The sequence below is a fragment of the Plectropomus leopardus genome, chromosome 13 (assembly GCF_026936395.1).
Source record: "Plectropomus leopardus strain MGB_pleo_1.0 chromosome 13, ASM2693639v1, whole genome shotgun sequence".
Lineage (NCBI taxonomy): Eukaryota > Metazoa > Chordata > Actinopteri > Perciformes > Serranidae > Plectropomus > Plectropomus leopardus.
In genome coordinates, this window is record NC_142188.1 from 35,373,835 (window position 1) to 35,445,923 (window position 72,089).

General features: G+C 40.3%; 1 protein-coding gene across 1 annotated transcript; it reads left to right on the top strand.

Moving 5' to 3' along the window:
* The first annotated feature begins 13,109 nt into the window (after positions 1-13,109).
* Positions 13,110-48,840, top strand: LOC121954201 (cadherin-1-like). Its single transcript, XM_042501539.2, has 18 exons — positions 13,110-13,513; positions 14,737-14,851; positions 24,282-24,370; positions 28,225-28,437; positions 29,722-29,862; positions 31,138-31,293; positions 31,732-31,876; positions 32,441-32,613; positions 35,480-35,608; positions 40,342-40,527; positions 40,635-40,879; positions 42,225-42,367; positions 42,507-42,598; positions 42,768-42,900; positions 44,497-44,715; positions 45,725-45,855; positions 46,996-47,139; positions 47,779-48,840. The coding sequence occupies exons 1-18, from the start codon at positions 13,463-13,465 to the stop codon at positions 47,989-47,991; spliced, it is 2,718 nt and encodes a 905-aa protein (XP_042357473.2). The 5' UTR covers positions 13,110-13,462; the 3' UTR covers positions 47,992-48,840.
* The last annotated feature ends 23,249 nt before the right edge of the window (positions 48,841-72,089 follow it).

Sequence of the window (72,089 nt, forward strand, 5' to 3'; positions counted from 1 at the left end):
TGAGTTCCTCTTATCACAGCATGACTGACAGACTCATCACAGCATGACTCACAAGGCCTCAGGGGCATGCCACACAAACACATGCGTGCACACACACACACACACACACACACACACACACACACACACACACACACCCACAAGAGGTGTCTGGTTTCAGATGCCTTGACTTGTAGCTTTTCACTGGAAAGCTGAAGTTGCTTGTGTCTGTGAGTGTATGCATTCTAAACTGCATTTATGTGAATGTGTACATGTGAAGCTCCAATTAGAAAGCAAACGGCTGCCATAAAGATTTGATGAGAACTAAAAGCATATGAATGGCCTGATAATGGGCTTTTACCAGGAAGTGCGGTGTTACTGGATGATGGAAGTGCTTTTGTGCTGTAGTCAGCTGGTGTCATATGGATAAACATTAGAGTCCTGTATAGCCCCATCAGAAGAGACAGAGCCACACAGAGAGCTTATTTAATGACTATCTGTGGAGCATTTCCTGTAATCCCAGTGTGTATGATCACTGAGTAAGAACTGAAAGCTAAGCATGTCCCAATTTTATTTTACAGGTTCAGAGTTTCCAAAAGGTTTTGTCAAAAAAACAAATCATTTTATACTAATTACATAAAAAGGAGACCATGTTTAGTCAGTACAGTGCACTTCCAGCTTCATCATTTTGAATAATTGTCAGTGTAAATGAGTTGTATATTCAAATACTTATTTATATCAACATGTAGAAATACATGTAAAAATGTAAAATATGTCAGTAAGTTTGCATATTCAGTTGTGCAAGTATAACAAAACAAGTATTAAATAAGAAAGTAATGATGAATCAACATTTATTTAGTATTAAATGAAGCTTTCGAGGGAATGTATATTTTCCCATTAAGAAGTATCAAATTGATTTTTTTTCTTTTCAGGAAATTTCCAAGGAAATTAATAGATTAAAAGACAAAACCCTAACTCTAACCTCGGTGTCCTGAGATAACATTTGGTATGATATGACACTATATAAGTAAAAACTGACATGACTTGACAAAAGATACCACTGTTTCTTTTTTTGTCACACAGGAACATACCTACAAAGTTAACTGTTTTAATTAAATAAAATGCATCTTAGATGTTTAGAGCTGGAGGCTGTCATCAAGACAAAAAGTGGCTGCTTGGACTAGCTGCTCATAGTATCGGTCTTTGTATTTATTGGTCCAGTTTTGCTTGTCTCAGATATGTAGACACATTACTTTTAGTGAGCTAATAAACTGGCTATTAATATGTTTTCTCGCAAAATCAGTTACTTGCACAATTACACCCAAATGCTCATGAGGTGACTTATTTAAATCTGATTGGCTGGACATAATGTACAATTCACTGAACAACCCTCAGTAGCCTATTCCCATTATACATTCTGTAAATCATTTTGCACGTTTGCTTTTCTTAAAATGGTAATTGTAGAGGCTAGTGCTGCCTTGGATGAGGTACACAGTACACTGTGGTCTTTCTTGTTGTAATCTAAATCTTAAGAAACAGAAACCCAGGTCTATTGACCTAAATTACATCCATAAGTACGAAATAACTTTTTCTATTACATAATTTACTGTTTCAGCCTATTGTTTAAAAAATAAGCTCTGACATTACATTTCCTGTCATGTGTAGGAAATTATGTTGTTGTTTTTTTGTCTGATTTCCTGTTTTATTTTGAAATCCTAACTCTCCTTTCGTTTTAGGTCACCTACTTCCTGCCTTTGTGTGTTTTCCCACTAATGTGATTGTCGACCCCACCCTGATTGTCTCCACCTGTTTCCCCTTATCTTGTGTATATATAGTCTGCATCTCCCTTTGTCCTGTGCCAGTTCGTCTTGTCTTGTCTGCCAGTGAACCAGCACCATGTTTATGCCCAAGTCAAGTTTTTGTTGTTCCTTGCTCAATTTCATTGATTCAGGTTTGAAACCTATTTTCATTTGATATTTTGTGAACTCTAGTTTTTTGTTGTTACTTTGTTACCTCGTCGGAAAGATTTTTTGTTGTTACTTTTCCTCTTCGGAGTGATTTTGAATTTTGCTTCTGTTTTTGTAAAAGACTTTATTGCTGCCTTTAAAAAAGTGTTTTTGACTTTTGATACCAGGTTCCGTGCATTTGGGTTCAATTACAATTCAGTCTTGTCATTTTCTCAGTGCTGTTGTTTTGAGTTTAATGCTGCTTTCCCCATTGCTGTCAGCAGATAATAGATTCTCCTAAAACACTGACCTGTGAGTTAATGATTGACATGATAACTCTTTAGCAGCTATCACCAATGGCCTGGACAAAGAAACAATCTTCTGGGCAGTAACAAAAACAAAAAGTCAAAGGAGCACAGTGTTTATTCCTGACAAATGTTCCAGGTTCAATAAGTTAATGCTTTATGTTGAATAATTATTCATGAAGTTATGTGTGTTTATAGGATTACAGCATGAACTATACTGAATTATAGCAGAGGCTTACATTTTGTGTGGCCTGTTTTCTTGTTGAGTGTGAAATAGTAACCTAGTTAGACAAAAATGTCAAAACAAGAAAAACAACTGAATCACTTCCATGTCAGCTGAACAAAGACCATGGTTCACACCTCTGGATAAAGGTACTCAAATTGATTTTCAGCTTGGATTTTATTTTATTATTTATTTTTTGTGTTTTGTTGCTAAACATAAAAAAAAGTTAATTGAGGCAAAGCTGACAGAAAATGATAGTGTTGGCGATTTATTTCAGCTGTTTTATCACTCCATTATTTCTAATGTGACAGCTGCTCATTCTGCAGATCTGAAACTTAAAACTTCATGTAGTGGATTTAAACATTGTAATCAAGAACTATAAGCAGGTCTGACACTGTCCCGTAAAGAAGGAGACATATAGATCCCTTTAGATTTTGGACAAATCAAAGTAAAATAATTTTTATGGATTGAATAATATCTGTGATAAATAACAGCGTATCAGCTGTAATATAGGCTACTAGCAGTGTAAAAATGGACTTTGGCAAAATGGGAACCAAGCATATCCTAAACATAAGAAGTGGTAACAGTATGGTATGAGGTGTATCAGGTGTATTTAGAATGTTTTCGGCTCATATGCTGACACTGATAAAGTGCCACTTCTCAGAGAAGCTGTGAAAGCTGTTTTTCAAACTGAAACTCAGATCATAACCTGCTCCCAGCCAGGTTAATAAGTTACCATGGTGATCCAGCCAAGTTAAAAAAGACAGACCTTTTGTAGCACAGGAAACCATGGCTTTAGACTCAACAGACCTCGCTAAGGCACTAATTTTGCTTTGTAGTATACCCCCCTGATGTGTAGTTACTGTTGCACAACAAGACAGGAGTAAGACAGTTAGTAAATCAAGCTTTTAGTAAAAACGCTGCTATCAAAAGACCTAAAGAAGGTACTGGATGAAAAGCCAGGGCAGCACTGAAAAGGGGACCAAGTGTGTCTAGTTGTGTTTTAAACTGCTTTATAGGCTAAATACATAAGTTTTGCTAGCTGCTTCTCTGGCACCATCTCTCTCTTCCAACCACTGGCTTTCTCTACTAATTAATCACACTGAAGTCCATTGGGTCTTTGGGACCTTGTTATACATTCCAGTATGATAGTGGAAGGACACAGTGGTTGTTTGTGTGTATGTGTGTGTGCGTGCGTGTGTGTGTGTGTGTTTTGTGACAGAGATAAAGTGAGAAAGTGAGTGAGAAATGGGATCTGGTCAGGATAAATGTTGCATTGTGGGAGTGCAGGAATGACGAGATGAAGAGGCTAAGTTGAGCTGAGTCAGTTTACTCTCACTTCAAAACAGCAACAACACATGCTAAGGACAAACTCACAGTCAACCAGCAGGGAGACTACAACAAAGCCCTCTTAACTCCATCCCCCGGAATCCCCTTCTGTCAACTCTGACCTCTGCTTCTTAAAGGGGCAGCAGTCCCTGGTGAATGTCTCTATAATGTCTCTATAACATAGGTCACCTTACAGGCCCCCCAAGAATTCATCATAACAAAAAGTGAAAAACAGCCACTGGCTAACGGTCCAGTCAACGTGGCCAAAGAGGCTGCGTTACAGGTGTAGGAACAAGGACAGGGGGCAGATCCGGAACTGGGGAAGGGTCAGGGGCAGGACTGGAGGCCGGACCAGGTCAACTGACCAACTGACAGTCCAAATGGGCATGCTTGAGACGCATGATCTGATATCCCCAAGTATGTGATGCCCCTTGATCCACATTACAACCAAACAATCATCCTGCGCCATGCAGATAACCCCCAATAAAGAAAAAAGAAACTGCCCATTTTAAAGCTATTCCAGTGGTAACTGCACACAGAGATACTATATTTGGGGTGTGGGAATTACTAAATTTATATTTGACCTCTGTAAGGTCTATTTAACGAGAATGAAATGGCCTTATGTGCTAAGCTAAGCTAAGCTAAGTTACTGGGCTAAAATGCAGCTTCCTTTAGGCTACAAACTGTTTTGAGGTAGGAAAATTATATATGTATTTGTGGATTGTATGTAATGGGGAATAAATCTGTGTGAAAAACAAATGTTACAGGACTTGTGGTAATGTCACCTCTACCAGCTAAGCTAAGCTAAACAAAGCTAAGCAGGCTAAAGGGTAGCTTTTCCTACTAAGCTAAACTATGCAGACTAAAAGGAAGCTTCCTCCACAAACTTTATGTGGTTGGGGAATAATTTATGTTTTTATCGACTATGGGTTGCATTTAATGGGAAATAAGTATGTGTAAAAAAAGGATGTTATTAGACATGAGGTAATGTTAGCTCTACCTGCTAAGCTAAGTGGGCTAAAAGGCAGCTTCCTGCTAGCTTTACCTGCTAAACTAAGCTAAGCCAAGCTAATCAAACTAAAAGGCAGCTTCCTCAACAAACTGTTTGGGGTTGGGGAATTATTATATGTATACTATATGTCTTTAACCTCTGTGGGTTGTATTTAATTGGGAAAAAATGTGTGAAAAGCAGATGCTACCTGTGGTAACATTAGCTCTTCCTGCTAAACTAAGCTAAGCCAAGCTAAGTTAAGATAACATAAAATATGCTATGACAACAGCAGCACATGTAGATTCAGGAGCCTGTAGTATCTCAAAATCCTTGCTACTTTTTTGCTATATTTTTCTATTTTTTCAACACCATGACCCCATCTGCTGAAGCATGACCTTTCTACAATAGAGAATTACTTATCACAATCGGGAAAGTTGTGTGGAGTTTGGACTGAATGCAGCAAATCCGCAGAGCATCCCCACCAGCGGCTTACGCCGAGCAGCCAGTCAGACCAGAGGGGAGAAACAAACCCGAAAGCGCCAGATGAAGAAAAGGAGGAGAGCATCAGGGCGAGGCTGACCTAACTTGGAACAAGAGCTGTTCCTCTACCAAGCCTTCTTCTGGCTGATGCCCAGTTGTGGGAGGATAATGTGGATGAGATGTGATTGAGGCTCACTCTGTGCCCATCTTTACAGATATATGGTTAACCCCTAAAATCCTGGATCAAACTGTTACACTGGATAGACAGACCTTGTTGGGAGCCATAAGGACACAAGTGTCTGATGCAAATTTAAAAAATGCACTGTAGGAATTAAATGATGCCACCAGCAGCAACATGCCCAAGCAACTGGATGGAATCTTCTGAGTAGCTGCTGATTTTAATCAGCCTATCCTTCGATTCCAAAGATGTGGCAGGGTCAAAGACAAATGAAATTTTGTTTTTTACACTTTGTTTAAAAAATGACTAATAAATCTACCTTCTACCTTCTATAAGATAAAATAAGATAAGCGGTCTAAAAGGCATCTTACTGCTGATATGTTTTGTATCGGAACTGCCTGTGTCTGGTGGTATTTTTCTGACTAACTGACATTACTGACATTGCTGACCATACCTACACCTTGGCGATGCGTGCTTAAACCCTTCTCATCCCAATTCAATTCAGTTCAATTCAATTCAATTCAATTCAATTCAATTCAATTCAATTCAAATTCAATTTTATTTATAAAGCCAATTATCACGAATCAAAGTTTGCCTCAGAGAGCTTTACAGCATGTGACATTCCTCTGTCCTTAGACCCTCACATAAATAAGGAAAAACTCCCCAATAAAACCCAAAAACCCTGCAAAGGGGGAAAAAACAGTAGAAACCTCAGAAAGAGTGACTGGGTAGGGATCCCTCTTCCAGGACAGACAAATGTGCAATAGATTTTATATTTAATAGGATAAGCAACTTAATGCATGTGAATTGGAAATAAGAGGGGTTATCCAGGTGTTTTTATCCTAGGCCATCATGAAGTGTTGGTTGGTTCAGGACCATCACCAAGTCACATTAATACTCGACCATCGTGAAATGTTAGTCCAGGAACACCACTAAATCACATTAATCCTGGGATGTTGTTAAGTGTTGGTCCAGGACCACCACCAAGTCACAGTTATCCTGGGCCTATCATTAAGTGATAGTCCAGGACCACCACAAAGTCACATTAATCCTGGGCCACCATTAAGTGTAAGTCTGGGATCACCAACCAGTCACATTTATCTTGGGCCCTGACAGAATAGTCAGAGGCATTTGTTTTGAGGGCAACTGGAGCAAGAGGAGACAGGTGTGCCAGCTGCCTTGCTGCTTCTTAAAGGGGCAGCAGTCTCTGGTGAATGTCTCTATAATGTCTCTATAATGTTTGTCAACCTTTTTGTTTACACACCTAAACACAGTCAAGGTCAATTGGTTATTTGTTCAGCTTGAACAAGACAGGTGGATGATAGACTGCTTTGCTTCTAAGGCTTTTACTCACTGAATTGTTAAAGCTACAATACAGTTCAACAAGACATGTACAGCTGCATATACAATACAAACAGACCATCAGACAGAAGATATTTTGTCTCAGCAGGTTTCATAGCATGTCTCACAAACACAGATAAGTCAGCAGCACCTGTTGCAAATGGCTGCATCTGCCTTACCTGTCTGTAGCAAGTCCCACAAACACCAGTAGGTCAGTAACACCTGTCCCAAACAGCGGCATCTGCCCTAGCTGATCCATAGCATGTCCCACAAACACAGGCAGGTCAGTAGCACTTGTCCCAAACAGCAGCATCCGTCTTAGCATATCTGGAACCTGTGCCACAAATACCAGGAGGTCAGTAGCTCCTGCCCTAAACAGTAACAGTTTCCTTAACAGGTCCATAGCATGTCCCACAAACACCTGCAGGTCAGCGTAGCTGCCCTTGCAGCTAACCAAACAGCTAAAGCTGCCGCTCTAATAACTCAAATTCAGCCAGAGCTAACCTGCTAACCAAAGACTCATTCCTACTGCAAAAAAAAATGTTAACACCCGCTAACATATGACAGTGGGAATGCGTACAATTGACAGTCACACCTGGGTCAAATGACTCAGCAGAAAACAAAGGTTTTTATCATCCCCGGGTCTGATTGGCATGATGGGAATACAACACCTGTGTGAATGCGTTAATTTTAGCTCCTTAACCGGTGAGATGCAATGATGTGCTGTCACTAATTACCATCTGTCTCCTCCTAAGTAGCACTATAACACAGTTCCAAATACATCTACACCAAGTTTGAAAGAGAGATTTAATAAGTGAAATTATATACAGAGGAGAAACCATTGAAAAGTTTTCAAAGACCTCTGTTCCTGCTGCTACTACTGTTTACCTGTTCTCCTGCCTGTCTGTGACATCTTATGGACACGCCAACAAAACAACACACACACACAAAAGCTGGCAGAAAGGCGCGTGCACATGCTAATTTTGGTGGGAAAGTGGTGCAAATGTGGGGTGTCACAGTGGGCTGGTGGCCAGCAGGCTGGTGGTCAGCAGCAGCGCTGAGTCTAAACCTTGGGAGTTGGGGATAGCACTTGCAGAGTTGTCAGCTGAAGGAATGTCTCCACAACTTCTGGTCCGTCTCTGGGTCCGCCGCTAGCCTAGCCCGGATGCCCTCGCGCTTGCCTCTCCTCTGCTTCCTCTCGCACCGCTTGCGGCATCTCCTCTTGCAAGAGGAGTCGAGTCTGGTGTTGTAGCAAAGTAGTCAGAGTTCCTTGAGTGTCTCTGCTCTGTTAATGCATGACAGAAACTGACGAAGCAAATGTGATGAACACAGTAAACTTAAGTCAGAAATAAAAGAAGAAACCAAGGTACTATCAGGACAGACAGGGGCTGCTGCATCTGCACGGCTGCAATCTTGAATATACAACTAACTTATGAACGTCCCTATGCTCGAACATGATGTTCATGATGGATAATCCATGACTTGCACAGAAGTCCAATAACAGAACACCTCTCAGCTTCAAATCGGGCAGGCTCTTACTCCCAATCAAGCTCCTCCAGGTTACTATTGTTGCCCACGTGAGTATTGAAGTCCCCCAGGAGACGGGCGTCCCCGGTTGGCACCCTTTCCAGTACACTGCCCAGAGACAACAAGAAGGCCAGGTACTCTGACCTGCAGTTTGGTGCATACATACAAACAACAGTCAGAGACCTCCTCTTAGCGACTTGCAGCCACATTGAGGCAACCATCTAGTTCTTCAACATGGCGCGCTCAGCCGGGGGCTCATGAGTATCCCCATACCCACCTGATGTCTTTCACCCTGGGTAATTCCGGAATAGGAGAGAGTCCAGCCTCTCTCCAGGGGCATGGTTCCAGAGCCAGAGCCGTGTGCCTAAAGGCGAGCCCAACTATATCTAGTCGTTACTGCTCCACCTCCCACACATGCTACGGCTCCTTTCGTGCAAGACAGGTGACGTTCCACAGCCCCAAAGCTAGTCTGCAAAGCCAGGGATCAGCCCACAATGTACTGGGCACAGATTCCTGACCCTGTGGGTGGTGGGCCCACAGGTGATGGCAGCATGTTAGCTCCCAGGATCACAGGGACACTCAAACCCCTCCACTGTGGTTCTGATGATTCTTGGGGGAAAAAGTCTCCCGATGGTATAACTCCCAAATCTGCAAATTAAAACAAATACAGTGAAAATTTAAAAGGAACTGTTGTTCAGCCAACCTTTAAGAATCTTGTTTAATATGACAAGGCAGTCTTAAAACACATAGGAAAACATATAGGAAGGGCTTCAGCTATGCCACAGCAAATAAGAAGGCACAATGTACAAGGAAGATTTATTTGTCACTTTTTTAATGTAGTCAGTCCAAATGCCAGCATGCTGTTGCATTTCTACCAAAAGGAACTAAAAGAGATCATGTTTCTTCTGTTTTAGCCTCTCAGAACTAGCTCCGTGTAAAGTCAACATGTGTAGAAAAAATACCAATTGACCTATATGGCACTCAAATGCTTTGCTGATATTCTACTTGAGTTTAATTTAAATTGCTGGTGTAAATTTTTAACTGTATTCTTTTCGATAAAAAGTTTATTTTATAATTGTTCTGTTGCTTTACATCTTTTCCATTGCTGCATGTGGAGTAGGGAAAAGCAGGCTGAAGCCAAGCAAGCCAGCCCCAAGCTGATGTCAAGCAACAGCAATGTGGCACAGCAAAACGTGGAAAAGGCAAAGCAGGCAAAGCGGAGCAGACACAGAGGCAAGGCCAAGCAAAGAGGCAGTGGTTCCTGGATGCATCTGCAGCCCTCCAAATACAGTATCTGTAACACAAGTAATCTAAATCCAAAAATAATCTAAATTAATATAAAAAAATTATTAATGCCAACAATGAGAGCATGATGGTAAAAACGCCATAAGGCTTACATACTGATCAGGTGGCATAGGTGACCACCTGAGGGAGGTCGGAGGAGAGTCTCAGGTGCGTGCAGCAACAGGAAGAGAAAAGCCGATCAAGCCAAGCGAGAGAATAGCAAGAGGGCGCCAAGATGGACACCACCTCCTAATATAGATTTGATTGATCTGATTTGATTTGATTTGATTTGATTTGATTTGATTATTGTGTAATGCAAAAACAATATGCCCAGCCCAAAGGGGCTTACAAGACACCATTAAGAAAACAAAAAGACCAGAAACCAAAAGCAGACACTTGATAAAACTAATGTTTCTTCCATCTTGTCATCATCAGTACTACAAAACATTTCAGGATTTTGAACATACATTTCACTCATCATAAAATGTGCAATATAACAGGAAATGAGATTTATTCTCAACTTTTCCTAAATCACAACATTCACACATTCTTTGTTCCTCTAGGGTGTTTTTAAATCTGAGGAAGGATTCCTGTTCTTAACTGAGCAACTAGAGATCTCTGTCTTTTAAGTTCGCTTTTACATAAAATTCTGTTGCATATTCATAGAATGCTCTCATGCAGTGATAGGCTAATGGCAGAGTGGAGAACAAGGAAGCAAAGCTCACAGCATTACTCACAATTTTAAGTGCAGAGATAAGCTTCTCATCGAGCTACAATCTCTCATATTTGGTTGCTTGTTTATTTTTTAAGTATTTTGAAAGTCGCAAAACTTCATCCTCAACAGCTGTCGTGTGCTTTCATTAGGTAGGAGATAGCTAATGTGGTTTGTGGTGAAATACAACAGAAAGCTGGGTGTAAATAGGCAGGCTACCTACTCTGAAGCAGAGCGAATCAAGACACACACTCCTTACAGCACATTACACGACCGCTGTTGTTTACTTTCCTCAATAAAAAACCAATGGAAATTACTCACACCATTTTTGCTCAGAAGCACCTTAACAAACTTACACAAGGTGTATTTTCAGAGCGTACCATGTAACTTCATAGCTTTGCCCACAGATCTCTGAGTCCTTTAGGTCCTTATTTGCTCTGTCTCTATACAGTCCTGATGCTTACTGTGGCTCCCATGTCTCAGTAATTGTGGGAGAGTATAAACTGACAGACTATGACAACACAGCCCCATGCGAAATTATCACTCAAGTTGAAAAATTTGAATGCTGCTTGGCCCGAATTCGCGTCTGTCCACGTCTTTGCATTGACTTTGAATGGAAACATGCCACTCAAAGCACTCGTGCCATGTCCAGTGTGAACGCACAGTAAGGCATTTCCTGCTGCAATGCTTAATGAGTCTGTTACAGAAAGTGCTTTACTGTGCTAATACTGTTTTGTGCAATGGATGCTGCTCATTGTCCATGATTGAGAAGAGTCTTTTGAGCGTTCTCCTCTAAGCCACGTCTACCTTTGTATCCAGCTGCACAGCAAAGACTGAGACAGCCTTCTTGATCAGCCTTCTGCTCCTTCTTCCCTGATGGCACCACCTCAGCACACTATGGAATTAAACAGGACACCAGTCACTACAGAGTCATAGAACATCTTGAGTAGTTTAGAACACATATTAAATGGTCTCAGCCTCCGTGGAAGAAGCAGGTGACTTGGGCCCTCTTTGTAGAGTGCATCAGTGTCAGTGGACCAGTCCAGTTTGTATTTCAGATGTATCCCCAGGTACTTCAAATTCAGTCACCATTTCTTTGTTTTTTTTGCTCACCAGCGTCCTGGAGACACAATCACAGCCTTATGTACTGTGGCCTCCCCGACAGGTAGTCCATAATCTAGGCTATTAAATGGGGGTCAACATTCATCATACTAAGTTTCTCACCTAGCAGAAGGGGCTGGATTGTATCAAAGGCACTGGAAAAATCAAAAAACATAATCCTTGCAGTGCCTCCTGACCAGTCCAGATGAGAGTAGGCCTGATGAAACAAGTATGTGACAGCATCTTTCACCCCAGTGTTGTGCTGGTAAGCATACTGTAAAGGATCCAATGATGATCTAACCAGTGGCCTGAGAACACTCACGTGCAGCTGTTCCATGGTCTTCATGGAAGGTAAAAGGTAGATTTGTTAGTCTTTTTTAAACAAAGTTTAACAAACAAAGTTACATTTGTCCTTGATCCTGCTACATCTTTGGAGTTGAAGGATGAGCTGATTAAAATCAACAGGCCTGAAGTCATTGAAGGTACTGGAGTTCCCTCTCTTCGAACAGGAACTAGGCAGGATGTATTCCAGAGCTCAGGAACCTTCTGTAGGCCAAAACTCATATTAAAGGTGAGCTGGAGGATTTTTTAAAATCTAAATATGCATCTTTGTTTTGATTGGTCTCCAAACAAAGCACAGCTCTGTCGCTGTTTAGTCCATAATAATATTACATCATGACACATGACCAATGGGGTCAGATCCGACAGAGGATCGACATGTTACTATTGACCAGATTGCAATTATAAACAGATCAATTTATTAATGGCTCTGATTATTATTCTGGCTGGCTGGACTCAGTTAATATTAGGTAAATATCCATCAGATTTGGACTTGACTATATGCCACAATGCCTTGCAGTTTGCCTCAGTGATTTACACAAGTACTAACTTTAGTAATCTCCTGTTTGCCTGTATTATTAGCTAGCACAAACAGAAATCACGAACATATGCACGTGGTCATGCCAATGATTAAGCTTGAGAGGCTGTATCATTTGCTTTCACTCACCAATGCGACAGCTCTCTGTCTGTTTCCTTTACATCATCACAATGGTTATTCCGTACTTACGTTAATGGTAATTTCCAAATTAATGCAGGGAGTCTGCTAGCTAGCGATAAAGGTCCAGATTAAAAATATTTTGGCAATTAGCACCACCTCCTGTTATGAATCTGTCTGGAGCCCAATAACAAGGAAAACATGCACATTTTCAGATTAAAAAACATTAGTCACCATCACCTACTGTGTTTTTAAATGTTGTGGAATCTTTTGGAATTGTGGGTCAGGTTATCGGCTGCTGCATAACACTGCGATGCTAAATTTGAAATGGTCTGTACTTTTATCACAATTTTGACTGTATACAAATCTTTCCTAAAATCTGTGCTGCACAACATTTTGGTTTCACCATCATGAAAAGGCAAGGATCCCATTGGTTTCATGAAAATAGGAACCTCTGAGACTTCCTCTGGTTTTTAGAGGCTGGTTCATACCAATGACAACAATCCTCTCTATGTACACCAAAGATGAATATTTGCAAATATATATAGGTTATTAAAGTATTAATTTCATGCAGTCTAGCATGTGTGTGTGTATAAGTATGAAAAGCGAGAGCGAGAGAGAGAGAGAGAGAGAGAGAGAGAGAGAGAGAGGAAGTCTGAGGTTGTCAGTATGAGGAAATGAGACAGATAATACTGCTCACTCAGCTTAGATACAACTCATTGCTGGTTCAGAAGAACACTGTCCGTGTACTGTCCAGCTGTCCAGGCCTGTTGTGTGTTGTTAAACCTACTAATGAGTAGACAGTAACAGAAACTACTGGTATCTGTGTCATCAGGCGTGTTCAGCCTGTATGACCATATCAGGAACACGGAACCCGCACCTGTAAGCTGACGTCATACGCTGAAACTACCTGCTGCAACCCGTCGAGCTGAACTCAGTCGGGAGCTGAAACTACCACGAGAGGAGACAAAGAAACAGAGACGAAATTCGCAAAGGAATATATTTAAAGTTCACAGAAAAATCCCCTTTTGACATAAATTGCCAGGAATATTAAAGGAGTATTTACAGACAGATGGGGACCGCTCGATTCGCGGTTTTGGCAATTTTGGTAAACGTCTTTCAGGTAAGATTTCCTGCTTTTGTTGTAAGTTAACGTTAACTCTTTAAACGGCCCTCGCCCATTTCTGTTCGAGTTTTCTATCGTGTTTGATTCAAAGAACGATAAATACAGGTAAATGGTTATTTTATGTTGTTAACGTTACTTTGCTGATAGGACACTGTTTGGGTGTTTTAAGAAAGCTTCGTTGAATGGCAATGTACGGGGATAATTTCGATAATATAACAAGCAGCTTTTTATTGCAGTAAAATCTCTACTTTAAATAGTTACACCAAATGTACGCTCTGCACTGTATACTATTTGGGCGGACGATTTTGACGGAAGTGTATTTTAATGCTTCGACCGTATGAGAATTGAAGATGAGGGCTAAGCTCTCAAATAATGGAAAAAATCCAGCCAGAAATTTTTTTCAACCACTTGCAAAGACAAAGGAGCTTTACAAACATTTTTTCCCCTAAAATTTGAGTCTTCCTCTCCTCGAGGAGTCAGTGGGTCTATACAGGCCTCGCCCTAGTTTCCTTGATGACGTTGCAGGCAGGTTGGATTCCGCTTGGAAATGTTTCGATTTTTATATGGTTTCGATTGGATTGCATGCAAAACCACATTGGTTTCTACAATTAGTTCACGCATGCGTCCTTTACCATAACGTTGTAATAATTTCGTGATATAGTTCCTTGTCCATACTCGAATTATAGGTTTTGAAGAAAAGGTTTTTTAAGACACAGTTTTCAGAGATACAATGATTGATAGATGAAAACAACAATTTTAGCATAGCAAAAATGCTATTTGTGCAGGTTCCAGCTTTTCCAATGTGACTGATTTTTTTTCTTAGTAGATATCATGTTATATTGTCTTTGACCTTCGGAATGGAAAAAACAACTGCAATTTAGACACCTTACCTTGAGATCTCTGGAGGCTATTTGGGATGGGCATGTTCATCATTATTTTAACATTTTACTGACCAAACTAAACAATGTTTAAAAAATATTTAGAAATTAATCGACAGTGCAAATAGTTGGTAGTTACAGCCAGGAGTTGACCTGTTGACTTATTGTGTGGCGTTTTAATTTTATCCACCTCAGTTGGGGATTACACCAGTGAATACAGTGTTTAATCAAACAGAATGCCATTTAAAATTTCCAGACTGATAAAAAGTTTTCCTGTGGCTCACTGATTGAACATACGTGTGTATTGTAACCCATTTAAAGGCTTTTTTTCCCCTTTTTTAGGCCTCTTTGGTAGTGACTGTTGAGGAGCCAACATGTGTTCCAGGTTTCAAGTCGAATATGTTGATTTTCAAAGTATCCAGAAAGCACCTGGATCGGACCTTAAGACTGGGAAAAGGTATGAACAATTCAGAAAGTTGTTCTCTCACTCATTGGCTAAAGTACACCAGAAGGAAAAGGTGTTAAGTTCAATATCATAATATATTAAGTTTTTTAGATTCTACATTGTCGAAAGAACATTTTATCTATGGAAGTATACTGACCTAAATTAAAGTATTAGTGAAACCTGACCTTCTACAGATAAGCTGTTATTGTTCTAATCCTCAAACAACCTCATGTCTCAACTTGCACTCACCTTGCACCTCATGAAATGCTTTTGCCTGTGAGGCAAAACAATGTCCCCAAGCCTGTTTTGCAGGCCTTGCTTTTGAATAGAGTCAAATACTCAAAGTTAAGGTGTGCTACACAACTGTAGTTTTGTATGTTTGTCATTGAAGTTTTCCACTGTCTTTTTATCCCCAACGGCCTCAGTAGAATATCTAACTGAAACTGACATTCAGAACCTCTAACAGACATAATCTTGCCCATGTCGGTTATTTGATTTTATTTTATTTTTTTAAAATATATTTTGTTTATCATTTCCCCACCGGGATTGCCCACTCTCACGCCTCTGGCGTGAGTCTCACTTTTTTATAGGCCTAATATCGTGTGTGTTGTGACCTTACTAATGGAGCAACTCATGTCACACAGGTTGTGTGTAATTTACTACCGAGCTGGTGTTGCACATGAGAAATAATAACTCAACGGGGGTGGGGTTTGTTCACTTTTTGGGATGATGAGAGGAGACACAGCAGAGTTAGTCCCTTAAAAAGACTAAAACTGCACAAATATGGCAACATTTTGGATTTCAAGTAGACAAAAGAGGTGTCCATTACGGATGCAAATGCTGTTGTGTACATCATGTTTCTATTTATATTTGATGCTCGCTTTTAAAGCGCCACGGTGGAAGAGGAACGGCTGATTCATGAGGTTGAAATGAGGGATTATATGCATGAAACCTACTTTTTTGACTACAAAAATCTAAACACTGTCAGCTGACTGGAGGGAGATAGCTGGGGAGCTAAAAGTTTCTGCTAAGGTAAATGAGTATTGCTAAAAACAAGCAAGGCTAATGTTACGTGCTTTTGGCTATATTATATAATTTTTAAAGCACTTTGTGTTTACATGTAATGAAATATGCTGTATAATTTAAATTGCCATTGCCATCTTTCAGTCTGCTATGTCATAAACTATAGGCTACTGACAAACTGATAATTGATTAGCATGAGTGACATGGTGGTTGTCAGAGACAGGGTTAACTTTATGTTAATATCGGTTATATTGGAAAAGGAAAATGATGGGGTCACTGGCAAGAAAGGATATATGAATAGGGATGGGTATCCATTGATTTCAGTTACTATAATTTCAGTTACTGTGCCGTTTTCATTTATCAGTCCTGGAATCTAACTAAAGTACATTTACTCAAATACAAATCTGAGGGACATTTACATAACTTAAGTATTTAAATGTCCTGCTACGTTCTACTCATCTACACTTGCGAGGCAAATATTGTACATCTATCTATCTTTCTAACTTTTATTTATATATATATATATATATATATATATATATATATATATATATATATATATATATATATATATATATATACATACACACACACGTGTAATGTGTGTGTTCCTTTTAGTTTTAGCAGTTATTTTGGTTCATGAAATGTATTTAAACCTTTCTGTTTTCATACTTCAATACATTTCATTGATTGTACTTATATACTACTAAAGTAAGATTTTTAAGCCAGGGCTTTTACTTGTACTAGAGTATTTTACAATGTGGTACTTTTACTAAGGCTGAAAAAAGGATCTGGTGGATCTCTCCAATCTTTGGCAATCTCAGAGTGTTTGCACATGGTACAGCACCTGCCCTTATACAGTGTTTATAGGGTTTTACCAATGTTAAAAAGTGACTAATGATCAAGTGGGATTCATCATTGAGCACATCTTGATCAGAGCAGATTTGGAAGAACGTTTGTTGTTGTTGTTGAACTTTTGTTCCTGAAATTGACTTGTCATATATATTCTTTAACCAGAATATTTAGATAAAGTATATGAGAAAATTTAAGAGAATGTTTCTGCATAAGGGCTATTGTTCATTAACTTCCCTCTATGTAGTTCACAAAGTGGTTTGCAATATACCATCAGCTGTGGGTATGATGCACACTGGGACTCACTGCTTTGGATCATGGTACACAATAGAGAGGGAGTGCACTCTGCTGGACAGACTTTGCAAAAACACCATGTTTGAATCACCCTAAAGATTGTTCTCAGGATTGCATGTAATGAAAAAAATGTTTTCATATCTGCGCATATAAGAAAAGCATTATCTGTGGTAGGCCCATACTAGGCAATCAGCTGGCCAATAAATCAATGGGGCTCTAGAGAATACACATACTGTAGCTGCTGTGAGGGTCCAAGGGCAGAGGGATGTCATATGCTATAAAGTCCTGTGGGGCAAATTTTGATTTATAATAATGGGCTTTATAAATAAAATTGAATTGAAATTGAAAATTGAAAATTGAACAAAGACAGCAAATGAAGGAACCTGCTGACATGGTAACAGCTGTATTTTCAAACACAACCAAGAGCAAGCCCATGTTCTGAATGCTGTCTGGGAGCTGGAGTATTAACATAGCTTTTTTCAGATTTCATGAGATTTCAGTGCTTTATATCCCATTGTCGTAACTTTAAATTATAAAACTAATTTCACATTGCGCCTACTATGAATCCTTTGATGCCATCAAGGGATTTTTCCTGCATATATATTTTGGTGGCAACTGCCACCGCCGATTTCCACGCCACCACCACTTTAAACCATCAATGTTGGCAAAGACTACAACGCAACATAATCATTCCATATCTTCATAATTTTTTTGTGCAATGACTGCAGTTGTCCATCGCGGCGCTGTCACCATGTCTGACTGTTTGCATCACAGACTGGGAGCAGAGGAAGAAAATAAACTTCACCACTTCCTACACTCCAGTAAACATTCATTTTCCTCAGTGAAATCTTCTCTATTCCCAAGAGCATCAATATCAGGTGTTGTCCTGATAAATAAAAATAAATTTATCAGGTCTGAAAATATTGCTGCTCAACCTCAAGAAAGGCAGAGAGCAGGGAGAGATGAGGAGGAGTAAGGTGAGGAGTAGATTCAGCTGCAGTGGCATTAAGTGTGTATTATGGAAAACTGACTTTACATTTTAAACATTTTTATTTTTGTTATATTTTATTTAAAGTACCACTAGAACATACTTAAATACAATATACTTAATGACAGTACGCATTGTGCCATCTTTTTGAGGTGTTATAAACTAAACTGATAATCCTAAAGTATCTGAAATTGTGGTTCATTGGCATGAAATTAAAATGCTATGAAAATGACTAATCCAAAAGTTTTCACCATGGCCAAAGGCCGCTGCACCTACCACCACCGGCCTATTTGGTGCCAGGAAAAACCCTGTGAGAGTTTCAGTCATCCATGGTATTTTGTTGTCTTCCAACCACTTGCCTTGCTTGCTTGCTGTCCGTTAGTAGTACAGTTGTGTACTGTTGTTCCTTTTATAAAGAACTTGAGCTTGTGACTTGTGTGTATGAAAATAAAGTCACTGTACACCAGGCCAAAGACTTTATAATAGTCTTCCATTTTGAGACTAAATTAAATAATTCTCTGTCATCATCCTGTTCGACAGGTTGTTCCTTGAAAATTTATTTAATGTTTATCTTGTTACTTAACATAAAACTATTTCTGATGGACAGAAGAGGGTGCAATTATTCTCCTTCAGTTATGTTATGTTACATATGTTGATGATTAAGCAGGGATGCACGATAATTATTGGTCCAGGTAATTATCATCCTGATAATGGGTTTTCTGATGTCATACCGATAATTCCAGTAATAAAATTTGGGGCCTATAAAAGAACCGATAATAATAAGCATAAATCTCTTTGATTTCGCTTGCTTTGCCCATTGTTTCTCTCTGCCAGTACTACACACACTGCATTATGCTGCGTGTGACTAAACTGCGGTGCCTGCTAGATTAGTCCAAAACATGTCATTGCAGTCAGCTGCAGGGTTTACTAATGTGCCAAGTTTATGGCTATTTAGCGGCTTTTTGGACCCTCTCAGTGGCGTTGTTTTAAAAAACGCAACAGGAGAAACACTTGGCGACTTATTTAGATCATCAGGGAGCAAGGAGAAAATATACTGCCATTTATTACCATGCTTGCTGCTTACAGTTGAACTGCTGAACACCGCTGTAAGCGGCCGCCGTCTCCCCTCTCTCTCTTCCTGCTCCGTGTGTGTGTGATGGTGACCTGATGAGAGGACACGCTGCATGCAGTGTCAGTTCAGGTGTAGTGTGTTTCCAACTCTGATATTGAAACAATAAACTGATATCTGATGTTTGATTCCTTCCAACTCACAATCAGCAGAACAATATGTAAATATACAGTATGCAGCAAAGCCAATAGGCCTACTTAGGGACTGTTCTGAAGCTTTGGTACTTCCTGACATTTTGGAGAATGTTCCACTCTAAAGTTCCACTCTAACTCAAACAGAAAAATTTTTAGGCATTATTTTGTACAATTAAAGTCGACATAAGAAAATAAGAGGAAAACATATATATATATATATAATTAAAGCTGCAAGCAGCGATGAACGGGCCCTCACACCCCCCCACACCCCCACACAGGTCGGGGCTACTGGCAGGACTCCGAGTGACACAATCGTTCATTTCAAGTCAGAGAAAGTATGGAGAGAGTTTGGACCCTGAAGTGGGATATTTTCATGATATAGTACTTCCTGCGTCCACTAGATGGCATTGGAGGCCACACAAAATATACATCATCTTGGTCTACATCATTTGTAGACCAAACCATGTAAATTTTTTAGTACTGGGCCGTTAACAGCGTTAACGTGCTGCGTTAACGTGGGATTCGCGCGATAAACTATTCACTAAGTTGGGTCTATACAGTGAGCAAGGCACCAATTTCACCTTGTTGTTTAAGTGCGGATGTATACCTGGTCGAATTACGTGGAGGGGGCATGCACAAGGCGGAAGCTGGTCTGCCTGAGTGACTGGAGTAATTGGCTCAAGCCGTGTCACAAAGCTGCTGACTGTTAATGGTCTTCTTCATGACCTCTAATGTAGGCCCACAGTTCAGTTAGGGTCATGTTATCAGAGGCTGCGCCCTCTGCTGTTCATTCCAGTTAGCAGGAAAAAGCTTTTTCCACATGGAGACCGAACCTGTGTTCCTAAATGTCTGTGTTTAACAAAATAAAAACAAGTTAAACACCAAAGTAAATCTTATGGAACATTATTTTTCTTTACCAAATATTATAGTAGAACAGCTTTCTCAAGCAGTTTGTGATGCATTTTCATCATTTAGATAGATAGATATTATTTTGAATGTCTTTGGCAAAATTCAAATCTATAATTTTAATCTAGATTAATCTAGATTAACTACAGGATTGCAGTGAGATTAATCTAGATTAAAAAAATGAATCTATGCCCAGCACTAAAATTTTTACATCAAAGGGTAGTTGTGTTTTACGAAGCTTACTTCCTTTTGCCAGCAGGTGGCACAGTGAGTATCATAGTGACATGACATGTTGATCTGTGCAGGGCTGCAGCCTGATTACAACTGTGAAATATGGGGCCAATCAGTTGATGCAAAGTGAAGTTACAACAACTATGTTTTTGGCGGCGACCAATGGGTCTCAAACCTATACTTCAGAGGGACGCATCATTAAGGTTTTAAAGCTTTTGTCACCAGATTTGAAGTCAATTGGTGTGACAAAAACTCATGAATTTAATAACATTTGATGTTCCGGGCCTTCTGAGAGGATGTGTAAAATGTGAAGTCAATCAGATGCAATCTGTGGAAGATCAAAAAATTTAGACCCCTGAAAATGGCTAAAATTGGCCAAAATTGGAGATTCAATTCAAAATGGCTGACTTCCTGTTGGGTTTAGGGCATGGGTCCAAGAGGCTTTTTTTCTAGGTCTTGGGATGTTATACATGCCTACCAAGTTTTGTAGCTCTACGTGAAATCTACTACAGGGGCTGTTTCGTTGAAATTTTGTAGGGGGTGCCCTTTGTCATCGATTCATAACTTTTATGGGCAGAATTTCTAGGTGCAGCCAGGGCATTGAGGGGCTCCGGTTTGGTGACCTTAGGATTGGGTCGCTGCTTTTTCACAGATGATATGGTCCTGTTGGCTTCATCAGGCCGTGACCTTCAGCTCTCACTGGATCGGTTCGCAGGTGAGTGTGAAGCAGCCGGGATGAAAATCGGCACTTCCAAACCCAAGGTTCTCAGTTGGAAAAGGGTGAAGTGCCCTCTCCAGATCGGAGAGGAGAACCTGCCCCAAGCGGAGGAGTTCAAGTACCTCGGGGTCTTGTTCAGAAGTGGGGGAAGGATGGAGTGGGAGATCGACAGGCGGATCGGTGCAGCGTCTGGAGTAATGTGGACTCTGAACCGATCTGTTGTGGTGAAGAGGGAGCTAAGCCGAAAGGCAACGCTCTGGATTTACAGGTCGATCTTCATTCCTACCATCACCTATGGTCATGAGCTTTGGGTTGTGACTGAAAGAACAAGATTGCGGGTACAAGCGGCCGAAATGAGCTTCCTTCGTAGGGTGGCTGGGCTCTCCCTTAGAGATAGGGTGAGTAGCTCAGTCACCTGGGAGGAGTAGAGTAGAGCCACTGCTCCTCTGCAGAAGAGCCAGATGAGGTGGCTGGCATCTAATTAGGATGCCTCCCGGATGCCTCTCTGGTGAGGTGTTCAGGGCATGTCCCACTGGTAGAAGACCCTGTGGAACACCCAGGACATGCTGGAGAGACTATGTCTCTCAGCTGGCCTAGGAACACTTCGGGTTCCGCCGGGAAGAGCTAGACAAAGTGGCCGGGGAGAGGGAAGTCTGGGCTTCCCTTCTTAGGCTGATGCCCCTGCAACCCGACCCTGGATAAGCAGAAGAAAATGGATGGGTGGATGGATAATGTGTAACTTTGGCAACAGCGTTTGATGTAAACTCAAAAGTTTAATTTCTGTGCATCATGAAGGTCTTTACAGTATTCTAATTGAATATGAGGTCAATTGAGTTAACGTGCTACATGGGAAAAATCAAAGAGTCAAAAAAGTAACTTCCTGCTACCAATAGGTGGCACTATGACTATGTTTCAAAATTGCACTGCAGATGTCTTCAGGCGTGGACTTGTGTGAAATATTTTAAAGATCTGACCATCTGGGGCAAAGTTACAACAGTTTTTGATGTCATGTTGAAACATCAAAATTGTCCAACCCACCAGGGTAGCGCCTTTTGATGAAAACTCACAATATTCATTTTCAAGCATCATCAACATTTTAAATATTTTTAGAGACCATTTTGAGATCAATCGAGTCAACCTGCTGTGAGCTGGACTTCTTAGTGTAAAAGTCTGCCTTTCCAGGATGGGACTGTCATCAAACATGTGATTTGGTGCAGATTGACCCATGTCCCTCAGAGTTATTAACTACTTCCTGTTTACTTCCTGGTTCAGGGTGAAACATGGCACAGTGTTTGGCCTAATAACGGCTACATGGTGTGACGAAAAGTCACGATTTTAATAACTTTTGATGACCAAGTCCTTCTGAGAAGACATTTTAATTTTGAAGTCAATCAGATGAAATCTGTAGGAAAAGATGTAAAAAAAATACGACCCCTGAAAATGGCCAAAAACACGCAGAAATTGCAACTTCAAATCAAAAAGGCCGGCCTCCTGTTGGATTTGCTGTATGGGTCCAAGAGACCTTTTTGTTTCTCTAACTAACCTCTAACCAATTTTGGTTAATGTTGGTGAAAGCAGAGGCGGGGGCTGTTTCACACAAATGTAATAGGGGGTGCTCCTCAGCCATTTTTAAAAAAATTAGTGCCTTAAAATTTCAAATTTTTCACCAGACCTGATAAAGCTGCAAAGTTTCATGAGTGTTTGAGTATAATAAATCCCCCAAAAAGGCAATTCATTTATAGGAAGAAGAATCACAATAATTCCTTGGATTTCAATAGGGTCCTCGCACCCGTTCGGGCCCTAATAATTCCTTGGATTTCAATAGGTTATTCGAACCCGTCTGGTACTTGGGTCCTAATAATTCCCTTAGTTTCAAGAGGGTCCTCACACTGTTCGGTGCCCGGGACCTCATTATAATTCCTTTAGTTTAGAGATGGTCCTTGCACTGTTGGTGCTGGTCCTGATAATTCCTTCAGTTTAAAGAGGGTCCTCGCAACGTTCAGTGCTCGGGCCCTTATAACAATTCCTTCAGTTTCAAGAGGATCCTTGCACTGTTCAGTGCTTGGGCCCTAAAATTGAAATTGATTTTGCTCTTCAAAGTGACTTTCTTTTACAAAAAGACAATATTCCCAGCTTTTTGTCTGAAATGCCATTTCTTTTAATGGAAATGCACAAATATAGATGTTGATAAAAAAGGGATCGGAAGAAGCTAGAATGACATGTTTTTTTGTGAATAAAAGCTGAAGATTTGTTCTTTACCTAGATTTGTTCATTGTTTTTATATTCAAAACACAAAATGAGGTCACAACAGTCTACTTTCTATCTGTATTTGTCAGTGTTTTATCTACAGACTAAGCAGCCGTAAGCTTTTGATTGTATGAAAGCTTTTCTAATTTTATTATGATTATTATTATTATTATTGATACAATTTACAGCTACTCTGATTTGACAGATTATAAGAGCATTTCATTTGAAAACAAAATGTCCATTTTAGGAGTCAGAACTGTTCTTGTTTTTGTTGTGTTAACTGTAGTGATGTCAGTTATATTTGGTTAGGTCAGAGCTATAATGTTAAATTAATCTATACTCACTACATCTCAGCCTCTCTTAACCTCAGCTAAGTAAAAACAAACCAAAAGAAATTATCTGTTATCGGTATCTTATCTTCTTCGGCCACGAGGAGCTGGAAATTATTGGTTATCGGTATCAGTTGAAAAAATCATTATTGTTTATCACTATTATTAAAGTATCATTAAATTTGCAAATTCACTGCTATAGAGGTCTTCCCTATATACTGGATAATAAGTTGATATGTAGTTATCATGACAGGCCTACAGGTGAGTTAAAATAATGCAATGTGTAACTCAAAAATATGATGTGAAATGTTCCCATATTTGATTGGGATCCAGACCAGAGTCTGCCTTTTGAGCATGTATGACACAGGAGATGGAGAAGGTTTAATGTTTTCCACTGTTTACATGCAAGAGGCAATAATTAAATTTTTTCACCTACCTTACCTTTACCTTTACCTTTCACCTTACCTTTAAAGATTTCTGTCAAAGTTTTGCAAAAAGATGAACATTTCTGTATGTGTTGAGGTAATTATTTTATTTTCTCTGTATGTACTACACTTGTAATGTATGGCTTTTTCTTTTGTCCAATTCCAGTGGGCTTCACTGACTGCTCAGACCGTACAACATTTTTGTTCAGCAGTGATGACAACCATTTCGTGGTGCAGAAAGATGGCATATTGAAGGTCAGTAGAGTTCAACAGACTGGATTGTAGTATTGCACTTTCTGATGCCCGCCTGGTGCATTGCGACCCAGGTGGCAGGCAAGAGCAGGGTCCCTGGCATGCTGACCCCTAGCATTGCAGACTGGCTGTAGAGACATGGGGCACCAACTTAATAGAATTGGTCTCACCTCCACACATATCACTTGGGGGAGGCTGTGGCTCAGGTGGTAGAGCAGGTCGTCCTCTAATCGGAGGGGTTGGCTGTTTTACCAGCTCTTCCAAATTGAAGTATCCTCAGGCAGGATACTGAACCCCGAATTGCTCCCAATGGCTGTTCCATCATTGTGTGAATGTGTATAGTTTGTTTTTTCTTTTTTTTTTTAAAGAATATTTTTTGGCATTTTAGCCTTTATTAGATAGGGCAGATCAATAGCTTGAAAGGGGGAGAGAGAGAGGGGACTACATGCAACAAAGGGGCAACGAGCAGGAGTCGAACCCGCTGCAGCAAGGACACTGCCTTCATCCATGGGGCACCTGCTTTATCCACTCAGCCACTGGACGCCCTGTGAATGTGTATAGTTGATCAAAACTGAGTAGCAGGTGTCACCTTGTATGGTATCCTGGCCACTAGTGTATAAATGTATGAGTGTGTATGGGTATTATGGAGGACTGAAACTGACAAAATTAAAAAAGAATAAATAAATGTGCCAATAAATATATGAAAATGTCAATATTTATTTAATTTTCCATCTAATGTTCCATTTTATTTATCAGTGTATTAATTTTCGTACTTTTTGTCATATAACTTTTCATATTTGCATATCAGTTCCCCTATTTATTTAATTTCTTAATTTCTTAATCTTATTTTCCATTTTATGTATTTATTTATTCATTTTTAAATGTACTTATTTCTATAGTTATTTATGCATTTATTTGTGTTATTTCCCCTATTTGCCTAAAATAATACATAAATAAGTGCATAAATAATTACACAAATAAATGAAAAAAATTTAAAATTAATAAATAGATATGTAAAATGTAAAATGGGGAATCAAATAAATAGGGGAATTTATATACAAAGTGGAAAATAGCCATAGAATATACTAGCAAATAAATATGAAAAAGAATAAATTGATAAATTAAATGGAAATATTAATAAATCATTTCATTTCATTTCATTTATCAATTGACACCTTTCTTTCTTTCTTTTTGATTTTGTCAGTTTCAGTCCTCCATAGACTATGAATGGTTGTCTGAAAGCGGTTGAGTTGTCAAACGACTAGAAAAGCACTATAGGAGTGCATGCTCATTTACCATTTGACTTTCATTTCATCTGTCCCCAACTCAGAATTATGTAAGTTGAATTGGATTTAGTATGTCATTACGAGTATTCAACAATTCATTTTGTTTTTCATATAAAGTTCCAAGTGTGAACGGGGCTCAGTAGGACATTTAGTGTGACAGCTGCATTCATGTGATATATTAAACAAACTAACAGTGCTAACAACAGGTCAGAAATGCATTTTTTACTCATACTACATATCAAACAAAAGTCAGAAACTGCTGCATATTAACTTGCTGTGAGCTGTAATCTCACCGCTTGGAAGCAGAGACGCAGTCTCTCCCTCTATCTGTGCCAAGTATCTGCTCACTGCCTGTGTGTCTGCAGCTTCGTATTAAAGGGTAGCACGGAACTCAGGAGCTCTCAGTTGCAAAATCTGGAGACCAAATCAGCACACTGCACAGCCCATTGACAAGCAAAAGAAAGACTGGTTGACTAGAAGCAATCTCATTGTATTGAGGGGTCTCTGACTGATGATTCGAATCTCCAACTTTATAGGGGCAGCCCTAACAAAATGACTTATAAGTCATTTTTAACCATAAAGATCAATCTGAATCTTAACCATAGCAGCGCATGTAGATGCAAATCCATGCTACTTAAAATCAAACTGAAAGTGTCGGATGAAGAGAGGGAGGAGAGCCATCATCAGGACAAGGCTGACCTGACTTGGACCGAGAGCTCCTCCTCTACCAAGCCTTCTTCTGGCTAAAGTCTGGTCGCAGAAGAATGAAGTGGATGAGATGCGATTGAGGCTCACTCAGCAACTGAAAATCAGAGACTGTTCTGTGCACATCATCGCAGAGACCCCTAATATCTAAGCTGTTGCACTGGGTGGGCGAATCTTGTTCAGTGGCGACAGGATAGAAGACTCCAATGCAATTTCAAAAAATGCACTGCAGGAATTGTATGATGCCATCAGCAGCAACATGCCCTAGTAAACCGATGGTATTTTCATAGTACCTGCTGATTTTAATCAACTCATCCTTCAACTCCAAAGATTGCTCTTAGCTGTAGCATCTTACGGCTAGTGGTTGTTTTTGTCAGTGCAGTTGTTCCGGAGTCTGAAGGCTGGTGAACAGACCCCCCAATTAGTCATGTCATCCACAAGACATCCACACATTTTTAGTCAGCGTGCTGCAGTTTTTCATGTTGTTCTTCTTCTCTGTGTTTATTGGCCACCCCAACCAACTTTATGGTGTGCCCAACTCACTGTGTCTTGTGTGCAGATGCTGCCCTTGTTAAGTCAGTGAAAGCAATCTGGCTTCATATTTTTGGTGTTATTTATCTATCAACTAATTTTAATTATTGGATTAATAAATAATAAAATGTCACCTCATCAGCTGATAATTTATCTGACCAATACGTATCATGCATCCGTAATCCTAGGAGAGGCTGGGAACATGGAATTCGAGTGGGACATGTTCACAGCCTTGTGAGGCAGCTGCTATAGGTTGTGTTCGAACAGTCATTGGTGCCTGTCGGGGAAGCAAACAAGAATTTGCTGGTGGACAACATTTGTGAAAGATAGCTTTAACCTGAAGAGGAAGGCCTTTCTGGCTTGGTTGGTCTTGGTTCTCACAAGAAAACAAACAAGTATCAGTTGGCCATAAAGATAAGGCAGTCACCAAGGCAAAAATCTGAGTTTTGATTAAATTTGGGAAGGCAATGGAGAAAGAGTTTTGTTGTCCTTAAGGAAAAGGCAAATTGTTTAATGCCTCACGAGGGGAAAGCTTGTCTCAAGCTTTGTTTAGCAAGGGAGGAGAAATGCTGACTCAGACAGGACTTATTTTTGAACACTGAAAAGAAAATTTTGAGGAACTCTCCAGCAAATACATCTCCCTTGATGCAAGTCTGAAGACTTATGGGAAGCGTCACTCATGTCCCTGGCAGAGGTTGCTGAGGTAGTGAAAAAGCTCCTTAGTGACAAGGTGCTAGGTGTGGATGAGATTCTGGCTGTAGAATTGTGGACCAGCTTTTTAGTCTTTCAGAGCTGGAGGGGTCATGGGTATATGCCCTATCCAGTCTGTTTTGTAAACTTGGAGAAGACTTATGACCATGTACCTGGGGAGTCCTTCTAGGGGCGCTGCAGGAATACGGGTTATTGGGATCGTTATTATGAGCCATCCAGCCTTTTTATTACTAAAGTGAGAGCTGTGTCTGCCAGGGCTGGACCAGAATATTCAGCCATTAGAATTTTTGTTAATTAGTTTGGTATGCGGTTTTCAATTTCAGCTATTTGCTTTTTTGTTTGTTTTTGTTTTTGTAGAGGACTAATGTCATTTCAATGTTTGTTAAAAAAAAAAGAATAAATACATCTTAAGTTATTAAGAACACTGGACACTGGACACAGTTATTGTGTTGTGTAAAATGTTAAAACCGCTGCTCTTCCATCGTTATAGAGACTACGGATCAAACTTTAGAACGATTATCGTCAGTTTTGGTTTTATTTTGTCATATAGCGAGCTTGCTTCAGTTCAAAAAAGGTGGCCTACATGTTACCATTGCTAATGAGTGTTTTTGTTTTTCCCCTCAGATAAAAAGACCATTTGATATTCATGGACAGAGGAAATTTGTCATCCACTCGTGGGACTCCCAAGGCTGTAAAATGAGTGTTCCTGTCAGAGTATTGCACCATGAGCATCACAGTGGAACCCACCACCTACATGTTAAGCATCACCATAATGACCACAAGCACGATGACCATCAGCACCACCTTACTGAGGTGGACTCTGCTAATAACACAAAGGTGGGACTAGAGACACTATTGAAGGGGCACAAAAGAAGTCTAAATAAAAGAGAATACTCTCAAAACTTATTTTATGTCAAATATTTGTTGCAGGCAGCCCATGAATTAAATTTGTGTTTAACAAGGGTCTGAAACAATAAACACTTTATTTGAAGCAGTACTGACAGTGAAAATGCTTTGCAAACTAAGGCCCGTTTCACACAGCGCATCAGAAGTGCATGACTTAAGCCTCGTCAAACTGCAGCGTGTTTCATGCTTGTGGTGTTCGCACATGTTGTGTCGTTTCAACGTCACTGCTGGCCCGTAGATATTAGTACTGTATTTCCATATTCCCAAGCACAGATTCCACTCATTTGTGAAGCTGTGCCTGTTCTTGCAATGCCAACAACAGGGTCATGCAAATATTTCAAAATAAAATGCCTTGTGACAGTAACTGATGGGATTTTGTCCAGAGCTTTTATTTTGCTTTTATTTTGAAAGGGAAGCAGGGAAGTTGAATTAAAACAGACAACTTTGTATTTATTCATCTCTGTGACTGAGAGAGTCTTTTAAACTGCAGTAAAAGGTGGTCTAGAGTCTATATATCCATCAAAACACCATTCTCACTGTCTTTTTCTGCTGACAAACCCATATAGCATGGGTAAAAAATGAATGAAAAACCTTGCCAAGGGCAGGGCTTAGCAGGAAATGGGCCATAATTTAGGTGTTCTTTGAGCAATCTTGATTAAATATAGGGGGACATCTGCTGCTGCCAAATGAACATACATACCAAGTTTCATCCTGTTTTGGTAAAAAGGTGGGCAAATGGCAGGATTATTAGTGTACTGGTATTGAAAGGCTTTATACATTTTAATGGTTGGAGAAGTGTGTTTGTCTCACTCCCTCTTTAGATAGAAATAAACAAGCTGAAATGATTTTTCTAATCCTTGTGAAGCCCAAAAGCAGCTTGCTGCTGCTTGTCGCTTTGGTTTTGGACATGAGGCTGCTTCATCCTAGTGGACAGAAGCAGGTTAGAACCTGTGTATTGCCGCTTGTGGCTATATTTTTTGTTTGTTTTTGCCTGGATGAATATAAAACCTAGGCTTTCTCTAAGCAATTGCCCAGTAGTTTGTGAGGTAATGATTACAAAGAATTTTTACAGGACTTGACTTGTTTCAAAAGTAACATAAGATTTTTATGCGTTGTTATTGTAATTTTCTGGATCCTGCATTTTAGGCCAATGTGAATCCACTGTTTAATTTTCTGTTGTATTATAACTGGCTATAAATATGCATATTCTTCCAGAGTACAACCAATCTACAGCAGCCCATTCTGCATTTCCCCAAGTCTGGTGAAGGGCTGAGGAGGAGGAAGAGAGACTGGGTTATTCCTACACTTACTGTTGTTGAGAATGACAGAGGACCCTACCCCCTAAAAGTATCTCAAGTAAGAGGAACTAATTCAGCTTGTGTCTAAGAATTTGATACTGATCTGTATTTTGAAAACTGTTTTCTACAAAGGATGACTCCCTGTTGGTTTCCAGTGTTACCTTTTTTTTAAATTTTTTTAAAGATTATTTTTGGGGTTTTTATTAAGTGTGAAAGGGGGAGAGAGAGAGTGGGTGACATGCAGCAAAGGGCTGAACCCACATCCCCTGCAGCAAGTACATGGGGTGCCCACTCTACCAACTGAGCCACGAGGCGCCAGTTGCTGTGTGAACTTTGGCAGCTATTTTAGATTTAGTCATACACAATATTTACAGACGCACCACCGAATGTCTGAAACAACGTTACTTTTGTCATAGTTTTTATATTAAAGATCTATTTTTAGCTCATTGATTTCTTGTCTTATGGCCAAAATACATGGGGCATGGACACAACGTGTCGCATAGGTGCTACGCAGCAGAATTTTTTTATCTGCCACATGGGCTCTGTCTTTGCAGTGTGTTGTTTCTGCCAGCTTCAAAATCATGTAATGAGTATCGTTGAGTGATAATAAAGTTGTTTATGTGAAGTCTGGAAGTGTGGGCTGTATTAACTGATACTGAGTTAATTTAATAGATAGTTTTTACAATAAAAACATTGATTTGATTGATTTATGCTGCTGGCAGCCGTCATGCTGTGGCAGACATGCCGCACTGTTACTGTGTCCCAGTTTTATTGCCCGTTAGTCGTGGTTTTAGTTAATAAACACTGGTTTCCAATGCAGTTATGGAGCTTTGCTTTTAATGTGTTTTTGTATGTTTGATGGTTTGTTTTATTTAATTTTTTGTAAACATTTCTATTTATTGTACATTAAAATTTAACTTTAATTTTCTTGTATACATCTCCCCCCACTCCTACCTAAATACAGCCATAATCAGTTATCTATTAACTGTTAGCTTGACCTGAAAAGTTAAATACCTTGTGTTCCTGGGACAACAAAGTTGTTTTTTTATGACCAGCGTGATCATCCCATTGTTAGGGAAATCAAAAGGTTGTTTCCTTGTAGTAATGAAAAAGCAAAGTTGTTTTCAGGTACACCATGGCAGATTGGATGAAACGTTACTCTTTACCAGAGATCACAACATGATCAACATGTGATTTTGATAACAGGCTACAGAATATTTTAACCAGGCTACTCTTGGCTACTTCCATAGTGAAGTGAGAAACTGTTTTGCAGTCATGTAACTATTGTTGTTTTCAGTGAGAGTGGTATAACTCTTTGTTGTTTTTTGTCCAGATCCGTTCCAATGAAGATAAAACAAAGAAGATCTATTACAGCATCACTGGTCCTGGAGCTGATCAGCCTCCTGTTGGCCTTTTCACCATGGACAGAGACAGTGGTTATCTGTATCTCACAGAACCACTAGACAGAGAGAAACAAGACAGGTATATGGTAAGGAACCTTCCTAATGATAGCTTTATACATACACTCACTTTTCAGGATCAGACAGACTCTTGACACACTTTGTATTGGATGTTTCTTCGGAATGTATCAGTATCTGCATTAAATGAGCGCTTTATATTATTCCACGCTCATTTTTAGTGATAAGCACAGTTGAGCAAATTTTTAGTAGTCACATAAAATCTTATAAGGTAAAATTCTAGTGATCTGTAATCCTGTAAAGTCATTTGTTTTATGCAATTAAAAATACTGAAATAATAACTACATGTGGGAGCAGGTAATGGCTTTATTTAGGATCCTTGTGGCAGAAGGTTGAAGCTCTCCTTGAGACTCTCCAATATTAGGATTGTGTTTCAGGTCACCTGTGCCAGCAATATTGGAGAATGTGCATGTGAAGTGTTATAATACAAATGTTTATGTTGTATGCAGTTTCAAGCACATGCTGTAGCAGATGGTTCAGGAAATGCTGAGGAGCCCATGGAAATTGTAGTGAAAGTAATTGACCAGAACGACAACAAACCTGTTTTCACTCAAGACACCTACCTGGGAGAAGTCGCTGAGGCATCACCAAAAGGTAATTTCAATGGATGGATTCGATGGAGTATGTTTTACTTTAAAAGGCAAGTGTAGGATAGAACAGATTTAACCTAAAACTCTAATATAGTAGAACCCAGGACCTACTAGCTAGCTAGCTAATGCCCCCTTTTTGCTTGTTAATTATGTAGAAATCATTCTTATTTATTAAATAGGGAACTCAATGTAGGGGACTATATAGAGTTTCAGATAACAAATGAAAGATAACTTAAGACCTTGGTAATTCCTCTCATTTGGCTGTAAGTCTAAATCTACCTTTCTTATGTGAACAGAATGCATTGTAGTAGTCTTAGATAGCGATTTTAGGATAATTTGATCAGTCAATATGTTGCTTTGACAAGACTCCAAAATGACCTACTACTGGCACTGCACATACAGTATACTACAATCTTGAGGTCCACCATTAGATTGAAAAGAAAACTAGTACACTGTTAGCCCTGTATGGTGCAGCTTTATGTTGTAAATAACCTCTTTAATGAAGTGCTCTGAGTACTTATGAGAAACCTCTGTATTTAATTTTCACCTCTGACTTCCCTCTCTCAAGGTTTTCAGGTGATCAAGGTTGAGGCAACAGATAGTGACCAGCCAAATACTGACAACTCTGATATACGCTACCAAATTTTGAGCCAGGAACCACAGTTGCCAAGTGACTTCCTCTTTGACATCAACCCAGTCAATGGAGCAATCAGAGTCAATGATGGTCAGCTAGACAGAGAGGTGAGGCTTCTTAAATATATTTAACTTGTACACGTGCCACATCTTTAACTGCCTGGAAAATGTGAGGTCAGGCACTGGGTGTTACTCTCGTGCCTACTTTGTGCCAACTTTCAAGAGCGTGGAGGTAGTTTTGACGTTGCTAAGGGGCCATAACCAGCACTGTATTACATTAGAACTAGAGTATAGAATAACTGTGTAATAGTAGTGTAGTGAAGTAGTGTAACAATAGTATGAAACCACTGAATAAGCTCTCCTTAGGGTTGTAACAATAGACTTATTTGTACCGAACAGTCACGGTACGGGCACTTTCAGTACGGTCCAGAGGTGGACTGCAGTCCATAAATATTAATAATAATTAATTTAGACTATTAGAGTGGCGAGGCTGAATGTTTATAAAGATGGCTTACATTTCTCTCCCTCTCCCACTGTACAAAAATGAAACCAAAATATCCCGAATACAGGCACTGCCATCTCCTGCTGGTGATGTTGTTTAGCGCCACAACCGTCTGTGCTGTAGCGATCTCTGCTGTATCCTGTTCCTGTCCATCCAGCGCCATTGATTGCAAGCACACAGACTGGCACACACAGCTATTAATCATGACATGCAAACCCCGTTTTTATAGCTTCAAATCACTAATTAAAGCTGAATTTATCCGAAAATTAAATTAATTATTATTGGGACACTGTGTAAAACATACCTAAGAAGAAAAATAAAGTGATTTGCAAATCATTTGTGGCCTACATTCAACTGGATACAGTTCAAAAACAACAAATTAAAAATGGTTCAAACTGATTAACTTCATTGGTTTTTTTTTAAATTGCAACATAACATAGAATGACTGCTTGACTTGAAGCAATATCGTCAACTGAGTGGTCTCCAACTGATGATTTAAATATCTGACTTTAAAAGGGTAGCCCTAATGTTTATGGCTGTGTGACATCACCTTTTCTTCAAACAACACTCAGTAAGTGTTTGGGAACTAAGGGCACTCATTTTTGAAGTTTTGAAAGTGGAATTGTCCTATTCTTGCTTCAGTTGCCAAACAGTCCATTGGCATATTTTGCATTTCATAATGCGCCACAGATTTTTAATTGCAGACAGCTCTGGACTGCAGGCAGGCCAGTTGCGTACCTGCTCTCTTTTACTATGAAGCCACACTTTTGGAACACATGCACTTTGTGTCAGTCCATCTCAGATGGGCTCGGGTCCAGAGAAGTTGAAGTTGTTTCTGGATGTTGTTGATATCTGGCTTTAACTTTGCATAGTAGAGTCTGAACTTGCATCTGTAGATGCAGCGATTAACTGTGTTTACTGACATGGGTTTTCCAAAGTGTTTCTGACCCTGTGTTGTAATATCCTTTATACTAGAGATGGCAATTTCGAAACTGAAGATCGAACTGTTTTGAAACGTGTCTTCACCTAGCTCAAGACGAGTTTCGAAACATCACATAATCAGTACCAAACCCGGCAGATTAAATGTCCGTTAATGAATGAAACCCTCAAAATATTGTTCAAATAAACTGTAGCATAGTATAAGACCAATGTCATTAGGTCACATAGCTAATAATGATATGAAATAGTCACCTTATCCTACAAGAACTAAATCAATAGCAGTCTGATTCGATTTGCATGACCCCATTGAGGTAGGCTTTTGGGCTGGGGAAAAGGGAGCTTACAACAAAAACAATGATAATGGGTGCAATGCAAGCTTCTACCAGTAGATGCCAATGTGGAGTGAACAGGTTTTGAATGGTTAAAAAGTACTGAAACGTTTCAAAGTTTCGAATTTGCCATCTCTACTTTATACAGTCATGCCAGGGGTGAAAGGTCAGGGGCATTCATTATTTGGTTTAAGCCATGCCCCTTAAATGCAGAGTTTCTCAAATTCTCTGAATCTTTGTATGTTATTGACATCAGATGGCTGATATTCTTTGTCATTGTGTGTTGAGATAGGTTGTTCTTACACTGTTGGACTGTTTGCCCATGCAGGTTTTCACAAAGTGACCGTCCTTACTTGTTCCAAACAGGTGTTTTTTAAGCATTCCACATCTTTCCCATGTATTGCAGGCATAAAATTCAGAATGGGTGTATATTTCACAGAAAACCATAAAGTTAATCGTTTCAAGATAAAATATTGAGTGTTATGTACTGTATTTAATTATAAGATTATATGTCAAAAAAAGACTTGTAAGCCATTGCACTCTGTTTTTATGTGTTTTACACAGCGTCCCACCCTTTTTGGAATTGGACTTCTAAATCAGCCTTATAAGAACTACCTAAAATGACAGATGCTGTTTTGGGAAAAATGTATTTGATATATACTTTAATACATCTGCTAACATGCAGAGGGCAGGGTTTATGACCTATTATTGCAGCCAGTCAGAGGGCAATCCAGATGTTCTGGTTTCACTTTTGTGGAGCTGTAATATTGTCAATTTGTATATGCAGTCTATTATATGGGCCAGATGTTTCTGTGGCAATGTCATTACTCCCTACTAGAGTTTGCTGATTTCTGGACAAACTGTCATTTATTTATGGCCAAAATTTGCACTTGTTTAGTGCTGTCAACTCTACCCATTGAGTGATTTCGAAATAATTTAACACAGGTGGTTCAACATTGTTTTGAAGCATATCTTGCAAGTTTTGTAGATTGGACAAACAATTTCTGATTTATAGTTTGTGTTATGCCACACTCATTTTTTAATTTGCTGCATTTTAGAAGATGTCATCATGTAACATCATCAAACTAGCTGAAGCTACGGAGAATGTCATGAGTTTCACAGCTTTATAAATTCTGTCTGTAAAATGACAGCCAAATGTTCAAGCCTTATAATTGATTGGTTGTGCTCATTGTGTCTTTAACAGAAATACCCAAAGTACACTTTGGTGGTACAAGCAGCTGACATGATTGGAGAAGGGTTTACTGGACAAGCCAAAGTCATTCTCACTGTCACAGATAGCAATGACAATGCTCCAGCCTTCACTCAGTCGTCTGTAAGTACAACAAACTTGTGAGTGGAAATTTTCTTTGTTGCTTGACACCTCCCCAGAAGAGCAGTTCTCCAATACTAGCTTAGCAATCATAACTAGGCACAGCAGATCATTCAAGTTTTAAAGCAGTCCATACCAGTCGATATCAATATATGTCACGTAGGGCTGGGTGATAATCAATTTTATCGTTTAGTTCGAATTTGCCTCCGCCATACATTCCCAAAAAAGAGAGTCTTGTCACTCATTTGGAACTGGTTTCGGTTTTGCAGCGTCAGATCTCGAACAAACCACAGTCTACTGCAAAGTTTATTTAAAGGCTGTTGCAATATTATTCTTTTGTTTTTATGAAACATGCTTTTGTTTGTATGGTCTAGTGGTTGCATACACTCACTGCTGTAGCCGGGTTTGATTCCCGGTCAGGGAACACTATATTTAGGCAATTTCTCCTCAGGGATCAATAAAGTATTTCTGATTCTGATTCTGAATACAGACTGTGCACCCGGTTTGTGTACACTTGGATACTAGAGCACAGCTCGTGCCACATATTCCTAAGGAATTATGCTGTTCTCTAAACCCTCAATGTAACTAATATAGACGAGTGCAGGTGATGTAGAAACACTGAAAGCTGTTACTGATACAGTCGTGCTGCATATTGCTAAAGATAGGATACAAATGAATTAATATAAATATGTTTTGTGAAATTACTGCAGCCTTCAGTGTTCAAGGCAAGTTTGCAGCTTGCACTTTAACCCAAAAAGGGACACTCAGTTTACTATATTAACAGAAGGGAAATTCAGTTTGCATTTAATTTTTACTGCTAAAATCAAAAGCAAAACTTGTTTTGAGTAATTTCTTTGTCATTTGTAGATTGATTATAAGAACGAAAAAAACACGATTAAAATCATAAATCAGGTTTGGTGTGAAAAAAATTGTACATTTTATTTTTAGGCCATATCGCCCAGCCCTAATGTCATGATATACATCAAATCACTATTTCTGTCAAGCTTAAAGGTGCCCTTTTACTCTTACATGAGACATGAAGATATCATAAGGTTAATTTTGGCTTAAGTATTTATTTTCTGTCAGACAATGAACATGACAAAAATACTGCAGAACAGGCATCACCCACTGGCGTTCCAGTTACTAGAATTTCCTCTCAGCAAAGGTCCAAACCTCATACCTAAAAACAGTGTCACAGTTAATTGAATATTTTACTTCCATTACGATTAATGAATGATTATTTTGCTTTTTTTTTGTGGTTTGTTTTTTGCCCTTGTAGTTCACTGACACAGTTTCATTTGACCATGGTGTGTTGGAGTGTAATAAACATATGATTCATTATTATTTATTACACTTTTCAGCATTATACAAAAAGTTAAAGCTCCATTTTAAACAAACTTCAGGAAAATTTAAGCACATTGTGCTGATAATAGGTCAACCTCTCCTGACTGCAGGACTTCAACTTCTGTGAATCTTCTCTGCTATTAATCATTTTACTTAGGAAAAAAAAAACTTTTCTAGTAGGCCTACTTCTTATAGCTGCAAACAGTCTGCCAACATTCCTAGTTAGAGAAAGGGTGAAAATAAGGTAATTTGCCTGTGGCCCCAGCCCCCCAAAACATCGAAACATTACATCTGCCCCTGGTAATAATAATGAGAGCTCAGCGCAAGTGGCTGGATGAGACACGAAGCAATACGACCTGGTGTTTCTCCATCCAAAGTCTGATTAAACCCGAATCTAATCTGTAGATGGCACATGCCACCAAATTTGGCGGTTTCACTTTGGTGCTGGAGAAGCTCCGCTCTGTTTGTCTCTCTCACTGTGCCGCTGTCACTGCTGCTGGAGTCAGCCTGCCATCAGTCTACCACTGGCATTACAGTACAATGAGACTGTGGCTGTAGATCTGCATGAACTTGAACCGGGTGTCTGGTACCTCCATATTATTGATCAGTTCACAGGGTTTAGTGCAGGTAGCGTTCTGACCACAAAGAAGTCATCTGAAATTGTGAAACACTTTGTCCATGACTGGATAAGTTTGTATGGCCCACCTCAGAAACTGTTCAGTGACAACAGGGGAGAATTTAACAATAAGAAAGTGAGAGATATGGCAGAGAACTTTAACATACAAATAAAGACAAGAGCTGCCTACAGCCCGTGGAGTAATGGACTTCTGGAACAACACAACCAAACACTTACGGAGATCATAATGAAAGTAACTGTTGTGACTGGAGCACTGCAATGGACTGGGTTCTCATGGCAAACAACACCATGTCCATGGCTACAGCCCTCATCAGTTGGTTTTTGGACAAAATCCCAACCTGCCCTCTGTGCTAACTGACAAACCTCCAGCCTTAGAGGGCACAACAAGAAGTGAATGGGTGGCAAAACACATCTCTGCTTTACCTGCATCAAGAAAGGCTTTTACAGAAGCAGAATGTTCAGAAAGGATACAGAGAGCACAAGAAAACAAACACGCCACACAGATGAGATATACAAATGTGGAGAAGAGGTGTATTACAAGTGAGTGGACTGCCCTGAGTGGAAAGGGCCAGGAGTTGTCATTGGTCAGGATTGCGCTGCAGTGTTTGTCAAACCTGGAGGAACCTGCATTCGAGTGCATTATCACAGACTGAGAAAAGTGAATACAGAAAATGACACAGATGTTGAGCAAAGGCAGGTTACTGTTGAAAATAACACAGAAAGCACAGAAGATGCTTTAACTGAAGTGCAACAAGGGAAGCAAATAGAGCCCACAGAAATGCACACAAGGTGACTGAATGATGCAGGACATCACACAAATGACCACACAGAGACTCACAGTGGTACAGAGCAGGGAACAGATGTCAGTCTGAGTATGGGACAAATTCTCAAATACAAAGATAAACACAGTGGTGTGTTAATCACAGCCAAACAGGTAAATACAAACACTGGTAAGACTCACAGTATACTGAACCTTCTGATGTTGCAGGCACTATGAAGTCAGCTGACATGTCAAGAGTAGAGAGTCTTCAATTTGAAATTAGCATTACTGACACCACTGCCACAGATGTATGTGATGATATACAGAATTTGTGACTAAAGATGTATCATTTGACTGAGCAAAACACAAGGAGATTTAGAACTGGCATGATAATAATGTGTTTGACAAAGTTAGAGATGAGGGACAGAAGTGCAGCTCCACCAAATGGGTGTGCACCCTCAAAGAGACACTCACTGGGACAATACCAAAAGCATGATTTGTGGCAAGAGGTTTTGAAGTGTCAGAGCTACAAAATGACTTTCCCACATGTGCTACTGAGTCTCTTCGACTGCTTCTGGCAGTGATTTGTCCAAAACAGTGGATGCTTCATTCTATGGACATAAAGTCAGCATTTCTATAGTGAATGCAACTATCACGCAACTATCTGTTTGATAGATCAGGACTGTCCTGTAAATGGGGTTCTGGCCTGCCATGTGGATGACTTCATATGGGGGGGCACACACAGTTTCTCCTCAACAGTGATACCCCAGCTGAGATCTGCATTCCAATTGGGTCGTGAAGAACAAGGAAACTTCTGTTATGTGGGAACAGACTTTGTGACAGTTGACAAAAAAGTTCAAATGCACCAGGAAAACTACATTCAACATATGCAGCCCATACATATGGATCCCTCATGAGCCATGAAGCAAGACTTACCTCTATGTGATAAGGAAAAGGATCAACTCAGGTCCAAGATTGGCCAAATTCCTTGGGTTGCAAGACAGAGCAGACCAGAAGTAATGTTAGATGCCAGCAACTTGGCATTGGACATGAAAAATGCAACAGTGTAGACTATTCATGAAGCAAACAGAACAGTGTGCAAACTAAAGTCCAAGAAGATAGCTCTGAACCTCCAAAACTTTTACAAAGTCAGTCACTGAGACAAGACTGTGTTTGGAAATGAACAGCATCACAGAACTTATACAAACCCAAAAGGTTGAGCAAGTCGTTTGGTGTAACGCAAAAGAACAACTTGCGGACTGCCTCACAAAAAAGGGGCTTCACCTCTCCTATTACTTAAGGCACTTAATGAAGGACAATGGGAACCTGGAGGTAAGGTAAATGAGGTCTTAGTTTTGAGTCATAACTCTCGATTCATGTTATCACTGTTAGTGTATTTCTGTTCTGAAACAAGGTAACAACGCTCCAGTCATGTTATATTTTAGGTTTTTCTGTTCTAAGACAAAGGTAACAAAGCTCCAGTTAAGTACTAGAAGATTTTTTTTTTTATAGAAAGGGACTGAAATTGTTAAATTACAGGATTACAGGTACTATTACTCTTGCACTGTAATGTAATCAGTTATTGGCCTGTGGGGACGCATATGTGTTATTGTGTATTCAGAGAAAGTTGGGACTTTTATTGTGGAGGAAGAGGAAGTGTGGCTGTGGTGGTTGCCGCTTTTTGCAGGGTAAACATGGCGGCGTTCGCTAATAAAGCAGTTCTTGCGATACTATAAAAGTTTGTATTCTTGTGGATATTAAGTAAAAAGCACTCTCTAGCTTGAATTGAGTGAACCTAAACAAGAATCAATAAATAACAGAGAATCCCAAAGCTGTAGAAAGAAAAGTAATGGACCAAACTGCATAATGACACAGACCATGATATTCAAGCCAGGGTTTAAAAGAATAACTTTTGTGAACAAGCAACAACAGCAACCTTTTTTCCAATACTTGTTTTCTTTGTTTCATTTTAAACACATCCCTTCATTCTCCCAGTATGACGCAGCAGTTGCTGAAAACAAAGTGGACATTCAAGTCATTACGATGTCAGTAACAGATGGTGATCAGCCACATTCCCCAGCCTGGAATGCCAAGTTCACGATTGTCGATGGTGACCCTGGAGGACATTTCACTGTGAAAACAGGAAGTAACAAACATGATGGGATCATTTCTATTGCCAAGGTAGGAAGTTAACCAGGACTTTACAAAAAAGCCGCAATACTAATCTGTGTAAGCTGTGCAAGCCTTTTGTCTTATGTGCTTCTGTGCTTTTGTTTCCATGCAACCAGGGTCTTGACTTTGAGAGGAGCAGCAAGCACACTCTGCTGGTTGCAGTGGAAAATGAGATTCCTTTTGCTAATTCACTGCCTACCGCCACTGCCACAGTGGTGGTGAATGTGCAGGATGTCAATGAGGCACCAGTGTTTGAGCCATTACAGAAGCACGTTTCTAAACGGGAGGATCTTGCTGTTGACAGTGATGTGGTGCGATACACTGCTTCTGATCCAGACACTGCACGCAAGCAAAAAGTCATGTAAGATCAAACTCTGATTGAATTTATTAATTTGAACATGTATTTAAACACAAAAGTATTACTGTTAGAGAAAATGAGATTGTTAAACAAGATTTAAAGTACCCCTGCAGGTCTCTAATGTTAGAAGTGCAACAAAGAAAGTGCATTCATCATCAGAATGTCTAATGACTCATGTATGCTCAACATTAGATACATATACAGACATGGACCGAGCCTTCTTTAAGTACTCTGTGCTGATGTTGTACAAATTTTCTGAAACCTTGGGACAGTACGAACTGTACCACTAAAAATTGTGGAGGACGGTAGCGTAGCTCCAGCAAATATGACTGTAGGACAAGACAAAGACATTTAAAAAATAATAAATCTGTCGCATAGTAAAAAGAATTCTCCATCCACATGTCGCAATGTATTTATTGCCCTCACATTCCACCAGTGTCTACAACACTGGCTTCATTAAAAGGTACATTGTCACACTCTCCTCCACTGTCACCTTGTTTGCAGTCAACAGACACTTGTCTTTGCCCTATAGAGCCATTCAGTGGATTTATCTATGCCAACAAAAGACGCATGGAAGTATGAGGGCAAAGACATTTACAATCTTTGAACTGAACAAGTCTATATTCATATGTAAAGAGAATATAAATGAGGCTTTAGCCTGTTTATGACGAGTCAATTACTGGGAATAAAATATCTGAGATGAAAGTGAATGTTATAAGCTTATGTAAATGTACAAATCCTTCAACCTGTAATACCCAGCACATCCACATCAACACTTTGATACTGCACAGTTCTCTTTTGTTAGTACCAGATGAGCAACCATGAAGATGATTGAAAAAGGGGCACTAAAACCTCTTAGGGATTAGGACATTTAAATGATAGGAATTAAGTATGGAATGAGGAAGTATCTTTAATCACTATAAACTTACTGCCTGGAATACTTTTTTTAATGGTGTAATTAAACTCAAAAGTGTATATTGTATAAAGTAATAGAAACTGAAGTGCAGACAGGATACACAACATGTTAACTTGTATCTTGTAAAAGTTTATAAATACTTTAGAGCTTTTCTGAAATTTGCTTTGCTCCAACATATTCAGCTGTGATTTTTTTTTGTATGTTTGTCTTTAATGTGGTTTAATGAGTATTTACCAGCAAAAAAAAAAAAAAAAATCTGAAATGTCCCTAGCTTCAATTGTGACCATTTCCAAGCAAAACTCAATCACATTTTACATATCGTAAATGTCAACTGAATGAGATCCAGTCTGTGAAAGCCCGAAACATGTTAATTGTAATCCACTTGCTTGCATAGCATTTACATCTTTCCATGATTATTGTGTTTATGTCCAGGTATAGAATAATTAGAGATCCTGCTGGCTGGCTGAAAGTGGGCAAAGAGACAGGATTGATCAAAGTTAAAAGTGTCATGGACAGAGAGTCCCTCTTCGTTAAGGACAACAAATACACAGCACTCATTGGTGCATATGACAATGGTAGGTGGCAGGCAAGGCTTACACATGCAAACACTGGGTTTTCTACATTGCTTTAAGGCCAAAAATATGTAATATTAAGCTTCCTACAAATTGAGTTGTTTCCCTGATGTTTATTTATATGTTTATGTCACCTCAACAGATGAAATCCCAGCAACAGGAACGGGTACTCTAATAATCCAACTTGAAGATGTCAATGACAATGCACCCACCATTGAGGAACGTGCAATCAAGGTGCATCATGTTTTTAAGCAATTTCAAAACAATTGTAATTTAAAATTGACATTTTTTGGGTGAAGAACTTGTATTCTTTGATGGGTGTGATTTAAAATACATCACACAAAAGCTACTATTGTTCAGTAACATGTGCAAGCAAAAGGGTCTGAAATTGTGTTTTTTTCAGGTGTGTAACAAGGAATCAGCTCCTCAGCTGCTATCAGTAACAGATAAAGACGGACCAGGCAATGCAGCTCCATACAGTGTCTCTTTACAGGCCATGTCAAAGACCAACTGGACTGCTAGGATGAACGAATCCCGTATGTACACTATTATTACAAGACAAAAACATGGGTTTTACACACGGCAAGCCACAAACTAATGCCATCCAGTCAAAAACTCACACTTAAAGGTCATTCTTAGAGAACATTTGTAAATTAGGTTTTTAAAGGTCACCCTATTTTACAATGTTTATGAGCCAATTTTTTTTCTGAAATTGTCCATCGCAGCTGTTCTGTTTAGATTACCACAACGTTTTTGTTTCTGGCATTTGGATGGAAAATTTTAGGTGATGCATCTTTCTAGTCTGTGTACCGCACAAAGTAAAGTCCATGCATTAAATAAGTTTGATAAGGATGGAGTCTGCAGGTTTGGAAAGCTATGGAGAAAACGGGAAAAAATGCTGGGCAAGATATTTGAGTTTTCACACTTTGCCCCTGTTCTGTTTTCTAAAACATAAAATCCAGAATTTCTGAAATAAATTAACAGATGAATTACATAATAATAATAATTATATGATAAGTTGTCATATAAGTAGAGTGATTTTCATTGCATTTGGAGTAGGCAGCACATCTAGCTAGCATGTTTACCACTGTGTGTGAAAGTGCATGCCAGAGCAACCTTGATGTTGTCAAAGCAAGACAAAAAATATGGCATGAGACTGAATGCACATGCCTACACAGAGCTACCTATAGAGGTATAGATAGATACCTAGACATCGCAGCCTGCTAAACAGCTCTGCCCAAGTGCCTTGTGAACCAAATCCAGACGGCTACAATCAAATTAGTTTGAAACAAGATGCAACATTAGATTTGAATTGCATACATAGCATAAGAAATAGCCAAATATTAAGCTTGTCTGAACAGTAATTAATTATGCAGTGCAATGTAGTTGTTTGAAAAGTAAACAGAATATTTTCTGCAAGTGGAAACTTTTAGGCTACCTTCATTGTGGTTTCCATGGACAAAGTGAATAAACAAGCTGCACAGACACCATGGAAATTAACTATTAACTCTTTGCAACTCATTTTCGTTTCTTAGTCATAAAAGAGAAAAAAATATGGGAGGGACAATAATTAGTAATTTAATCAATATATTAAGTAAATAATATGAGTACTGGTAATGTCTGTTATTTTACTTTCTATTGGGGCAGAGATGAATTTGTCTGGGTGTGGTGGTAAATGATTTATATGAGCTACAGTACCGAGCTACAATATTGTGGCAATTACTTGGCAACATAACAGCATACACAACCAGAATGTGACATACATGCTGTCAATGATATTTAACGACCATGTATTTGCATCAAAAATCTAGCTATTTATACATACATTTCAAATATGGTCTGAAAAATTTACTGAGTCTGCAAAATTATGGAATTTTTAAATGAAAAATAGGTAGGAACTTTGTTGTCAGGCTCAGTGAAAAGAAGCCCCTCATGGAATGCATTCATACGGAAGATTGTTTCACTTAAAGCACCAAGATGTGCTTTTAATCATTTGTGGAAAAAATACAGTCATAACATTTGTATTGCTATTGGTGTGTGCCGAAATATTGTTGGAATTAGACAGAATGCCAAATCATAAACTGTGCAGGGACTATAGACTCAGTTTTTTGTGATTTTCCTTTTTGTTATAGAAACAGGCATCATCCTGAATTTAGCTACTGAGCTAGCCAGGGGAGAGTATACTGTGGTCCTGAGGGTTTCAGACAACAATGGCATGGAGCAGGACAGCACTGTCCAGGCCACAGTGTGCGACTGCACTGGGAAAGAGGTAATCTGCAAAGGTCGTGTGGCAGGTGGCACTGAACTGCCCGTAATCCTGGGAATACTGGGAGGCATCCTGTTACTCCTAAGTAAGTCTGAGATTTTATATGTATATATATGTATGTGTGTGTGTGTGTGTGTGTGTGTGTATTTATATATATATGTGTGTGTGTGTGTTTGGAATATAACAAACTCCAACACAAAACTCTCAGCAAATGTTTAATCAAAACTGAAACTTTCAACATCATACACAAGTTACACAAGTGAGGTTTTATGAAGTACAAGTTTCTTCCATGCTGGCACTTTGCATGTATTGCAGACTGCTTTCCCTGGTGTTGGCTGAGTGTAAGACGCACACTTTTTCAATCAGTTTTACTGTTAATAGTTAAAATAAAACACTGATACAGATAATCAGCAAAATGCCAAATGTCAGTCCTGATAATTGACCAGGCCGATAACCTGTCAACCCCTAATTAATGTAGGCTACAATGTAGGTTTCGGTTTGTCCATGAATAAACAAAGATGCTCTTTCCCAACTGCTGGGTGCAGTAAACGGGATTGGCGGGCTCATTCATGTTTGCGCACATATAAAAGTATAATGTAAAATATCATGACATTATTTTTTGGCCCATATCGCCCAACCCATAACTTCAACACTGGGTGGAATATTCCACAGTTTGGTGCCCTAGTGAGTATTTGTGGCAGCAGGACAGCAAACATGTTTGTGCATTGGGATTGAGTGAAAACAAATACAGAAATTAAGGAATTTGTCACCCAGAGTGACAAAGTTTTAAATATGTTTTAAGTCATTTCTGGAGAACAATAGAGTTCTGTGGAACACGGCTGTAAGATATCAGGCCTTGGATACATACTTGTAAGTCAATAGGTTCATTGTTGGTTCTGATTGTGGTTACTGTCCACAATAAAAATATAGAACATCTCCTTTTTCAATGACTAGACCAGTAGTGCTTGTGATAATCTCTTCTGCTGCCTCTTACATAATTTACACCATTTACTTTTTCTGCTCTGTAGAAAATGGTTTTGTTTGTTATGACTAAATCATGAGTGTGTTGTAAGCTGTGCTCTCTGTGTGTTCAGTGCTGGTGCTGCTGCTGCTGCTATTTGCGAGACGAAGAAGAGGCGAGAAGAAGGAACCTCTACTGCAAGATGACGATGTCAGAGACAACATCTATTACTATGATGAAGAGGGAGGTGGTGAGGACGATCAGGTAAATTCATGATCAGGGTGGTTTCTCTATGATGAGGCTTAATCAGTAGCACATCATACTGTTACTTTTAATAGTCAAGACAGTACATCAGTGTCAGGCTGAGAAAAGATTAGCTACATTTTCAGTCAGAGAATGATGGAGGCATATGTCTCAGTTAGTCACAGTCCGGCAGTGTGGCTGGTCAGTCTCTCTGTTCAAGACAGTAAGCTGACTGATGTTTACCAGCTGTTAGACTGTTTTCAAATATCAGTAGATCATCAGTAGTTTAGTGATAGCACTACCTCTGCTTACATTTCCTGGAAGAAAACCCAGTGGCAGTAGAGTCAGTGCATTAGTGATTAGGGCCAGGTAACAATTCAGGCTGATCCTCTATTGCAGTGAAAGACCAGAATTGAAAATAAATCTGTGATTCAAAGCTAATTGTAACAAAAGAGTTTTTTTATGCAAAGTGTAACAGTGGACAGTTGTCTAATAGGTTTTCAAAAACCCTTTAAAAGTAGCAATACTACACAGTAAACTCCTTTATAAATATAAACTTAAAAACATCTTTATATTGTTGGATAATTGGGAAGGTAAGCAGCATGTTGGCAGTATTTTAAGTAAGTAATTACTCTGTCAGGAAAATATAATGAAGTGAAAAGTATAATACTTCACTCGAAGTAGAACTGTAGATATAAGAAGTAGCATGTGGTAATTCTCAAGTAAGGTGTAGTAAGTGTAGTGTAGTGTAGTAAGTACAGTACTCAATAAATCTAATTGTTGAACACAGTCAATTGGAATCACACATCAGAGCATTCTGTATGTGATATTGCATTGATTTGCCTTAAATATACCTGTCAAAAAGATTTTCTTAATATCATGAGATTTCTTTCAAACTATATTGGCCACCCCTAATTGTAATAATATACCATAGTCCATTTAGGACTGATAAAAAGTCTGCATTAGCTGCATTAGGTTGGATTACAGTTCCGACAGTGAGTAGATTAGCAGCAGGAGACAAACTGTCAGCATACAGTATGTTTTTTATAAAGATATCACGATTGGAAACATGGATTACATTTATTGTATAAATGCACAGATGTTTTGCTTGAAATGAATTTGCAGTATCTTATGTAAATCCCTACATCTGTTTGCCACCAGGACTATGATCTGAGTGTTCTCCACCGTGGTCTGGACAATCGTCCCGAGGTGTTCAGAAATGATGTGATGCCAAACTTCATGCCGGCTCCTCAGTATCGACCTCGCCCAGCCAACCCAGAAGAAATTGGCAACTTCATTGATGATGTGAGTCAAGATTTGAGAGCTCATACAAAAATGTTGAAATCTAACATAGTTTAAATATATAATATGTCACCGCTGTTATAAATTAGTGTGGTTCTGAATATAAAATCTAAATATTTATTTGAAATCACAAATAATACTATGTTGCCATAGTTTGCTTAAAATGTCCCAGTGAGAGCCTCCAGCCCTTTTTATCAAAGTAAATGTACAGAAAAGTCAAGTTAATTCAAATGAGTTTTAGATTGTTGGTCAACACAAGATTTAAAATGATTAAATCAAATAATGAGGCTTCTTTTGGTGACCATGCATTTATGACTGTCTATTTGTCATGGCATTATGTTTTCAGGTTGTTCAGAACTCCTTCAGCGAGTTTCTTCAAATTTGGCACAAATGTCCACTTCAAGTCATGAATGAACTGATTACAATTTAGTGGTCAATGGTCGAGATCATTGTTGACCTCACTAAACGCTTTTGACCGTAACTCAGTATCAGTATACATTCCAATAGCATTCCTAAAGAATGATCCAGCTCCAAAAAATATATCACAAATGAAATCACATCATCTTCTTCTGACTTGATTAGGCAATATATAGAAACCGAGGATCTGTAAAATGTGAACGTAATCCTCTGCTCCTCTCTCAGAACCTGAAGGCAGCCGACAACGACCCAACAGCACCCCCCTATGACTCCCTGTTGGTATTTGACTATGAAGGAGGCGGGTCTGACGCAGGAAGCCTCTCCTCTCTAAACTCGTCGAGCAGCGGAGACCAGGATTACGACTGCCTCAATGAGTGGGGACCTCGCTTCAAGAAATTGGCCGACATGTACGGAGGAGGAGAAGATGACATGCTGTAAATGTACTAGATTATAAATAATATGGAAGGGTAGATGCACATATGGCAGTGTGAATGTTAGATCACTGTAAGCATGAACTGATAAATGACTTAATCCCAGAGAAACTAAAGCACAGCCAGAAAAAAAAAAAGCATCTGTGGGTCTACTTATGAGTAGACCCACAGATGCTTTTTTTGTGTGGGGATTGTGGTTTAGCCACTGCGGTGCTATAAGCAGTTAACAGCCACTGTGCAGAAGCCAAAGGACAAGTTTTTTTTTTTTTATATATATATACAAGTTCCCTAATTTGAATAGTTAAGCTATTGCTATCTGCTTGTCTTTTAGATCTTTTAGATTGTTTAGTTTGAGGCTAAACTAACTATGGTTTTGTTTTCAGTTCATTGAGTTGTGGAGCAACTTCATCAGTCTCAATGTTGATTTATGGATTTTGTGCAGATATTTCAGCCTGCATTCTAGCTTACTTGGTGACACTGTATGTACACAGATGCTTGCAGTTGCATTAGTAACATTTGTGTAATTTTGGCAATGTGTGGTACTTTGTTTTTTGTTTTTCTTTTTTTTTTTTATTACAGCTTCAGTTAAATTGAATTGTTTTTTATTTACATTTGAGTAATGAAATGACAAATTATCAAAGGTAGACAGCCAATGCCACATCATCCTCTGAAGGCATGGTCAATCAGTTATCAGTTATCAATAAATGCTTTTTAAAATGTTGACAAGTGTCTGTTCAGTTGACATTTTTATCATATTGTAAATTCAAAATACTTTTTGGAGTTATCTCCAAAGGTACTTCATTATAAATGCTTTGTCATTTATATATATATATATAAAGATTTCTTCATACAATGATTGATTTGTGACTGTCTTTTATTTCACGAATAGAAACTGGTCTCTAGCAAACTGGTCTCTAGCAAACTGGCAGCCAAAATTTGAACAGCGAAGCAGCAGTGGTGATAAAAGTAGTGCAGTCAAGTTCAGGTTTGTGCAATTGCTGAGAGTTCTGTCTGGGCCCCTGAGTAATTTATGTAACCATAACAGGGGCCTGTATTTTGAAAATTCAGGACCGTTTAGGCCCACAGGAAATTCCTTGTTACCATCTGGGGGCTTTTATTTTGAAGTTTTTGAGCAGGTGAACAACAATGGTCACTCCATTGCATAGCGGTTATGCATATAATGCAAGACAGTGATAGTTAAACAGGTGGTAAAAAGTAAAACTCGTTGCACCATGGAAGAAGGATAAAATGAATTAAGTGGTAAAAAAGTAAAACATTAAATACATTCACTAACTGACATGCTTTTGAGTTTGAATTCTAATAAATCTCATAGGTCGGTATAAATAGACTGACGTGTATGATTTACTCGTCTATTAGATAGTCACTTAAGAAAATCTCATTGTTTGATATTTGATTTAAATCTGCCATATATACATTAATAGCAGCTAATATAGATATATATATATATATATATATATATATATATATATATATATGTATTGTATTTTTCTGACTGTGATTCTTACTCCCAACATAATCTGTAAATACATAGGAAAAATAACAAACAAACAAAGACATCCTCTCTGCAACAACCAGAAAGTGCGATTCTTCAACAGCCCCGCAACAGAAGTGCATAAACAACTGAGGCAGTACAAGTCAGTAGCTGGGGAATTCTTTCATTTCAGTCTGCCGACAGCTTGTCCGTGGCAATCCAAACTGATCTCTGTTCAACAACAGCTGTTAATACCAAGGGCTGAGGGGGAATCAAATGAGGGCAAGTGGAGAACTCTGGGATGGTGGTCATGAGGGGCTGGACCATGTCTAGTATAGCTTGAGGTTGTCTCCCTCGCTGCCACTGCCTGGCACTGTGCCAATTTGCCTGGCACCCTGATAACTGGGCAGTGCCAGGCATGCCTATATACACAGGTGGGCCCATACCTCGGTCTCTCTCCTTCCGTTCTGCTCTTGGCTCTTTGGATTATATCTTTTTTGGGCTATTGAACTATTGTTCGGCTCTTTTGGTTATACCTCTTTTGGGCAAGTTAACTATATTGTTTGGCTCTTTAGGTTATCACTGTTTCAGCCTATTTAACTGAATTGTGTAGGCTCTTAAGCTGTCTCATTTGGCTCTGTTTGGGAGCCCTTAAAGGCTCCCATACTGCCAGATCATCAGCAGGTCCATGACACACTTCTGCCAGTGGGCCAGTTGGTGTACCTGAGAGACCACAGTGCTAGAGGTTGCCACAAAATCTCTGGAGCTCTGTAATACCAGATTGTGAGGGCTCCGTCTGGTGAAGGAGCAGCATACACTGTTGCCCCTGTGAACAACCTGCATCAGGTCTAAATTGTGCATTGGGACATATTAAAGGCTGTTGTCCGGCCTGTAGCTGCGCCCTCCCCAAAGGGTGCCATCTCCACTGGCCTTGGTATCATTGGATGGTGACTCCTCCGGTGACAGATACCTATGGCCTAATTGTAGCACAGCGAACCACTGATGCGTTGGAGAGCGGATTGCTCCACTGGGAGGCCGTCTGGGCCGGGTTACATGTCCACCCGGTAAGTCGTTGTTATCTGCCTGTCTGTCTGCTTGTTCACTTGGCTTTCCTGTGGATTATTGTCATGCATTTTCATGCTGCAGTGTGATCCTTCTTCCTCTCTGTGAGGCGTTCCCACACAAGTGGAAGTTGGGGGCCTGGTTCCTGAAAGAAAGCACTTTCTAGGCGAGGCTTTAAATTTTTGCAATGGTGGAGACAATACAGAGTGCCAAGGCTTCATTTACCCACACTAGTATAAATGACAAGCTTTTATGCACTGGTGTGAGGCACGTAATGAGGATCCGAAATACTGCGGTACAGGGATTATTCTGAGTTTATCTCAAATATGGAGGTGCTGACTCTCATTCCGACTGCTTCACACTCAGCTGCAAACTGCTGCAGTGCATGCTGGAGGTCACAGTGTGATAAGGCAAACAGAACCACATCATCTGCAAAAAGCAGAGATGCAATTCTGAGGTCCCCTTCCTCTCCCCAGCTGCGCCTTGAGATTCTGTCCATGAATATCACAAACAGACAGGGGACAACCCTGTCAGAGGCCAACACCACCCAGGAATGTGTTTGACCTCACGCCAAGTATGCAGACACAGCTCTCACTTTGGTCATACAGGAACTGGATGGCTTGCAGCAGCAACCCTGGTACCCCATATTCTCGCAGTACCCCTCACAGGACTCCCCGAGGGACACGGTTATAGGTCTTCTCCAATTTACTACCTCAGTGACCTCTGCCAGGGATATGGATAAAGGTTCACCCAAATCTTCAAATTCTGCCTCCTCCATGGAAGACGTGATGGTAGGGTTCAGGAGTTCCTCAAAATGTTCCTTCCACCACTCAGTGATATCCCCAGTTCGGGTCAGCACTTCTCCTCCCCTGCCAGAACTGCCTTGAGGCCGACCAAAAGTCCTCCTCCATGGCCTATCCAAACTCCTCCCACATCCGAGTTTTCACTTTGGTCCCTGCCTAAGCGGCAGTCCTTCTGGCCAGCTGGTGCCTGCCTGCCTGCTTTAGGAGAACCCTGGGCCAATAAAGGCCAAAAGGCCTCCTTCTTCAGCCTGACAGCATCCTTCACTGCTGGGGTCCATCAGTGGATGCTCTGGTTGCCGCCATGACAGGCACCGATGACCTTCTGACCACAGCTTTTAGTATTCGCCTCCACAATGGAGGTTTACAGCAAAGACCACTCTGATTTCATGTCCCCAACCAACCTGGGATGCATGAAAAGTTCCTCTGGCGGTGTGATTTGAAGACCTCGCGGATAGGGGCTTCCGCCAGACGTTCCCAAGAGATTTCACTCATTTCAACCACTGAAAAAACGAGTCGGCGCTAATGCAAACAAGTGACATGTTACATTGATTACACAGCTGATCTATAGATCGCAGCAGACTGACAGCCCAGTGACAGAGGCAGACAACAGCAGAGTTTTTCCTCAAATGCCAAATAGTATAACCATTAGTAACCTTCACTAAAACCTGTAGTAAAACCTGAAGCTATGAAAAGTGACTTCTTCAGACTTTTTGCAAAAGACTTTGTTTTAGTCTCAGTTTTAGTCAGACTTTAGATTAAATTCTTTATAAATACAACACAGCCATCGCTCTGTCTCTCATCCAGCTGCTCTCTGCTGCTTTCGTTGCTCAGGGTTGCTCATACTTCGTCTGAGAAAAAACTCTTCTTGGGTCTACAAGATTGACCTTAAATGAGTTAAATGGATGAATTAATGAAAAACTAAAAAAAGCCATATATGAATACAGTACTTAAAATGTGAATAGAGAATGATTTTGGTTTACTTTATTGACGGATTCCCACAGAGGGCCATCCTCATCCAGCTCAGGCAAACACCCCTGTGTCACAACTGACAGCTGTGTAGTGTTATTGTTTAACTCAATAGATTATTGTTCTTAATTAAGGAACAGGCAGTTTTTTGCATTCTCCCTCTTAACTGAGAACCGAACCATACCATGACTTTAAATCCAAGGTACACACCAAAATTATGATTTTTGTGTATCATTACACCCCTACTGTAAAGCATCCATGTTTTCACAGAAATGGATGGAAACTGAAGTGCAAATTGACTGGTGTGATTCTAAGTTTGAGTGATGATAAACATGGTGTCATGTAGTTTTCTCTGACAACATGTCCATACTCTCTGTAAGATGTGGATTTGGATCAGTTTAACTAGGATCTGCTGCATACAGTGGATTTTGAGTTGCTTTGTAGTTAAAGCTGGTTTAGGCGGCATTCAGTGAAAAAAGTGGATTTTGAGTAGCTTTTAATTTGAAGCTGCCCTTTTTGCCCAGAAGCTATTACAAACACATTTCTTTGCCAGATACATGTAAATGAATTAATATGATTGTGTTTTGTTTAGTTTTTTGTTAACTTTGATAACTTGTCTGTTATGAGCAGATTTGCACTTCAGATGCTTCAAAACATGAATTTGGATGTGTTCAGTTCAATGCAAGAAATTGATTCTGTGTAACTTTTTAATTAAACTGTCCTGTGTGCAGCAGAAGCACTTAGAAACATGGAAATGGGTTAACATACTGGAAAATGTGGTTTTATTTAGTTATGTATTAGTCCTTTAACTCTTCTGTTATGAGCAAATTTACACTTGAGTATGTTTTTTTGCCCCAAATAGTTGAAACAATTAATATTATAAATAGCATGGTTTTATGTAGATAAAACATAAAACATAAAAAAAAAAAATCAGAGTTGAATAAAAATATTTAAAATGAAATCTAAATGCTAAATGTTATATGTAAATGTTATATGTTAAATCTAAATGTTGTGTGTTAATGTGCTGTATTCGAGCTGCCAATTCCGCTGACTGAGGGACCGTCTTCACAGCTGCAATGGGACTGTACTGTAACCACCATGGGCTCCACACTGGGCTATGTGGACAGTCACAGTGGGCACCGACTGCGCAGACCACCAGGCCCTCTCCGCCTGGCTCTGTCCTCCATATGAGCCACAGTGAGCCAGCCTCCTGTACTGCAGCCCATGCTGTGAGACTCCTCAGTGGAGCCAAAGTTTCTCACATAAGCCAGGAGTGAAGCATAGTTGAACCCTGATGTAAAAACTTCAAAACAAAAATCTTTCGGTCGCCATGTACACAGAACATTAATACACAGAGATCTTACCTTGGTACTAATGGCAAGCGTCAGCGTACATTTGCTGCAGGAGTAAAATATGAAGAATCATGGCATGAAGATTAAAGATGTAGATTTAACCATTTAGATTCAAGATTTAAATTTAACATAAATAACATATAAATTCAATTTTTAAGATTTAGATTTAAAATATAACATTAAGATATGACATTTAACATTTAGATCTCATTTTAAACTATTTATTTTACAGTGACATTATCTTGAATGAATCCAACAAAGTTTTCTAATACTGCTGTACATGTGATTAAAAAGTGACTTTAAAAAATTCTCACATCTTTTCAATCTTGTTTTAGAGCTAATTGTGGAGGAATGTTTCATGTGATGTAATTTGCTGATAAAACGGTTATTTGGATTACTTTTAAGATGTCATTAAAGGCAAAACACTGATTTTGAGAAGCTTTCATGTTAAAGCTGATTTTCTTTTACCCAGAATCATTTATAAACACATTTCTATGCCAGAAAAATGTGAAAATAGATTAATATTATGGAAAATGTGGTTTTATGTAGATACCTAGATAAATTTTCTATTATGAACAGATTTTCAATTTAGATGTCTTTTGCTGCAAATGTGCTATTGGATAATTTTAGGTGTCTTTGAACGCAAAAAGTGGATTTTGAGTAGCTTTTTACTGAAAGCTGCCCTATTTGTGTTAAGCTGCTCGGTACCGAAAAAAGCGGGGTAAAGACCCAAGAGAAAACATGCAGAGGATGAACAATGAACTGGGTTTTCATAATGTTGGGAATGAACGAGGAAGGGAATTGGGAAGGGAGCCAGGTAAGATGAGGGCAGAGGAAGCTGGTGAGGCTGTAGGAATGGAGGGCAGTGGTGAGGCGAGGAGAAGCGTGAGGCTGGTGGAGCAGAATGCGGGGGTTGTCCAAGGTGGTGAATGAGGCTGAGTTCGGAGGTGAGGGACTGGTTGGCGAGGCGCTGGATCTCGGCGATGGCAGGCACTGGAGAAAACACAAGAGAGGCACAAGAGAGGCACAATGAACACAAAAATCCAAATCCAAAGTTTCGCAAAGTACTAGAAGTAATTTCTCAGAAGTGACGGCCAATCTACCAGGTGATTGGGAATGAGGTGCAGGTGAGGAAGTTTGCACAGAGCTCCTGAAAGCCACGTCCAGCCCCTGCAACACAGGAGGACACACAGACACCACCAAGCAAACACAAAAAACAAACCCACAAGCACACCACAAAACTACAAGGCACCACAATTTGCCCAGAATCACTTAGAAACACATTTCTATGCCAGAAACATGTGCAAATAGATACATATGAGGGAAAACATGGTTTTGAGTATAACTTTGAAAAAAATGTATAATGACCAGATTTTTACTTTAGATGTTTTTTGCTGCAAATCTTTTATTTCAAACACTTTAGGTGTCTTTAAATGCAAAAAATTGATTTTCAGTGGCTTTTTACTGAAAGCTGTCCTAATTGCAAGGAGTCACTTAGAAACACATTTCTATGCCTGAAACATATGAAAATGGATTGAAGAAAAATGGGTTTTGAGTGTATAACTTAACCTTTTGCTTATAAGCTGATTTTCACTTTAGATGTCTTTTGCTGAAAAATGTGTACGTATTTGGATACATTTTTTCATGTCTTTAAATGCAAAAAGTGGATTGTAAGTGGCTTTTTAGTGAAAGCTGTCCTATTTGCCAAGAATGACCTAGGCCACCTATCAGAATGACCTCAGCACAGTTACTTACATTCATACAGGAAACTTTCCACTCAGATAGACATTTGTAGCTGAAAAAATGACATACGGCAACTAAAAGGATGATCTACACCACCCATCAGAATTACCTACTCCACCTATCAGAATGACCTACACCTCCCATCAGAATGATGTAATGTGACGGAAAAGGTTGTTTTATGTTGTGAAATTTTATAAGTTGTCTGTTATGAGCAGATTCACAGACTGTTAGCCTTTGCTGTAGTTTTTACAGTAAAATACCACAAAATGCCCAATAAACCATACCATAAAATACCTTTACAATTAGTTACTGTAATTTGCATAGCATTATGGGTATAGTGCCATAATTTACAGTAACTTATTGTATTTTTAAAATTTAAAATTGTGGTAATTTACTGTTAACACATTACAGTAATGCTACTGATTTTTATGTCATTGTGCTGGATTTCAAAGATCTCACAGGCTGTTTGTGACAAAAATGACTACAAATATTAAGTCCTACTTCACCCCCCACACCCCTCCTAATGATTTAGAAGTTTGTTTGTTTTTTTAATTTATGGCTGGTTGAAAAAAAAAACTGTGCTGTGTAAATAGAAAGAAATCTTCCAGACTGAAGCTAAACCAACGTTTTATTCCAGTGGTTCTAGGTAAGTAAGGAATTTGTGTGTTAATCTGTCATAAATCAATACATGCCCTTACTTTAAATCAGTGTGAGTTGTTGCTGATAATAGTGTTTTTCCTGTCAGCTTAACTGGTTATGTTTTTAAGGCCCCATTTGAGTCACACAAAAAAAAGAAAGAAAAACACCTAAACAACTGTAACACAGGCACAACTGGGTCAGCGAGCTGCTAGGGGAACGAGGAAAGTTTTCCGTTTTTAGCTAAATGACTGACATGACTGCATAGCTTTTAATCTGAAGTTCCACAGGAAGTACTGCATGATAGTCACTGGCACTTAACGTTGAAATAATCGGTAGAAATCCACATTTAAGTTAGAGTAACAGTAACATTAGTTAGTTATCTATGTTGCAGTGTTTTATCATTAGATACATTAATAGCCACATAATTCAACCATTTAGGCGAAGGACAGCTCACGTAACTTAGCTACGTTTCTTGCACTTTGTGTGAACGTATATCAAGATACGCAAATTCATTCCCTTCTCTTGCTGTGACACCAGCTTATTTTTCATTTTTAAGGGAGAAAGAGAGATGTCTTTTTGTTTTATTCACATTTTATGTTTAGCTTTGCTATGATCTGAAAGTCTGTCACGCTTGTTTTGTGGAAAATCCGAGCACAAGCAGTTTAAGTCTTAACTTGTTTGAAATAGTAACCTTAATGTTAGATTACAGTTAGCTAACGTTACATTAGCAATGGTTTCTGCCGAGTTTTATTCCCTCCAAAATATGCCAGTGTAGCTGGTTCTGTTGTACTAAGTGCCGATTTAGCTTCAACTCTTCGCAAGACAAGACAACTGGTAAAAAGACATTTTAAGACGAGTCTGGAAATTTTAGGCGGTTAACAATATCCATGGCTTTGAGCTTGCTAGTCCTGGTTAACGTTAGCCAGCTACAATATTGTTAACTATATGTACCATTGTGTAATTAGTACATAGCTTATGTAATGTTACTATGTTGTTTTATGAGCCTCAGCAGTTGCATGACTTTGCCAGTGCCCTTTCTGTCTTTTTTGGGTCATATCAGTCCTCAGCCTCGAGTATCAGCAGTCAGCATCCACCACATTGGAGATGATACAAAGGCAACTATTTATTGATGAAAACTAATAAATAAATGACAGTTTTACTGCAGATTAATGACCATATTGCCGATTGCTGTGCCATTATTCTTTTGAAAGATTCTTTGTTAGGATCAATCCAGATGTGGGTACCAAATGCACAGCCAAACTTGGTATGAGCTGCAAGACAGGAAGTGCTGTCAAGAAATAAGTAGCAAGCATCAGCTCTCGGGTCACCACCTTCCTCCAACGACTCACTGAATTTGAATGTAGGACTTCCAGCTAGGTAAGAATATTTTCAATTGTTCATTATTTAGTTTCCTCTGCCTCTTATTTTGTATGCTCTGCCCTTATGGCCTTTTAATATAATGAGGATCAGGGTTTAATTAATTAATCACAGTTAGTAAGTCAGTAGAAAGACAAAGATAAATAAAATACACATATTTATTTGTCAATAAACTGCTGTTGCTGCTGCTAGTCCATTGTTCCACTGTGCTGTCAGCTTACAATCACTAATGATAACCTGTCGGCCTTCTTCTGTCCCTCTGCAAGTGATAAAGATGACAGTAGTGAGTAAATCATAACAATCATTACATTATTAAGAATAAATAAGGATTTAACTGCTCTTGACTACCATACAAGACTAAAGTCAGTATTTAAAAAGCAACAAATAGCAACCTGCCCCTTTACCATGGTAAGGTAAGTCTACATAACCATATCTGTCACATCCACATCATTCATATTTATGGGTTAGGGTTAATTATACATTTTACATATACATGTATATATATTTTGTTTTATTTTAAAAAATATATATATTTTGGATTTTAATCATGTTTTAATCCTTATTTTCACTGTATTTTACAATTAAATGACTAATTAGTTTGTATTGTTTATACATTTCAATAATCTATTAAAAGTATGATTGCACACAGTTAAAAAGGCAATTTTGTTAAGAAAAACAAGTTACAAGACTGTCACTGACTTTAGGTATCACAAAATCTCTGTTTGAATCTGGCCACAAGCATGGAAGGCAAACCGTAATAAAATTAACCTTTTGATTTTTTAGTCTTGTGAATAAAATGTAGGAGAAAAAGCAGCTTCTTATTGCACTTTACTTTTATTTTAATGTTAACATGACATGTAAAAACTTGACATGCTGAACAAATTGCATGTTAAACAGTAAACAGTATTACATGTCAAAATTACATGTTAAAAACGGGGGGGTCAGCTCCAAAATAACTTATACTTACAACTTCTTCCATACAAAATTAACATTGCTGCCCCTCATTCCCCCCTATCTTAAAATGTCCCAAGCCATGAACTAACACCTCAGCAAACCATAACATTCCAACCTTTAACATCCAAGATCATATAGTTTCAGAAACAGAACACAACACATAAAGAATGACAAAACAAATACAAGGTGTTAGACAGAGATGTCATGAGTAAATGACTGAGAGAATAGAAAATATCAGAGAAAGAGACAAGAAAAGAGGGGTTCAGACAGGGAGAGAGATGAAGGATGAACGTGGGTAACAATAAGAGGGAAAGAGAATTAGAAGATTGAGACAAATTGCTATCTTGATGGGCTTGAGTAGCTAATCTCATCTTCATCTCAAATGAAGTCCCACTCAAAATCCATTAGTCTCTTTAGCAGAGTGGACACATGTGGGTTGACAGTTGTGCTCTTCTTGGTTGTAACTTTGTCCGTTTTCTTGGATACCACTTTGCCTTAGCCAGTCTTGCTGCCTCTCTCAGGGTTGATTCCAATGAAACGTCTGAAAAATGATAATGTTTAAGTATGTAAAATCAAGTTATTGAACTCAATCTGATAAATACCACAATAAAAGGCAGACAATCTATAGATGACTGAACACAAGAAAAATTCAGGTAAGTATCTAACCTCTAATGAGCTCGAGGGTGCATGCTGCCTCTTCTTGGTACTGTAGATTAAAGGTGTAGAATGTTGAAAACAAGGCAGCAAGCCCCGTCAAGAACGTGGGTTGAATCCCCTCACACAGGATGTGTCCCTCAAGGCTGACCATCCAGCGCTGAATTCCTGCCATGTCACCTGAAACTTAGAATTTAATCCATCATAAATATTCTGCCCATCTGTATCTTAATCTTAAAGCAACAATAGTACAGTAACAGGGAGAAATGTTAAGTTTTTTTCTTGTTACAGAGTAGTTATTGTGCATCTGGTTGGATGTGTAGCAAAAAGAACAGCTGTGTTTTTTTGATGTTCATATAACCATGGTACAGTTGGAGTTGTTTTTGATGACAAACCTGCCTTGATCACAGAGTCAGCAATTTAAAGTTTATCTCACCAATTGCACTCACTAATTTTGTAAGCAATATTTTATGGAATGGAAAATTTTGTTGCTTGCATACGCAGTGGTTAAACATACCAAGTAGTATCAGACGAGGAGTTTCAGGTACGTTAATTGTCCTCTCAATGTCAGCTGTAGTGGCAGATCCCTATGACACAGAAAGTGAAATACAAATTGGACTGTTATAAGATGAGTCATTGTATGACATAGTATATGTATATGTAAAAAGAAAACTTACATCTGCAAGTAGGATCAGATTTGTAATGTCCTCGGAAAAGTGAGCCATCAGAAGCTGGAGCACAAATTATGGCAATTCGACATCTTCATACACAGAGAGAACCTCCTTCACTTTTGCATTGGTGGGTTTAGTCTTAAAGAATTCAACAATGGCTTTACCACACTCCTCTATGGCAAGCTCCAGAGTGCGCAGTACAGGGATGTCTGTGAGGAGCTCAAAGTGAGAATATAATGCTGGCAGAACATTAATGTGGCACCGTTGTAGATAATATGTTTCTTCCATCAGCTGCTTTATTTCAGCTCTGTCACCTCCATTTATTCCTCTCGAGTGTACATCTCTTGGAGTTTTTGACGTTTGCTCTCTACTGTTGTTTCAGTCTCCTCTGGTGGTAGGCTGGGCTGGAATCTCGTACAGCCATACGTGTCTGTTGGTCCTCTCTTCTCGCCACAGCCAGAGGTTCGGTGCTGCCGAAAGCTGCTTGTGCGGTTGAGGTTTTCGATTCGATTTTTAACTTTGATTAGGGTTTTTAACTTTGATTATTTGATTCATATCCACTTCCCAGAAGCTTACCATTGTCCAGTTGATCAGCAAAACTGTTCGCATATTGACTGACAATGTTTCTGCAAACTGTAAGGCACTGTGAGCGTGTTAGGTTTGCCTCATTTTTCCTCATCTCATCTGCTACTATTCTTACCATCTGCCGCCGTGCAGCAGGTGAAGGCCTCTTACCATCTGATATGGCTGAACAAATGTCTGCAGGCATGAGGTTCCATGGCACCTGGAAAGATTCTTGCCATGATTTCTTTACCTGAGAGGAGGGCTGGCTGTCTTCAGTTACATTAGATGCTGAGCAGGAGGCCACAGATGAGGCAGAATGACTAGAAAGTGATGCAGAATCACTGCTGTCAGCAGTGATGGGAGAAGACAGGACTTCAGTGTCCAAGGTGATTGTCTCTGCCTCTAAAATTGACAAAAAAAATGAAATAGGTCACATGGTTTTTCATTTTCTTAAATTAATTATTATGATGTATAATGAAATAGCAAGTAAGCAAACATAGCCAGTTTGAACGCATCCAAAAGTTTTCTCTGTTGAATAACAAGTAGCAAATCTGCAATGTCATCTTCTTTGACATATCTGAGGTCTTCTCTTGACTCTAAACCAGAGCTTATTAACCTCTCGATCAAAATCTCCTGGACAGCTTCAGAAAGATATGGCAAGGCTCTACGGACGACCTCCCTCAGCTTGTCCAGCAAGGTCACCATTGCTGTCTGTTGAGAGGAAAGAATGGTGTGGAACAACAATTGACATGTCATACAATGCATACTCTGGTAAAGGGTAATAATCAACTAGGTAATCTTGTTTAACACAACAGTAGCATTCCCGCAGTGGTGTCAAGCCATAAACACCTATATCATGGAGACGCAGGGCCTGAAATTTTGACAAAATACACTGCTGAACCATTGTGGATAAGTACCACAATGATCTTTCCCACCACAAGGCCTTCAGAACTTTCATTTATAAAAATGAGCATGTTTTTTTTGTACTTTGTGCCTTTCACAGTTGCTTCATGAGCAATCAAAGTATTATCAGGTCCAAAATCAAAGCTTGATATTGATGCCATGATGCTGTGATTGTAGTCTGTAGGAAAAAACTCAGCTGCCTTTTCCACTGCAACAGCCTGTGGGAAGAGATTGCCAGCATTGAGATATGCCTGGAGGAGCTGGTACCTCTCTGCAAGAGTTGAGCACAAGTTTTTAAAATTGTGCAGTTTTCTTGCACACTGTTTGAAATAAGTATGCTTTCTCTCGAACCGGAGTGTCCACAAACGAATAAGTGGCCCAAAATGGATTATGAGCTCTGGATAGTGGTTTACATAGTGATGTTTGGGCTTTAGTGGTTGACCAGGGAAAGCTTGCTTTCTGAGATGCAAATACTCATCAATAAGCACTCTCAAGTTTGATTGTCACCTGGAGATTTAATTTTCTCTCCAATGAGCACTGGCAGCATCCTCAACAAGCACCAATTTTGGACAGCATGACCACCCAGTTTATCACTTCCTGGACTGACTTCACAAGGTCTATCATTTGCATCATTCCCTTGATACTTAAACTGGTTAATCCTTCGGTTCAACTCAAGATAAGTGAATTCTTTGTTGACCTTCACCAGATGCTAGATGTATAACGCGAGATCAGAGGCTACAATGTCTTCAAATAAATCATGGCCAATACATGGAGGCAGTCCAGGTTTATATACATGAAAGAAGGACAGTTCATTGAACAAGGAGTCATATTTGATACCTCCACTTTGGACCGAACCACCTTCAAGTCTCTGGACATGTTCTCTGTATGACTGCACTGTGCGTGTTGTGGCCCTGCAGAGAGGATCTGTCTGAAACGTGTTTCTGTCTATTTCACAGTATCTGCAGAAATGAACACTCAAGCTGAAATTCTCAAGAAATCCTCCAATCCCATGTGACCCTAAATTGTCACCGTGCTATTGCATGCAGTATTCCTTTACAGACCTGTCCATCAGGTAACACCATGCCATTGCTCTCAAGATCTTTCAAATCTTTGACCAGCTGACCCATGACCAAACCCTGACCAAAATACTTGAAATCTTGTTCTTTGCAGAGCAGAACAAGTTGCATCTGGTCAATACTTGACCTGTGGTGTGGTAATAAGTCTGCCAGTGTGAGATACATTGCAAGTACTTTGTGCTTCTTTTTTCCAGACCCTAATGGATTCACCACTTCAAACGCATCCTGATAAAGGATCAAGTGTAAAGACTCTGTTTGCACTGGGTTTTCAGTAATATTTTCCCCATCCCACACATTTTTAAAGACATCTTTAGTTTGGGCACGGGTGTGTACTTCATTGTACTGGTCTCTACAGACTTGCACTGAAAAAGAGCTTCAAGTGTTTGTTTTATGGGGACATACTGAACAAAGCTCTCTTTGCCTGCCTCATTTTGTCCCATACATATAGGCACTGGTTCAACATGATTAAATTGTGTCTTGAAAACAGTCTTTCTACGTTGATCTGTTCTTAGTGTGTGGGTATTGTGAGTCCGGAAAAGATCTTCTGTTTTCAGATCATCATTGAGAGTCTTTATAGCCTCATCTGTAGCGCCAAGCACATGCAGCTTTTTATTCAGTTTAAACAGTAATTGTGACTGGTTGATGTAATGTATTGACTGCAAGTCTTCGATGATTGTCTGAATAGTGAAGGCAGGAAGTAGCAACTTTGCTTGTAGTTTAAGATAAAAGAGAGCAAGATTCCTCAAAAACAGTGAATCTTCAATGTTTTCTGGGCAAACCTCAAATTGCTCATCATTAGCAGAATCCAGCTGCATGTCACTGAGCAAATCGTGATCATCACGAGTGCCACTAGGTTCACTTAAACCTGCTGTGGCAGTGATAGACTCTATCAAATTTCCCTCTCCACTGTCTCTGTGTTTTCTGGTCAAATGAGAAGACAATGTAGATATCACAGTAAATGAGTTATCACATTGTTGAAAAGGACATGCAACTGTCCATCCTTCTTTGATGTGTTCTTTAAGATGTGAATAGACTCTTAGTCAGGGAATCGCATTTGGCAGTGCAGAAGTCAACATGGCATGTTAGGTCCACTGGCATACTCAATCTGGGCTCAGTTATACATTTCTTGTGTTTTCTGTAAAAATGTGCTTTTAGACCTGCATGTTTTTTAAATGTCCTTGTGCAATTAGGCATACAACACTGCAGTACTAAATTAGGTAAACTGTCGTGAATTTTCACATGCCTCAAATAGGCCACTGGGTTGCTAGACTGATGGCCACAGATCTGACAAGAAAACATCATTGCAAGCCGAACAGACTTGTTGTGGTTCAGTAAACAGTGAAGCACAGTTGTAAAACTGTAAAGAAAGAAAGAAAAAAAAAGCTGGTTTTGCCAGTTAACCTGATTGTTTCTTATTTTAGTGTTTGATGTCTGGAAATTTAACTGATTAATTGTGTCATGTGATGAATATGGGAGTATGCTTCTTACTATGATAACTGGGCAGTGGTGAAAACATCTACTGCATCTGCAATATCACAGAAATGTCAGAAAATTAATACAAATACAAATGAATAGGCAATTACAGTACACAATACAAGATGGAAAAACATTTATTCGCACGGGATAAGGGAAGCCTGTATAGTACTCGAATTTACTAACATTAGGCCATGATGTCAGAGCTGTGCACGTCGCAACATCCGCCGCTGTTCGCTGTGTATATGTGTGTGTGTGTGTGTAGGGGGTGGGGTGGGGGGGTGGTCATCATGGCAACTGTACAATGTCAAGTTACAACATGACTTTGAACAGTGTACAGTAAGTTGTTGGGATAACGGGCCGTCAGCCTGTTGAAAGAGAAAAATGTTCATGGGTAGCGCGAAATGGAGGCTTTTATGCTGGAATTGTGAAAATCATATGTGTGTCATATTGTAACTTAAGGCTGTCGCTGCAGCTGCCCGTTTGTCACTATATTGACGAGTGAGAAGAGAACGAGTGGTTGCTTTTCCGCTGTTTTGTTTATTGTTTACAATGGGGCTGGCGAAAAATTAATCCATAAAGCGGTGGATAACGTTATACGACGCAAACGGTGTTACAACGTGTATTGTGTAGCCTTAACAATCAAATACAGTTTCTACTCACCAAATAATTAGTACGTTGGAGATGGATCAGGAATGGTAAGCTTTACATGTGGAGCTCAGGCAATTTTTTCCCAGAATGCCAAAAATAGATATGTAATCCCTCCAGTGTCTTCTGGGTCTGCCCCGGGGCCTCCTACCAGTATCAAATGCCTGGAACACCTCCAGTGGGAGGCGCCCAGGAGGCGTCCTGATCACTTGCCTGAACCACCTCAACTGGCCCCTTTTGACGCGAAGGAGCAGTGGCTCTACTCCAAGCTCCTCCTGGATGTCTGAACTCCTCACCCTAGTCTAAGGCTGAGCCCAGCCACCCTCCGGAAAAACTCATCTCGGCCACTTGTATCCACAATCTCATTCTTCACTTCCCAGAGCTCATGACCATAGGTGAGGACGTCTCACAGTTTGCCAGAACTTCCCTGAGGCCGACCGAAAGTCCTCCTCCATGGCCTCCCCAAACTCATCCCACACCCGAGTTTTCACTTTCGTGACTGCCTAAGCTGCAGCCCCTCTGGCCAACTGGTACCTGTCTGCTGTTTCCAGAGACCCCCAGACCAACAAAGCCCAGAAGGCCTCCTTTTTCGGCTTGACGGCCTCCTTCACCACTGGTGTCCACAAACGGGTCCTGTGGTTGCCGCCACGACAAGCACCGACGACCTTCTGACCACACCTACTAATTCCAAATTTTTGTTTCAAATTCCAAAAACCATCTTTTATTTCTTTTCTGTGTTCCCCCAGACTCAAATAAATCAAGTGTTCTTGGGGTTTTTTTTTTTTTTGCTCATCTTTGTTTTTTACCGGAACACATCACTTTTACAAGCATATTATTTTCCCATTCTCCCATATTCACACCATCTTCCTGTGAGGACTTGTTGACACCTGACCTGTGGGATTGGGAAGCCGAAGAGATGAATGAATATCAATGGAAAGCTCTCAAAGAGATTTACTGCGTAGGTCAATCCCGAGCGGAAGGTGCCCTTCTGAAGCTATCTCTGCAACGGAAGCAGCTAGAGACTTGGTTCAAACTGTTCCCTGAATGAAATGAGTTGCTTGCACACATATGTTAGCCTTGTCCAAGCCCTTTCACTTTTGGGACCAAACGTCGCAAAAGCACAATGCAACTCACAACACTTGTGACTCTGGGACTGTCATGTGACATGAAGGCAGCTCTCTGGGATGCAACGGGGGGGGGGGGCTGGATCAGGTTTGGAGTCTGAAGAATTTCACCAAAGATATAACTCAAACAGCCCAATAACATATATGAAGTACAATTGCAGATCTCTCATTTGAAAAAAATGACTCAAAATGGCTCTGAAGCTCAAAACCACATCTCTGGCAATCAAATTTTCAAGTCTCTAGCCCGCTCCTAATTTTCAGTTGCAAATTCTGGAAGCAACCTCAGAGCCAAAGTGTCCATGTAAGTGACTCAAAATTTTGAATTTTGAATTTTGAAAGCAGGTCCATTCGACTCCAAATGGCCTAAACATGCTTCTAAACCCATTGTGTGGTCCCACAGAGCCCAAATTTGGCGTGTGTACTATATGGGCCAAACTGAGTCGAAGGGTCTTGGTCCCCAGTCTCTAGCACATTCCTGGACAAAGTTGGAATTTTGAAAGCTGACTTGGAAGTGTCACGTCAGAGCCTAAATGTCCATGTTAGCAACTTTCAAATTTTCAGTTTCAAATTTTAGAATTTGGAAATTTGAAAGTGTGGAATCTACCAAGTTCCCATCATCCCAAAGAGCCCAAATTCAGTGGATGTCCTATTAGGGCCAAGTTCAGTCAAGGGTCTTGGTCCCAAGTCCCAAGCATGTTGCTGGACAAATTCGATAATTTGGAAGCTGGCTTGGAAGCTGACTCAGAGCCTGTGTCTATGTTATTAACTTAAAATTTGCCCCCCCCAAAGGAAGTTCCATTAGACCCCAAATGGCCTGAAACATGCTTCCAAGCATGGTCTGGGAGAACATTTTTGATAATTCACACTTCAAAATTTTCAGTTGCAAATTCTGTAATTTGGAGATTTGGATGTTTGGAATATTTGATCCCATCGTCACATGGAGTCAAAATTCGGTGGATGTACTATTTGGGCCAAGCTTATTAAGAGTCTTGGTCACCCGCCCCCAGCATGTTTCTGGCTTGGAAGTGGCCTCTGAGCCCAAAAAAGGAGATGGGAATTCAAGGGAAGACCCACCGACAGGCAGTCAAAGACCTCTCAAGGGCTGCTGAAATGGCCAGTCAGTGGCTGTGGTTGAAGAAAAAGGACCCCATTTGGCCCTCAAATAATCAATAGGGTCTCTCTCTCTTAACCCCAGACCACTCTAGACAGGATGCAACCTACGTGCGTCACACCCACGTTTCTGCCTTTTCTACCAGATGCGACGTCTGTGTGTTTTGGATGATGTCATCCTTTTTGAGACACATGACTGCTGAAATGCAACATGATTAGCCTAAATAAGACACGACACATGACAGATGAACTGCGTCATGATTTGCTAAGATAGACACGTGACCAATGAAATGCAACAGGATTTGCTGAAATGCACATGTGGAAGGTGGACAAGGGGAAAAAACACACGCAGAAGACCTTACAGTTAATGAAAGAAAACACAAACACATGGAAGACCTTATCAATAAAAGCTGAGCAGTGACACAAAAGACAGTCAATCAATTATTGATATTTTAAAAATGTTTAATGAAATCTAGGGCAAAGGTAATGAATTGAACTAAAGTTTAAGCTTTAAAATCTTTTTATGTCATGTCTCTCTGCTACAGAGGCTGAGAAATAAAGAATTTAGTAAACATTGACAGTCCATGCAGTTTTTCAGAAAACCCTCAGGTTTAGGGAGGTTGTTTTTAAACAATGCATGTTAGATGTTCCTTTTTTTGGTGGCCTTGGTATTAATGGGTTAAAAACATAATGTTTCTACATTACCATTAGCTCCTGAAGTTAATAAGGATTATTAATCTTAAACCACAATTGGCTATGGGACACACCTCGGGACTTGATCAACCCCAGCAGGGCCTTCTTTGGATGAGGGTGTCTAGTGGCAATGGTCAAAACATCCGATGATCCTGGGATCCACAACTGATGATGTGTCCTAAAATCCGATAGTTTACACATCCTAACTAGCCACTGCCTCAGAAGTAGCCCTTGTATCACCCCAACTTACAAACTTCTACTCTTTATATTCTCTCTCTTCTCTTTTCCTTCCCTTTTTCGCAACAATGGGGATACGAGGAGAGCAACGGCCAGATTCAGATGGGGAGGTTATAGTCCGAACAGACATACCTCCCTTGCTCTGCTTCCTCTCCCCCTCTCCTTTTGTGTGCAGTGTGTTGTGGCACAGTGGCATCGTGGTTAGCACTGTTGCCTCACAGCAAGAGGGTCCCTGGTTCAAAACCCAGTTGGAGCAGGGTTCGGTAAGTGGGCGGGGGCCCTTCTGTGCGGAGTTTGCATGTTCTCCCCGTGTCTGCGCGGGTTCTCTCCAGGGTCTCCGGCTTCCTCCCACAGTCCAAAGACATGCAGGTCAGGTTGATTGGTGACTCTAAATTGCCCTTAGGTGTGACTGTGAGCGTGCAGGTCAGGTTGATTGGTGACTCTAAATTGCCCTTAGGTGTGACTGTGAGCGTATACGGTTGTCTGTCTGTTTGTGTCGGCCCTGCGATAGTCTGGTGACCTGTCCAAGGTGTACCCCGCCTTCCGCCCGATGACAGCTGGGATAGGCTCCAGCCCCCCATGGCCCTTACGAGGACAAGCGATTACAGAAAAAGAATGAATGAATGGATGACGTAAATTTCAGTGGCACTCCAGATATAGAATAATATAGAATAATGTATTTGTTTATACTACGTTTAACATTTAATATTTTATGAGAGGCTGTTTTTGTTTTATATGCTGTTAGGAGGATGGTACACTACAGTATAGCTCAATCATTGTTTAAAGTCAAAGATGATACTTTATAATGTTAGGCAACTCTCTCTCTCTGTCTCTCTGGGGTCAAGTAGTTTGATTGTTACTCTAGTTTTACTTTTTTCTTTAATTAATGACAGTGGACAGTTGTGAAGCTGGGTGATTATGCAGACACAGCCCACATAGGCACTATAACATGCAGGTGGGAAAAGGAAGGGGGGAAAAGGAAGCACTGAGAGGAGCGAGCTGGGAAAGCGGCGCCACCTGTACGAGCCAAGTTCAACAAACTCAGCAGACTTTGGATATCCTCTATAAACAGAGGTGGGATTGAGTCAATAGAAATGAACCTTTGTTAATGGGGACTGCACTTTCCTGTATCCATGGATGCTCAATCAACAGTAGACACAGGTTTCTTCAGTTTAAAGTGATTCATCACTTTCATTATTCCAAGGTTATATTACATATTTTTTATCCTGCTGTATCCCCATTCTGTGATAAATGTAAATCTGACAATGGTATATTGTTGAATTTGTTTTGGGACTGTCCTCAGATGTATCCTTTCTGGTCAAGAATATTTTTATGTTTTTATGAAGGTTATCATATGACTCCAGACAGAGATTTGACTCTTATGGTTGCTCAGATGATTCTTTAGCACTAACATTACACATGATGATGGGCATGGTGATCACAAAGAAACTCATCCTCAAAGATTGGAAGACACCAGCATCACCATGCTTTAGAAATTGGCTACATGAACTTATTTTAGTTATCCACATGGAAAAGCTGCAATTGCTTGATTCAAAATGTAAAGATAAATGGGAAAAATCCTTGGGTCCCTTTTTGCAATATTTGGACTTAGTCTGTTCCTACCTCTACGGTTATATGGAGACCTTCCCTGCTGTATTTCAGTCATTACTGTAAGACACATGGTTATCATGAATTGATGAGTTTCTTGTAACTCTCTGTTACGTGTGTGTATGTCATTTTTTGCTTATGTAGACGGTTTCATTTTTTTCTCCACTTCAGAGGTAACTTTTGGATGTTTTACTGTCATGGACCTGCTGTCTGTTTCCTCCTACCTGCTGTCAGTAATTTTCCACACACACACACACACACCCTCCCTCTGCTCCACTCTACCTGCTGACCACGCCCACTGCTGCAGCCTGCTCTCCCCTCAGCTGCAGCTCATCATCAATCAGTGCAGTATATAAGACACTCCAGGACACACACACACTGCCAGATTGTTCCTCTGCATTATGCATGTCTTTCCAGCGTTTCTCCGTCAGATCACCCGTTGCCGACTCTGCCTGTTCCTGACCTGCCCTCCTCGCCTGACTCCCCCCGGACCTACCTGCTCTTTGTCCTCGACCACGTTTCCAGTTTCGGCGTTCCGGAAAACTGACGGCTCCACTGGTAAAGACTCCTTCGCTCGGCTAAGACGATCCTCCTGCCTGATCCCTGTCGGTACTGTTGCTCCCGCGGACGGACTTCCCGGTTACCGAATCCCTGCTTGTCCCAGACCATCCCTCTGCTCGATCCCAGTCGGCGTTCCAGCACGTGGAGACGGCTCGTGGAGCTACGGGGTTTCCTCCCCGCCAGCCACTGTGGGTACAAGCTTCGTTTCTTCACTCAGTGACAAACCCAGAGACACTGCTAGTGCTCCCTGCACGAAGAACGAACTCTTTGTCTGTAAGCTGAGCCATTTCTGTGTTGGTTACAATAAAAGTTATTACCAACTTCAAGAGCCTATTGTTGTACTGCATCTGGGTCCTACCACCACCCGTTTCAGTACAATCTGGCCAGACATGGACCCAGCAGACTCCAATGCTCTGCAATCCCGCCTAACCCGCGTGGAGGGAATGCTTCAGCAACACGAGGCTAAGCTAACCTCCAACGCGGCAGAGGCACGACAGTCCGCATCAGCCCTGGAGCGAGCGCTAACCCTACTAGCCAACCAGGTTCAACAGATGGCTACGTCACTGACCCAGCATGCCGCTCCTGTTCCTCCTCCGACTCCACCGCCCAGCATGGCATCAGAACCGCGTGTGGGAGCGCCAGAACGCTATGCCGGGGATCCGGAGGGGTGCAATCCATTTCTCACGAACTGCTCGATCCTGTTTGCCCTGCAGCCTCGTACGTTCGCCACGGAGGGGGCTCGGGTCGCCTTCGCCATAAATCACCTCACGGGCAGAGCACGCTTGTGGGGAACGGCGGAATGGGAGAGGGGCACGCCAGCCTGTGCGTCGTTTCAAGCCTTCTCTGAGGAGCTTCGCAAGGTGTTTGGTCCCGTCTCCTTGGGCCCCGATGCTACTGGGGGCCTTCTGAATCAACGGCAGGGGGACAGGACAGTGGCGGACTACGCGATCGAATTCAGAACTCAGGCTCGACAGAGCGATTGGAATTCGGTCGCCCAATGTGACGCTTTTCTCAACGGTCTAGCCCCATATATAAAAGACGAACTGGTGTCGTTTGATCTACCTCATTCCCTGGATGGACTCATTGAGATCACCACGAGGCTCGACAAACGCATTCAGGCGAGAAAAAGGGAGCGACGCCAGGAGGAGGGGGCTCATCGTGTTCCGGTTCGTCAACCCGGATTCCCAATGAGTCCTGGGTCACCTCCAGTATCAGCTCCAGGGGGGCCAGAGCCCATGCAGGTGGGCCAGACCCGGCTTTCGTCAGAGGAGCGGGAGAGACGCCGGCGAGGAAATCTCTGCCTGTATTGTGGTCAGGCCGGCCATTTTGTCACCAAATGTCCGGTAAAAGGCAGGGCTCAGCAGTCGAGAGGGGCATCCTGCTGAGCCGATCCCAGAACTCTGTCCCAAGTCCTCGTCCGTTGTTCCACGTTCAGCTCCTGGTTAACGAAGGGTCCCACACCCTCGCCACCTTCGTTGACTCTGGGGCTGACGTGAACCTCATCGACCAAGAACTCGCCCGTCAGCTGGGGATCGAGCAGGTTCCCCTTCCACGTCCCGTTCCGGCACACGCCTTAGATGGACATCTTCTGGGAACGGTCATCCATCAGACCGTTCCTGTCTCCATGATCCTGGCTGGAGAACATCGTGAGACCATCCAGTTTCACGTTATGGATTCTCCCAAAGTCCCGCTGATTCTTGGATATCCATGGTTGAGGCGCCACAATCCACATATAGACTGGGCCACAGGGGTGATTCTGTCATGGAGTCCTTCCTGTCAGCACATCTGCCTCCATCAACAGATCACGCCCACACCGCCTGCCAGTGCCGGTTCTCCTCCAGACCTCTCCGGGGTGCCATCGGATTACCACGACTTTCGGGAGGTCTTCAACAAGTCCAGGGCCACATCTCTGCCACCCCATAGACCATATGACTGCGCCATCGATCTCCTGCCTGGGTCTGCTCCTCCCAAGGGCCGTCTTTTCTCGCTATCTGCTCCAGAGAGGGAGGCCATGGAGACCTACATCTCCGAGTCCCTGGCGTCTGGAATCATCCGACCCTCCTCGTCTCCTGCCGGGGCCGGATTCTTCTTCGTGGGGAAGAAAGATGGATCACTCCGACCGTGCATCGACTACAGAGGTCTGAATGACATCACGGTAAAGAACCGATATCCTCTTCCCCTCATCGCCTCTGCTTTTGAGCTGTTGCAAGGTTCCACCGTGTTCACAAAACTTGATCTCCGCAACGCCTACCACCTGGTCCGCATCCGAGAGGGGGATGAATGGAAAACGGCGTTTAATACCCCCACAGGACATTATGAGTATCTGGTGATGCCTTTTGGACTAACTAACGCTCCCGCCGTGTTTCAGGCCCTCATCAACGACGTGCTCAGAGAC

What these genes read in the sequence shown, in the direction of transcription:
- LOC121954201 (XM_042501539.2), top strand. Translation starts at nt 13,463, where the DNA reads ATGGGGACCGCTCGATTCGCGGTTTTGGCAATTTTGGTAAACGTCTTT. An exon ending in AGGCATCCTGTTACTCCTAA is followed by an intron (nt 44,716 to 45,724) that starts GTAAGTCTGAGA and finishes CTGTGTGTTCAG; the next exon opens with TGCTGGTGCTGCTGCTGCTG. An exon ending in TTGGCAACTTCATTGATGAT is followed by an intron (nt 47,140 to 47,778) that starts GTGAGTCAAGAT and finishes CTCCTCTCTCAG; the next exon opens with AACCTGAAGGCAGCCGACAA.